The sequence below is a fragment of the Saccoglossus kowalevskii genome, chromosome 20, assembly GCF_978046115.1.
Source record: "Saccoglossus kowalevskii chromosome 20, keSacKowa6.1, whole genome shotgun sequence".
NCBI classification, from domain to species: Eukaryota; Metazoa; Hemichordata; class Enteropneusta; family Harrimaniidae; genus Saccoglossus; species Saccoglossus kowalevskii.
The window spans coordinates 20,818,329-20,884,855 of record NC_140660.1 but is presented as its reverse complement, the minus strand read 5'-3'; the positions used below and the strand labels follow the sequence as shown (position 1 = coordinate 20,884,855).

Genomic DNA, 66,527 nt, shown 5'->3' with positions numbered 1-66,527 from the left:
AAATTGTTAACCATGTATCACCACCTGGAGTGCCAAGGGGTCGGTTACCCACTGCTTCCAAGCAAGAATACGCCAATGCAATCTGTGTCTGACAGTGATATGTGGCCACGTGTTTGGTGGTTCTACATTAGGAGTGATCTCTCCTCCACTGAGGAATCCCCTCAGGGTTTCTAAAAAAGCAAAGACTCCCACCGCCTTCCCATCCCCCCTTGTTGCAAACAGAAGCATCACCCCCCCCCAGAGAGTAGTTGCACTTGTCTCCTGGCTGCTTCTGGCCAGTGGGTGCCAACCTTGGCTGTTGCATTTCTCTGGTAGGGGTCTCATTCTCTTGCAATCGGCAGCAGCCAACTGGTTCATGGATTCCACCTGTACCATCTGGTCGGAGGCTTCCAAACTCAGTTCGCCATAAAAACACAGGCTGCCAAAACAGCATACCACTACACAGAGGTAGCCCTGCCAAGAGAACCATATGACACTGTGTGATGTCCTGCCAACAATTGTTGTCTGGTGTATTCGGCCTCTGAGACTTCCTGGAGACATGCAGTAATACCAGTCCCGCCAAACAAAAGTTAGTGGTTACCTGTGTCGTGGAAGGAACTGAGGGATCTGACGGACTTGAAGTTTGGTCCCAGACTCTTCTGGTTCTGGTACCAGATACTGAAACAATCAGATAACGCTTGCTCCAGTGGAAAGAGTTAGTCATAAGGTTACCTCACCCTGGGGTCTTATGACTCCTCCACAGGGAACCAATGCTCATCCATCAACACTGTCTGCGCACCCTCACCACATTCAGCAATCTGCTGGACCAGAGGAGATGTGCAGCCAGTGTTGCATTGGATCCCAGATGGAAGATCCTGGATACGAAAATACTATTGAGAGCGACTGCTGCAGGATTGAGGGTTGGGTATGAACACCCTTTCACATTAAGCAAGTGAGTGATGGCGTGTACGATCAAACCTCTGATCGTCGGGATGGTTCCCTCTGAGAACGCCTGCAGGTTCTTGAAGGGGGAGTGATTCATAGAGGAGGAAGTGCTCTGGGAAAGGTCCCTGGTACTGGCTCAGACTGTCGATCACTGGCTGGCTGGATGCGGGGGAGAGACTAAACCTGTTTTGCTTGGTTCCCGTCCATATCCTGACTGCCAGCCCGCTAGTTGGCCTCAACAGAGACCCTGCACGACCTGCCTGCACCCCACCTGCTTCCCAATCGATGGGGAGATTGAAGCTGTGATCAAGGGCAATCCAAGAAGAAAGCACCCCTTGAATGAAATCGTAGTTTCTTTGTGTGCTTTTTTCCATTTCCAGACCAAGAGGCGTCTGCCATAGAGGCAACCTGCTCCAACTGCAGCTTGTCTACCCGACCTGCATAGAACGAACGAAATTTGTCCTGACTACAAAGAAACTACGATTTCATTCAAGGGGTGCTTTCAACAATATCCCGAATTTCAGAGGCGAACCCTGTAACTGACGAAGAAGGACCCACATAGGGCCCTGCAACAGGCATTTCCCACTTGCCGATGCAGCAACCAAGGTACTGGTCTATGAACTGGAGAACATCTCACCCATACTAGCACTCCTCTCACTCACGCCTCCAGGGCCTCTCAAACTGACTGCACAACTAGACCCAGGCAACACGGTCAGTCTTGGTAACATGAACGCGGTTTTAGAACATATTCCAGATCTTGGCATCCCAGTTCAAACACACGCCCTCATGGCAAAACCCTGAACGCTGTAAGCATTCTAAACACAAGTGAATTTTACTATGATGAATGCAACCTGGAAGGACCTCATGGCAATTCCCGCAAGGCTAAGTAGACATTTGGGGTGACAACACTGGAGGTGACGAGCTCTTCATGGAATGCTTTCCTGTTTTCTTGTCAGACATTTTAGCTACACTAAGAAATTAACAAGGCATGTATGAGTGGAATTAAATTACAGTTTTTTTACACCTAACACAAAAAGGAACATTTTATCCTACCAGACACCACATTTTTCACTTACCAACGGGCACAGAAAATAATACCTCAGAAAACTCAGCTGGAAAAAAACGGCTTACTGAATCGCACTGTTTGGCTGCAATGCACACTAGGTTAGGGGGGAATAGCGAAAGAACATAAGGCAAGATGGCGCTGACTTCTTGAACTTGTCATGTTATACGTTCCCTCAATGCTCTAGCTTTCAGTGGATCAAATCCACATAGACAGGCTGGTTGAAGACTAAATGATTATTATGGAGCGTGATTTCTGCAAGGTAATCGTCAAAGATATTGGCTCGTACGTTCGAGTATATTTTATGTATTTATTATTTGTGTAATTTGTAGTTAGGGTTTCATTGAAATGTCATATTGTCCTTGGTTGCTTTATGTTGTTGTCTTTTGTCAATTTATCCCTATTTTGCATATTTATTTGTACTGAGCTAGGGAGTCTGCTTTGGCTATAAAAGCTATTTGTTTATAAGGAAATGGGGTCTGCTCTTGAACATTGTTAGCTGTTCGGTCTGGTTTGTGTGTTCATTCCGGCGACGTGTTGGAGGAAGCTGCAAGAGGTCAATGTGGGAGCTGAAACGTGGTATGCTTCAATGGGAGACATGCGATGAAAGAATGAAGATTGAAACGATCTGGGAGTCGCGATAAAAGCATGAAGACGACGGAGTGACAGGCCAGCACAGAATGAACCCTTTGATTTGATAAGTATTGTTACTTTTGACTGTTTGTGCTTTATACCGTTGTTAAACGGAAGTATATACTGTTTGCATGTTACTGCTAGCATTTTTGTTTGAGGTGTGGTGTATCACACAAAGTTATGTGACATTTGAATAGGGCATTGAAAATATACTACCGTTCTATCTTACACACTGCTTGCGTTTGGGCGTTTTATTTGTTATACAAGTCGAGTACTAGCGTCTGAACGTAACACATGATCTTTCAAAGACCAAGATATTCATCAGCTTGTAGAGGTCCTTCTGAAAATTGGTGTTGCCTTCTTACGGTTCGATCCAGGGGGGTGGTCAAATTTGAAACTTTTGTCAACTGCATGCCCATTGACATATACAGCTGTAGGTTATGGTAATGGACACAACATAAGTTGGAGACCAGTTTTTCAACCTCTGTCAATGCCATCCAGTTTATACTGATAACCTGACATTCCCTCTTTTATGTGCATATATTATGAATGGGGCTGGACGCTGTTTATGATGGTTCTGGGAAGGCTTGTTTTTACCTTCTTCTTGTATCTCCAGCCTCGCTGTTTGACCTATACCACAGCTTTCTGGCATTTGGTCCTCCAACAGGTCTCCCTGGAGTAGTAGCACTCGCAGAAAAGTTTTTTTCTTATTTTGAGCATGTAGTAAATAACAAAGTTTTTTAATCCAAATGTATTGGAATTTGCCTGCCTTCTTGATCAGTAACAGATATGTTTTTTTGTTGCTGAGGTGAATACATTGAGAGCCACATTGTTTTTCGACCTTCTGAATCTAAGAAATGGGTGAACTCGAGGTCGTCCTGAATGGTGCACATCCATATGGTTCTTTGTGGGTACTAAGGCTAATCAGAGTGACCATCGTAGAAAAACATCATATCATATTTTATTTATGATTTTTCTTCTTTTTCACTGCTGTTGGTAATAAGATATAAAAGCAGCACGCAGTGGATGATACTGAACAATGTCCAGCCAGAGATTCACAACCTTTACAATCACACACCTAGAACCTCTCTGAGTTTATTTCATGAGTATATCCTGTATAGTGAGGAAAGTCCTATCTAAAGCCTCATTTATCTGATTAGCGTGTAGTACTGTCTCCTGCTTGTGATGGAGAGCTGAATCTCCTCACTGTTATCAGCAATTAGCACTGTCTTTCTCAAGTTGAATCTTAAGAGCGAATCTATTCCACAGGTTTTTGGTGAAACTAAAGGTTTGATTTCTCCAAGAAAGCTCTTGCAGGGGGTGCAAATATTATGGTCTTAAGGTATATCAAATTGCTGTCCCACCCCAAGGTTTTAGCACATGTTTCTTCAATTCTTCTGGAATTGGTTCATCAATGATTAATGTATTCATCCATAATCATCACAGTGAATAGGTATATACACTACAAGACCTACTTTCTAAATGAAGTACAGGAAGTTGTGACAAGACTAAAGAAAACTATATCATTAATCTCTTTATATGTCTCAGTCAGATTTTATCTTGGCCACAGGCTTTACAGAGCTATAACTCACCCTGAATTCCCCTGTTACAAGACCTGCATAGTACAAGGAATTGGATTTTGATAGAGAGTTTTCAACCCACATATTCACATAGTTCATACCAACCATAGACTCCGGTCAGTCAAAATGACTATTTTGAACTATAGGCATTAATATGCAATTAAGCCAATGACGGAGAGAGAAATCTAGGTCAGCATTCTTTATTCTATGTTTTTGTCATATTACCTCAAACCCTGCAAATAGAAGTGTGCATGGAATCATGGGAAGAAACGTCATAAAGATGATTGACAGGTCATACTTGTTTTCAACTCTGGAAGGACAGTTGGAATCTTCCAGGTGGTCTTGTGATTTACATAACAAAGGGTGTTTACAACTTTGGAAGGACAATTGGGTTCTACCAGGTGTGCTGTTATTTGAATTACAAAGGATGTTTATAATCTGAGTTTCCTACGTGACACAGCTGCTAGCAAGATCACATTCCGATTGGCTCATGTGGAAACCCAAGTGGTATCACTGAATTTGGGCCATTTATGCCTATAAATCGGACTGGGGGCAGTTGTGGTTCATCATTTCTACTGTGTATCCTGTGTATCCAGGCTTCAACCATCATTCTGTGAGAATTGTATGAACTGCTCTGCGATCTTTTGCTTCAGTGGTGCCCTCCAGAATACCAGCTTTCCTCTGCAAGCAAGACTCCTGTATTTCTTCGTTGTTGTGTTGCAGAAGCCATTGACTGTCATCCATTTCTGCATCCTGGAACTGTGAATTATCACCAATGCCCACTTCCCTGGGCAATCCCCTATTTTAGTGACTTTATTCATTGTATTTTTCTGTGCTTTATTTTTTTGTAATTATTTTGAGAGGTATTAAAGCCAGGAGCTTTAACTCGATATTTTTGTGTATGTGTATTTCATTTTTAAGTCCTATTGTCTTGTTTACCCCCATACTAGCAGTGAAAGAACCCCCTGTCCAGTGTGAGTTCTGTGGGTGGTCCTCTCAATTGCAATAAGAAGGCCTCGCACTGTGACAACCTCATAGATTTTGTTCCACGTCACATAATACGTGACCAAGATCAAGAGGTCAGCACCATCTTGCCTTATGTTCACTCCCTTGTTTTCTCTGTATACAAGGATCAAAGCCAATTGCTATGAAAAGTGGGGTAGTTAGGAGGGACCTGGAGTCCATGGTGGGTATGAACTATGTGAATAGGCAGGTTGAAAACCCTCTGCCTAAATTCACTACATTCAATTACCTACCATAGACTCCGGTCAGTCAAAATGACTATTTTGTACTTTAGGCAGAGTCAGGCGCTGAAAGTTAATGGGTTTCCGTAAACACAGAAATAAAGGAGTACTCAAAATGAAGGGTGTCCCATCCCAGGACAAATTTTTTTTATGACTTCAACTTAGCTAAGATGTAATGTCAAAATGGTGTCTAACCTTGCAATCGCACAAAACTTATGTGCTCACACTTAGTGTCTATGTAGACCCTGTGCTGAAGACGCTAATTGGTCAAAAGTCTCAAACATTGGAGAAGTGATCCACCTAAAAATGGAAGTCAGGGAGGCTGGCCTGTCCTGGCCATAACACATACACATATCCTTGCTCCTCTCAAACTCAAAGCTCAAACCAGGCATAAAAGCAACTCCTCCTGATCCCCCAGGCCGACAATATTGACTAAACAGGGGATGACGATCGGATGTGAATTGTGCCCTGAGATTTGGATCTTGATGTGAAACCTGATTCATGTCTTTAGCACAGCTTGATTGTCCATAAAGGCAACACAACTGTCCGAGAAGACATGGATCCTAACTCAGAACGACACCTACCAGAGGGGAGAGCTAGTAGGAAGACTGTTTTCTACGTCAAATGTTTTCCACGTCAGCAGTGCTAATTACAGTAGTTCAAAGGGTAGTCTGCTTGGAGCTGACAACACAACTGACAAATCTCACGGTGGTTCCCTAGATTGGGGTCTATGCCTCTGATTGTGAAAAGCAGTCAACAGTCTCCTAATAGTAGGAAAATTGGCTAGTTTGTCCTCAAAAGAGTTCTCAAAGGTGGGAGACCTAAAGCCAACAATTGCTGCATATGACAAACCTAACTCGTCTGACAGATAGATGAAAAAATCAGCTTTCTGGCCAACAGTGGAGTGGCATGGATCAACCTCCTTTCCACTACGCCAATAAACGTATGCCCACCACTTAGAGTCATAGGCTGCATTGGTGGAACCCTTATTCGTCCTGACCAGTACATTGGCAGCCCGCTCAGATAAACCTTCCATCTATGCAAGTCCACTGATGGCTTCCATGTATGCAAAAGTGGTACACTGCTGGGCTTATTGGTAGTGTGCTGTCCAGATGATGACATTTCCAACAGTAGTGAAAACCAGGCCTTGGTTGACCAGTTGGGCGCCAACAGTGTCAAAATGCAGGTGTGCTCCTGTTGAAGTGTCTCCAGTACTTGGTGATCAGTGGGAAGGAAGAAAAGGCATACGTGTCCATGTGGGTCCACGGATCGATAATGTGTACATGGCCCATTCTCCTGGAGTCGGCAGGAGTGTCATGTACGTCGGGAGCTTTGCCTTCCAGGGTGTGGTAAATAGGTCTATCTTGGGATCGGGGATTTGGTCCCCCCTCCTTGTTGATGTAGGAGACCAACGCTGTGCTGTTTGTTTGAGCCAATTGATGGGGTGGCCCTGAATCTAATGCAGGGCCATATTCCTTGGGCTTGTTCATCCATTTGGTGCACTCCCCAATCTGTGAGGAAGGCATCCAGGATTAGAGTCATAGACGTGGTGAGTTGGTCTAAGGGAACCTCCTGCCTGAGGTTGGTAATTGCCATCCATCAGGGCAAGGAATCCCTCGCTTGGTCCAAGAGAGTTTTTTGCCTCTTCAGTTTCCCTAGGCGAGAGCGGGGTTGCAGTGGGCAGCTGCACAGTGCAGCTTGGAGAACTACCCTGTGAACTGACGTCATTATCCTAATGATGCACATCTGTTTTTGAAGAGACACAGAGAGAATGTCTAGATGTTCGGCTAGACTGCCTATTGCTAGGCAACAGGCCTGCAATATCCGCACCAAGCTGCTACTGTGTCAAACTCTATGCTCAGAAACACAGTGACGTGTTGGGTTTGGCTAGGACTTCTTTAGATTTACTAGAAATTCTAATTGTTGTAGTAATTCCTGTGTTAGCATTACCTGCTCAGCCAAAATCATTCGTTTTGGTTGTGTAGCAACCAGTCATCTAGGTATGGGTTGATGTGTACCCTGAATTTGAATACTTGGCCCAAATGGGCAAAACGGATGAGTCAATGAATTGCTGGGTGCACTGGTATGTGCAGGTGAGCATCGCTTAATTCTAGTGAGGCTAACCAATCGAAAGGAGACAAAAACTGTGTTTGGTGTCTCCATATGAAACTGATCGAGTGACACATACTGATTTATCTTGCTTAGATCCAGAACTGGAAGCCAGCCACCTGTAGCTTTTGGAACTACAAACACATGTGTGTAAAAGCCCAGACTTGTTGCCGGATCTTCTACCCTGTGTAGGGCACCCTTTGTAAGCAAACTGTCTACCTCTTGCCAGATTGCTTCCACTTCGAGGGGATCCCTGGCAGCACCACAATGGAGGAGGGCATCGACAGAGGAGATGGAGATAGCAGCAGAATTGTGTATTCATGTGCCACCACATGGAGTGTCCAAGGGTCGGCTACCCACTGCTTTCAAGCAGGAATACATCAGCACAAATTTGAATGCGACAGGGATATGTGGCCATGGTTTCGGCAGTTCTACATTGGGACAATCTCTTCTCTGCCAAGGCGAATCTCCTCAAGGTTTGTAAGAGTCGAAAAGCTCAAACTCTGCCCACGCAAAATGCTTGCCCAACCATCTTGTCACAGATAAAAACGTCAAACTCACTTCCCTGAGACGACCATCCGAAAAAGAGGATGATCTATCACATGGTTCCTTCTCCTGGGGAAATGCCGCTGCTCTTCCCTCCCCCAGGAGAGTAGGGGCGCTTACCTCCTGGCTGCTTGCAGCCAGTGGGTGCAGACTTTGGCCATTGAGCACTCTCTGATTGGGATCCCGTCTGCTTGGCCTTGGCAGCAGCCAAGCGTAATAGATTCAAGTGTGCTGGCCACAACTGTTTCTGACTGAGATGCAGGGAAACTCCATGAAACGCGGCCATCCCCCTTTACCTTTCCTGCTGAACAAAAGTTTATCGCAGGAAGCAACCAAGGGATCTGGTTGGGGTGAGAGGTTGGGCTCCAGACTCCATTGGCTCTGGTGTCCAACACCACACCTAGTGGTTAGCGCTTGGTCCAGTGGAAAGCGTTAGTCATTAGATAACTCCACCCTGGGGGCTTAGGACTATATTCTTCTTATTCTTTTGTAGGGGACCAATGCCCGCCTATTGTGTATGTATCCTCCGCCACATTCAGCAATCTTCCAGTTTAGAAGAAGACATTGCCAGTAACTGTCTCCGACTGACGATCCCTGGCCGACAGGAAGGGGGGAGAGACCAAACCAATGCTGTGCCCTGCTCGGTCCCCCTCCAGATCGAAGGCCTGACTGCCATCACCACCCCTGTCAGTCATTTGTGGACTAGGCCTCAGCCGTACCACAGGCCTGCGCCCCACCTGCTTCCCAATCAATGGGTTTGAGCTGGGATCGGGGGAATCCCAGGTGGACGCACCCTTTGAATGCAAATGTTGCTTCCTGGTGTGCTTTTTCCCATTCACCAACCTAGTGGAGGCAACCCGCTCTGCCTGCAGCTTGTTCACCCGACCTGAAAGTGACGAAATTTGTCCTGACAGGTCCTCGAACATCGCTCGAATGTTGGAGGCAAACCCAGTACCAGGTAAGAAAGGATCCACAGAGGGACCCGCAACAGGCCCCATAGTAGCAGTATGCTCCAGGGGCACGGCCTTGCTGTAGCCAGGAATGATTGAGCAGACCTCTGCCTGTAATAGCAGTCTCCAAGGATACCCTCCACTCTCCAATGCAGCACCCCAGGTACTGGTAGATGAATGAAAGGGCTTCCCACTCATACTAACACTCCTCTCACTCACCGGCAGGGTCACCCGAAACAATCATGTGACTAGCCCAAGCTCAGGTCAGTCTCAGCAACATGAATGCGGTTTTGGAAACTATCCCAGGTCTGGGGATTCCAATTCGAGCACACGCCCTCATGGCAAAACCCTGAACTCCGAACGCATTCTAAACAAAGGTGACATTTGATATGGGGGTTCCAAGCCAGGATATCCTGGTGGCACCTAAAGCCAACCTCGGCGTTTATCAATCTAGTAAAACTCGCAAATTACGGCGTCGTTACCGTATTTTTAAAGTTTTAAATAAAATTAATATAGTACCAATAATATATTATTTCCTCTTTTTTACAGTCAGAGAAATGGTTAATGTTAAATGTAACTGGGAATTACCAATAATCAATAATATGCAACAGGTGATACTTTGAATTATGACGACGAGGCCATCGACTGTACGAATGAAAACCCAAGTTATTTTATCCGAATAATAAAACAGGTTTTATAATTGAAAGTGAGCTTATAACAGAGAGCATGAACACACTTGTAGCACGACGAATATCAATAGTATATTCATTGTCATTGCGACCTGTTGTTTTTTTTAGAGAAAAAACCTTGCAACTTAGCATAGTAAATTTCCACAGTATTTCCACATTTACTTTTAAAACTGACTGTGTGGTACCTTCACACTATTTCGCTGTTATACAAGTCGTTAATCGACGCAATTACACCATGATTACTTTGAAATATGCCCGAAACTTAGCATAGTACATTAACAATTTTTACATGTTCCCCTATTTAGTCAGCCGTTAATCTATGCAATTATTACACTAGTGAATTTTAAAAAATCCAACAACCTTATAGTTTATTAATGTGATGAATGCCTTCAGATTCAGAAATATGTATACACACGCGATATAGATCGATTTTAGAATTATTTTCCAATTCGATAGCTGCAGTATTTGCTCAGAAGGTGTCATCTTTTGAACCTGTTGCACATGAGATGGTGCAGATTTTGTTCAGTGAACCTGGTCATTGGGTGACTATTTCCACTATAGGCTATATTGGTAATCAAGTCAATTTTTATGATAGCTTGAATTCTGAGATGAGTGACAGTGTACTTAGGCAGACTTGTGCAATTATGAGAGTTCCAGAAAACACTATAGAGATCAACCATGTTCAAGTTCAACAGGCAGGTGGTACTGATTGTGGATTATTTGCTATTGCCTTTGCAACATCTCTGAGTATGGGAACTGCAGTTACAATGTTAAACCAGGGAGAAATGAGAACACATTTGATAAAATGTTTGGAAAACAAAAAATTTACTCAATTCCCACAGTGTAGGTCATCAGGTCGAGAAAACAAATCTAAAACGATAACCTACAAAGTTTTTTGTAACTGTAGAATGCCGGAATCAGATGCAATGGTGCAATGTGATAAATGTTTTGAATGGTATCATAAGGATTGTGAAGATATTCCAAATAATGTATTTGATGAATGTATTGTACTTGGTATTGTAGCACATGTAAACGAATTAAAAATGTGATTGATTGATTGAATGAAAGAATGAACTACAAGAAACCTTCAATTCCTGAATTAAATTTAAATATTCATAAATTTTATTTGATATAGTTTTATAAAGATTTCTATATATCAGATATATTTATTCATTTCATGTAATGTTCTTTTTGTTTAGTTTAGTTTTAGCGTATAATGTAATTTTTGCCTCCCAAAATCCAACCCTTGGGTCCTCGTCCCGGGAGGTGTTCAACATAAAATAATTTTACTATATTTGTTTGAATTAAAGCTGCTACTATTCAGCATATTCCTTCTTACAGTGAACATTGCATCTGTCATATGTGTATGTATAGCCACAACTATGCACATGGATTCCTGTTATGGAAGAGAAAACAAAATATAGTTTATTCATACAAAATATAGGTTAGTTTATTATTTGAAATTCATTATGGTTCTGTAGATTTTCATTTAAATCATTGTACATGTGTAATAACCAAATGTGAAGCTGTTTGAACATAGCAATGCATAAACATTCAATGATGATGACAACATAAGAATATTCATAGAATGGTGAATGTGTTGTACAGCAAAGTAGTTGGTATATTGTGATAATAATTAAAAGCATTCTAATAATACTGACCCAAGATGATCAGATAAGGAAATCAATGTCCCCGCCTAAATGGGAAAATTAAACCAGTGCATGTTAAATTACAAGGCTATGTAATGATTTCTCAATACATGTTCATGCAGGCTCTACCTAGTCATTTCTGAAGTAATTTGATTTACTATTTTCCAGAGAAATCAAGTAACGTATCTCCTGAAGAAAATTATGTTAATAGTGTATTTTCGTTATATAACGACGCCGTGATTTGCGAGTTTTATTAGATTGATAAACTCCAAGGTTGGCTTTAGGTAAACGTAGTGTTCCAAGTTCCCAACACCGGAGGGCGTACAAAGGTTCCGGCAATGGCTGGTAAAAAATGCGCGAATTAAAATTATTTCTACCGTACACGACAATGAAACCATTGTAACAGTATTTTATCAAAACGCCGACGGTGATTCGCGAGTTTTATTAGATTGATAAACGCCGAGGTTGGCTTTAGGTAAACGTAGTGTTCCAAGTTCCCAGCACCGGAGGGTATACAGAGGTTCCGTCAATGGTTGGACTTCACATTTTCGTATAAAATGCGCGAATTGAAATTATTTCTGACAACGACACCACTGTGAAAGTATTTTATTCAAACACCGGTGGCAAAACAAGTGAAAAATCTGTATATGACGGCCGAAACTACACATAGAACGTCGGTACGTTTACTTCCGGGACGTGGCAATAGCCACATTGTCTCCTGCCACGCCCGTGGCAGTAGCCATATTGTCTCCTGCCACGGGCGTGGCACGAGACACTCCGTTATTATATATACTAGTAGTTTATTTTACCGTAACATAAAGTTTATCTATAACAGAAGTGATTTATTAAATGCAACTCGTAAATCTTCACAATATTTTGTAATGGATCTGAAAAATAAAATGCATTAAGGATCACACAATAAAATGTTGCGCCATACAAAACTGCTACAAATTGAAACATTAGTTTTAGTGTTTTTACATAGCAGAGCTTTTTCTTTGAAAACTTGCGTCACTGAAATCGACAACAGTCGGGGAAACAGGAGCGTTTCTTTTTTTGTGTGTTGTGTTGTTACACAGCGTAGCCAGACGGTCGCCGATGTGATGTCTGTGATTCCGATGTAATGTCTGTGTTTTTTCTTTGAAAAGAAAATTTGCGTCACTGAAATCGACAATGTTCAGCCAATGTTGAAATCAACAACTTGAACATGTCGGAGAACCAGTAGCGTTTGTGTGTGTATGTAAACTTGCGTTGTTGAAATCGTTGTTGAAATCGACAATAAAACAGTCACGGGAGTTAGTCAAAAACAGTCAGTGAAACGGATGCGTCACTGGGTATGTTGTGTAGCATATAACATCTGGAAATAAAATGCCGCCACGGCAACAGACGTGAAAGAAGGTGACAATTGTTGACCAATGACCAGTTTACACCTCGACATTCACAACTGGCCGAGTTGTGCATTTTTTTCTTGGCCGAGTTGAAATCTGGCCGAGTTCGGTTGTATTCTAAATCGTGACTAGTCGTGACGTCACTGGGTCAAATGACCATGATGTCATTCCAAAATGGCGACGTCTTTCGTGAGTATACCATTGAAAGTCAGCTCCGAAGTCGACTTAAATCGGCCTTTCAAAACGTTCATCGAAAACACATATGGAGTCGAAGAAGGCGGTGAAGATTATGGGCAAGCTATCAAAGAGTTCACAAAGTTGAGAACGAATGTCTGCTGCAAAGCGCTCGATAAACACGAGTCGTCGCTGGACTCGCTTCATAGGTAAATATAAGGATCGAGTCCTGTTTCTCGATCATTGACCACTACCGACGATGACACCCACAACAGATAGTTGTCATGTTCAATTTTCAATTCAATTGATGAGCCTACGCTTTTATTTGCATTACCGACAGTTTTTATTTCTTATTAGCAATTTCGATTACAATGGGAGCCAAATGTGTTGCACGTAACCCGGCCATTCATTGCCCAGTACCCAGCCCTGCGTACAGTGCTGTGTGTACGGGGACGCGTTCGGTTGATAGATGTCCCCACCACAGCCCTGCGAACTTCCATAGACAAAGTCCGGGACTTTGAAAAATATAACTTTTTTATAGACCATAGACCATGGAAGGTACTAACGGAAGGAGCCACGACGCCTATCAAGTGGCCACTTAAGCCTCTTTCCTTTTGTTCCAACCCAAATTAATCCTGATAGGAACATTGTCTAGCTCATCTTTGATGTCCATGAAAGTTTGCGATTGTTTACACGAGTAACGAGGGAGCGGAGTATGATATAACCTTTTAATGTGACCGTAAAATATATGCGCATTATGAAACTACGGTTATCACACATGCGCACTGAGTTTGTTTAGGTGTGGAAAGTCAAAATACATATTTCACAACCGGAAATTCAACAGATGAACGTTTGACATATTTCACATGTTTTAAATATTAGCAACTGTAACTATAACAAGATTTCGAGTGCATACAACAACAATTCCTAAGGACTCCTAAAAAATACTATCACAGAAAAAATGTCTAGACATGCTCTTCTTTCGATACTATCTTTTCTGTTGGTGTTCGTCGATGTCCGGTGGTCAAAAATGTTGACAGTTTCGGGCGCCAAACCCACGCACTGACAATGGTACCATTGAATAATGCAATCGTCACAAGCAATCATTGATTAACTCTCATTACCATTACAAATACAAAATTCACGATATTTCATCAGTTCTTCTTTAATCAATGTTATATGTGACAATTTTCCATAAGAGTTCGCCAAGATTTCCAGAAACAACAGCATTCAAACTAAAATTTGTTTTTCAATATTGTACATGCGAGGTTCGACTATCGCTTCCGAACATGCTCCGAATATTACCAAATGCTCGAGATTAGCATAACCCATTGTACAAAGGTGCTAAAAGCTAACAAGAACAATGTTTGTGAATAAACATTGACAAACGATCATGGGGCAAAGCTAAAACAATAGCGTCGTGGCTCCTTCCGTTAGTACCTTCCATGCATAGACAAAGTGCGGGAGCGCACCGTAATTGGTGCGCAAGTTAAAAATAAGTAGTTTCTCAGTCGAAATCGGTTGAAATGACGATAGTTATCCGTAACAACCATTATAAAGTTATCTGAAACTGAAATGTCTTTAAAAAAAACAACTAGTAAAGACGGACAAATTGTAAACGCGTAGGTACCGGAGGAATTATCCACCAAACGCCGCCATTTTTAATTTCATTCATGCAAGAGAATGCGTTTGTTTTTAGAGCAAAGTAGCCGATTTCATCCACAATTGGACTCCGAACTGGGAGTTCTGGATATATCTGGTAATCGATCATCATTTTTGGTACCTGGGCATATTATTTCATTAAAAAAGTTATATTTTTCAAAGTCTCGGACTTTGTCTATGGAAGTTCGCAGGGCTGTGGTGGGGACATCTATCAACCGAACGCGTCCCCGTACACACAGCACTGTACGCAGGGCTACCCAGTACCGTACTGTGTACGTTACAGCTAGGCAAACACAATGTTAAGGAAATCGTTCTCCCGACCTTCCGCCATTTGACACTTAGTGAAAATACGGTGTTATTTCGAAAGGACCGTGTTTTTGTATTTGTTTGCTAACGTGTTTGTCGTAATGCCCGTCGATGTTCACCTGTAATTCACATTAGCGTTAGATGGTTGGACTAGACTAAGTATACGTCTTTTTTTGCAATACTAACACTAGTTCACAGGGCACAGTGGTTGTCTAAAAATCCCGGAACCGGAACGTGAAATTAAAAATATTTGGGCGTATGGGTTGTTCAATATAAGTGATATTGCATTAATGGACTTAGTTTGTATATTATTAATGTTATTTATTTTATTATAATCGCAATTTGTAGTTGTGTGTACACTCATTCTAATAATGTGGATGAAATAATAGGCAGAAAGCATACATGTATGTTTACACTTCACGTCTTGGGTCGATGTGTTACACTTGAGTCCTGTGAGGTCCTTGTTGCTTCCAAATGCTTCCGAGTGCTTCCAGAATCCAGTATTAATTTACCCACTGCATCTGTTTTTTCACAGTATTCTTATTTGCCAATTTTAAATTCTGGAAATTGACAATTCAATATCACATGATGGTTCTTGTGAAATGATTCATATGGTGGTTGAACTATGACCTTGACATACGGTTAATAAATTATGCTGGTGATGTTTTTGGTTTAGGTTTTAGATTTAGGCTAGTCTGCTAAGGGTACTTTTTCTATTTTACCAAGTAGTGAAAAATTGAGTTACAGAAATAGTTGTTATTTGTAAATGGCCACAAGGATCTTGTTAAGGGCAAGAGACCAGTAAGACTTGTTTTTCCTATTCTATTTTCTAGCATTGCATCGCATCTCTTGGCCATGAAATTCCTGGTCTTCAGAACATGCGATAATTGTGATGATGTTAAAAAGTAGAACTCTCTTTGGAAAACAAAAACAAGTCACATGATTGTCTCCCTCCCACAAGATCATGACATCCATTTGTAATTAACTATTACGATAACTATTTTTTAAATTAGTGAAAAAAGTTAATTAGTTAATGCCAGCTAATTGTAAAGATCAAAGACATTTAATTCTGAATGATAACTACAGTGAAAGGCAGAAAACCGTACCTTAGTTAATAAAAAACATATTACTAGTATAACAATTTATGAGGATCGTCAGGTTTCATTCAAATTCATGATTGTTACAAGCGTTCCATATTGTCTATTCTCAAAGACGGACCAGAAAAAGAAGTCAGTAAAAGACAAAACATTTTTTTATTAGCATGGGGGAAAGTTTGTTGGCGTGGGGGAAAACAGGTTTTTATTCGAACATTCATTGTTTATTTTTGTTTGTAATTGGTCCTGGCAACGTTGGGATGATCACGACGAAGCTCCGTCTTTGAGAATGCTCATAACAAGCCTTCAAATGACGTAGCAACTGTAACCGCCCATTTATTCTAAATGAAGAGCTTGATGATTGGATGGAGTTGAACTAAATCATTAATGTTAATTAGAATTCATGATGATGTCATCATATCGTTTCGCATTTGGTCAAATTTATATTAATAAAACATTTATAATATTCCTTTCACTGTACCTAATCTAATCTTCAAACCTACAATACTTTTTTTTTCAGATATTATGACCAACTGATTGCAATTGATGCCAAGTTACCGATCACTGAAAATCAGGTAAAGTCTTGTTGAAATGCAGGGTAGCCTGACAAGTTCGTGTGATTTGCGCCCTCAACGGTGCTCCAAACCATACACACGCCTGACAGAACGATGTAGTGTTTTACTTCCCCCAACGATTTTTTTATCGGTACCAATCAAATTGCAGGAATGTCAGATAGTGACAGCCATCAAAGAGTAACCATTCACAGCAGAGTTTATTTGTTGACCTAATGTGAGTTGCACTCTCTGTGTGTTGTTACCATGACCACCAAAATGAATATTCATTGAACTCATTGCAAGAAAGCATGAATTTTGCGAATTCGGAGTATTGATCTTGTCGATGAGACATGCACTATATTCTGTCAGGCGTTACTAGTAATGGGGTCTGATGCCATTTTGCCGGCGAAGGCGCCACTCACACCTACATGTCAGGCTCAGTGCAGGGTTGTTTAACTCTAAAAAAAAACTTGAGAGTTGTTGAGACTCTCTTAAACAGTGTAATAGAATCACCCCTACGTGTGCAACATACATAAATTTGATTGTTTAAAATTGTCTCATAGTTTGAGTTTGCGCTGTTTTTTCCTGACTTCAGCTGTTTTCATGGGCGTTCCACAGCAGCTCGCACAGAACCCATAGAAATACATAGTACAGTGGTGCACATTCTGTGACGTAGCTCCATCCCCAAAAGTATTGACATTCTCTAAACCTTTTTTTTATTTCAGATTCGTGTTACGTTCACATGGCAAGATGCATTCGATAAAGGGTCATTCTTCGGCGGAGCCAAAAAGCAAAGTGAGTGGTTGCCATGGATACACATACTTTTCTGTATTTTTCTCTTCAGTGACATGGTTGATATGTTTTGATCCCTCTTATTTATCATGAACTGTAGAATACTTTATTTTCACTTGGAATTAATTTTCACTGAACAAATGATTCAGTAAAAATAAAATCCAGTGAATATACCCTTTTTTCTATGTTTTACATTCAATTCGAAAATCAGTAAAAAATAAAATCCCTACAAAACAATTTTTTCGGCGAAAATTAATTCCAACTAAAATAAAGTATTGTACAGTATATAAATTTCAATCACTGGATGAGAATTTTTAAGTATGTACTCCAGTGCTGTGTGGCTCGTATTTTTTCAGTATTCTCCCTTCAATAGGTCTTAACCTTTTCACCACAAGTTCACCACCTTCCTTTCATCACAAATTCACAAAATAGCCCCTTTTATAGTTTGTACTTTACTTGAGAAGATTGGAACATAAATAGTAAAATTTTTTGAGTAAAACGGAAAACAATAATTTTGTGAGTATGGGAAAATTGAAAAATTATGTAGCAGTAAACATTTCACTTGAAACATTAACCCATGTAATCACAGTGGCTTTCATAAACATTTGCCCATGTGTAAACCATCTAAAATGATCAAATAAGATGCTATATTAGTGGCCCTACATATGCAAATTTGCTAATTGTTGTACATAATATTGTTAAAGGCCCATGTCCTGAATGATCGAAGTAGAACATACACTCCCTCAAAAATCTTTGACTTACTTGTTGTAAAAAGAACGAAAATTCGGATCATTCTCAATTTACATGTCGGCATGATAACAACTGTGTCCGTGGTTGATGTTGTCAAGAAATAAGTATAATAACTGACAAGGTGTGATTTCTGTGGGGATGACACGCATATAAATTAACAATCAGTGTGGACGAGAGACATTTTTGTGATTATAAAGCAAACCTAAGTGCAGTTTGCAGTAAACAGTGCCACGCCATGGAAAAAAGTTATCATTTTCTAATTTTTTCTAACACGTTTATTATTTTCTTTCAAAACATCCTCACCGATGTTAAATATATCCATGTTCTAAAATGTATTTGAGAAAAAAATGCATTCAAGGGGCAGTCGTAACTAATTGCCAACTCAATCGATTTGACTTTTGCTGGATTTATTTTTTGTCTGAATGTCACTTCGTCAGATTTTTTTTTCAACCACAGGTAATGCACCAAAATAAAAGTTGAAACGGCTTAGTCTTTTCCACGAAACGAAATGAAACAAAATAAAACGAAACGAAACCCTAACCCTAACCCTAACCTTAGATTTTGAACAACCTCAAACATCGTCACGTCCGTATTTCACAGTGTGAAATTTTCTCAGATATTATTGGGCCAATGAAAAAAAAATGCGAGTTAGGGTTAGGGTTTGGGTTTCGTTTCGTTTCGTTTCGTGGAAAAGACTAAGCCAGTTGAAACATATATTTTCACTACAGTCATACAGTTGAAACATTTGTTTTTACACCAGAATGCTATAGGCAAAGGTTTATGCAGACACTCTCATGAATAAAATACAATGTTAAAAAGCTGTTTTCAAATAATCCATGACTCCAAAGTGGGGTTCTCCAGGTGATCAGCATCTCGTTCGGAATAGGGGTCCGGGCCATGCATAATCAGCTAGTCAATAAACATGAAAATATATCGAACCATATATCAGCACCACCACCGAGTCCATGGCTAGTATATTCATAGTCACATATATTCATATACGGTGTACACTAATATTTAATAAATAATACGATTCATGATAATTTATTATGGATTCAAATAACTGAACTAGTCAAAATATCTCGCCACCATTTTGTCTGGCACACCAAACATACGGACAGGCTTATATGACGAGTAATAGAAAACAAAACCATGTCGTTCATATTCAAATTGAATGAGCATATGACAGTGATACTGACACAGTGCATACCCGCCGTCAATCTACCCAAAAGTACACTTATCGTAACAGGACACTAGCTGGTTGTTGATCGGCTGTAACCCAGTGTTCTCCACAAGGGGTTTCAGGTGGGCGGCCCATCAAGTTTTACGGCCGCCTAGTACACCCGCCCATCAATGTACCTCCAGCTGAAATTATTTGTAAAAAGCTTGCATTGTTCTTCCCAAGCCTAAACAAAGGAGTAGTTGCCCAACCCTTTATTTTGCTATTGTTTCAAGAGTCCAACCATAAACAATGACCACTGGAAGTCTGCAAGCAGTTATTAAGTGTATTCGTGGCAATGTGTCAATCGCCTGAATTCATTGTTGCCACTTATTGCTCACGATACGCAACTACAGTGGTTTCAATTTACAGCTGTATTTTTAATAATCGTCTTCGGATCACGGAAGAAAGAAGTAAATACGAACGAAATGTATATACACAGAAAATAAACAAATATATTAGCAGATTGCATGTAAACTCGAACAAAAATTAAAATTCTAGCCGTATTTACAACGTTCGCTCGATTTTCATCGTGAAAGCAGCATGAAGAAGGCAAACTGGTCATTTTTCGCCTACCCCATTCAACGACCGTTGGCCACCCACCGCTGTTGACGCTGTAACGATTTAGTATCTAAGTTGTAATAGTAGTTTATAAATTAATAAACGCTGCTCAGACTGATAAATATGATCTATAGAAGATAATACTTGGTAATCGTAGTCCTTAATAACTATTAAAAATAGCTAGACGTTTTGAGCAATGGCTATCGATAAAGAGCCATTGCTCGAAACGTCTAGCTATTTTTAATAGTTTCAAATTCAACATGCACACTGTGCATGCAGGAAAAAAAAAATTCTATTTCAATTCCTGCAACGCAAATAAAAGTAACGCTGAGTGGAAAAGCAAAATGGCCACAGAAAATAACGGCTGATATTCGAGACACGTGAATATTTCCATGCTGTAGAAATAAATGTATTTTCTTGCTCTTGGATTCTTGTCATGACTGCGACTCCTTTGTTCTCACTGAATCCACTACATGGATAAGCAGATTTGGATTATAAACTAACTAAATGTTTGGATAAGTTAGCCAGCTCATCATGGGGTACGTTGACTATGTCACGTGACTTTGATTGACAGTTGTGCATTTAGTAACGCGTTGGTTGATCCGTGGTCATATCTGTCATTACTTGATCGAAATCTCAACGTACACGCTATTTGTGACCACAATCGTAATGTCACACCAAGGCTAGTATATTCATAGTCACACCTATCTTTTTTTGGTACGACATAGTGGCCGAAAGTACACTGCAAAAAGCAATTTACTGAAAAATTACCAGAGCTGTGTACAGCAGCAGAACTAATCCCCCTTGTTTGGGGTTCCATTTATAGTCTATATGTCCGTTTAAATCAACAATTTTTGTTGTTCAACTTAAGTGGCCCTAAATTAGCTAATTGTTATACATAATATTGTTAAATCAACTTATTTTTGTTGTTCAACCTGAGTGGCCTTAAGTATGCAAATTAGCTAATTGTTATGCATAATGTTGTGAAATCAACTTATTCTTATTGTTCAACCTAGGTGGCCCTGTATATGCTAATTACCAGTGGCAAAATGTTATGCTTAATGTAATGCAGAAAAATCAATTTATTTTTATTGTTCGTTCTTGGTGGCCTTAAATATGCAAATTACCATTTTTTATGCATAAGATTACCGAATTATCAAGTTATTTTTATTGTTCATTTTAGGTGGTTCTACAGCAGGCTTTGAGAAAGTTGGTGTGTTGTTTAATATTGGTGCAATGCATAGTCAGATTGCCTCTGTGCAAAGTCTGGAAAGTGATGAAGGACTTAAAAAAGCAGCTCGACATTTCCAGGTAGTTGATTCACATTGCTAACATTTTATAGATGTGACTAATTTTTTTATGATTCTCTGGTCTGTTGGATAAGGAGACTCTCAACATGTACATTCCAAAACCTCATCACACAAATACGTTCTGACTGTTTATAGACTACACTTTGCCTCATTATCAATAGACAGTGGCCTGTTGGTGCATTTAACTTAGTTTTACAAATTACAAATGAAGGAAATCTAAAGCCAAATTATTTTTATTTGCGCCTTTAGGTGTCACCACCTGTTCCCTCTTTTCATCACAGATTCACAAAATAGTCTGTTTACAGTCTTCACTTTCCTTCAGAAGATTGAAACAAAAATAGCTAATTTTTTTGAGTAAAAACTGAAATGGACTCAAATTGTCTGTATTTAAACACCTTTCACGGTGGCCAACAGGTCACGTCGAAGAATAGTCTACTCGTTCACACCCCATTCACAATAGTCTCAACCAACATGATTATTGTAATCAGGGATGCCCTCAACTCATTAAATGTCTAAAAATAGAGGGCTGGGCTTATACTCGGGGAGGGGCTTGTGATCAGGGAAGTATGGTAAATTTTTGGGGAAAATTCTGTTTAAAACCATTAATGTCCTAATAATCACCTCGTAATTTTTGATCAGTATTGTATTTTGTTTTTATCACCAGTTGTCGGCAGGTATATACAGTTATCTAAGAGACCATGTATATACGCTCACGCCAACTATCCGGACACCAGACATAGAACCAGATGTACTCTCCACTTTGTCGGCTATAATGCTGGCTCAAGCACAGGAAGTATTCTTCAAAAAAGCAGTCATGGGTGAGTGTACTATGATGCGCTTATGACTTAAAGTGCTTGTGAAATGGCTGCTATTTTCACGCCTAAAATTATCCATTGATACATAAATATTATTAATTTTTATGTTTCTAAGCATAAATATTTTTTTTAAGTGAAAAAATGTGTTTTAAACTCAGTCTACGGAAACTTTATTTTTGTGTATTTTAAAACGAGGCTCCTCATTAGTTTTCTCGTCTTTGACTAAATTGCCACTTATGTACTTGTTCGTCAAGGAAGAATGGACCATAATGAACACATAGTATCAAGTTTGTTGCATGGGGTTGAGTCAGATGCGAAATATGTCCGGTCTGGTGACGCTAGTCACCGTGGTCGTCACCGGAGCACATTTGTACACTGTCGCTGGACTCCGGCATTGGACAAAATCGAATTTGACGGCTGAATCGTCTTGTTATTTAGCAGGTTACTAGACACTATTGATTTATAAAATAGAGAAATAATTTTAAAAAAACGACAAAACACAGTTACTGAATAAATGACTGCCGCGTTGTAATGGGTGAACGCGTCGGGTCATGAGGGGGACAAGTGCTTGAATGGCGGCGTTTAATTGGATAACAAAAATTATTGAGAGCGACTCACATACAGACAAATTCAGAGTGGATTTAGCGTGATTTTCATGATTATGGCATCATATTAAAGAAATACATTGACAGCTCAAGCCCGGATTCTTATTCCGTAAATTATTACGCCGATCAAGCTGCAAGTAAAGGCAACAAAGGTGTGAATTCGACATTCAACACCAATAACCGAACAATTCAGACACTTTTAGCCTGCGAAAATGAAAACAGCCTGAGGGCTGCGTAATTTCCTGTTTGTCCGACGCTTCGTTTTCGTGTCATTATCAAATTTACTGCTACCTTTTTACATAACACGGGTGGTCTCTATAAAGCAATAATCAGGATCGCAAAAAAATCTAATCATTTGAAACACATACTCGACGTCTCTCTTCCTTCTGAAATCCGTCTCAGTGATCATGGGCTGGTCCGGAATCTATTTTTTCGAAAACGTTTTGTATTGTCGGCGTTTCTCGTTAAAACCTAGTTGTTTTGTCATGGACAAGGACAGTTTTTCAACAAAAAAAAAAAAAAAAGAATCTGAGGTGAAGTGGACACTGCATATGACGCTGTTACGAGGAAGTCCAGCCCAACTTTTTCTTGTTATTTTCACGGCTTTCGTCCACCGATTTCGCATCTTCGGACCGATTGGAAACGTGGAAATACCTACACTATGACTATACGCATTACTGCAACCGCCCACAACACAACGTTTAACCATCATAAAAGTTTGTTGTGAAAACAACTTCTAAAAATTCGCTCTCTCAAAAATAAAATTAAATAGACAAAAGAAATGCCTATTAAAAAATGTATATCGTTTAAAAGTACAGTTGTACGTTGAATGACACAGTGATATAAAAGTACGGCCCAGGGGTATGGCTTCCTCTCATATTTTTGCATTTGGTGGCGCACTTTCGGCGAGAGTCGGAAATCCGGAAACAGTCGACCGTTTCAGGATAGGTGGGCTTGGCTACAGCACGGGAAATATCTCAAATTTACTTGGATACGAGTAATCATTTTCAGCAAAAGAATCAATAATTGCCCACTTCAGTGGGACACAGATCTAAAATGGGAAACGTGAGGGTGGGCCCTCAAATAGTATTTCCTTTTCTCCCATCATTTCGCCGACTACCCCAATGACCTAAGTAACCTACTTGGAAAAGTGGACGCGTTGACGAAGGAAACAAATCCAAGTCTCCTTTCTCTTTTACTCTCAAATCTTGGCAGCTATTTGCATGAATCAATCAAGGATTTTTCTAGAAAAAAAAATGCAAGAGGAAGCACTGCAATTCAGCGGCGCCACCAAGTGGGGGAGATAGGATTCTCCCTACCAGGTGTGGAGTTTTCAAATGGAGTTAAAATGGAGCATTCTATGGCTTCTTTGGGGCCAAAATTACTATCAGACAGATCACAGTTGAAGACTGTGGCTACATGTGATCCCTGGTCAATCAGAATTTTATGGTTGGCAGAGGATCTGCTCCCCAGGGTAAGGGGGCGCATGACCATGACATGAGGGCGCTGCGCCCCTGTTCCCTTGTTTAAAAAAATCTCTGACTCACGTGATAGTCAGAAACATGAATATTATTTTGTTGGCCTTACCTGATATCTGGAGGTTGTCAACAAATTTTAAATAGTAGAACACATTTTTCGATATGTAAAATGGATCAAAATAAATAAATTGAACGAGAAAGTTGTTTTCAGCCTTCAGACTATATAACTTGTCTTAATCCGAAAAAGGTTCACTGCTTTAACAAAATCCTCTATAAATTATTTCAAAGACACAACGTTATATGAGGTATATACTTGTCTGTCGCTTTTTTATTTTCATCTAATTATTTGTGTAAATTAAGATCTCACTGTGATGGTAGACCCAACCAGCACTCAAAATTAGTGATCACCACGGAAACGCTTCTCTGGCATACAATGACAACATATAATGTAAAATACTTTATTTTCGCTTGAAATTAATTTTTCACTATTTTCACTGAAGGAATGATTCAGTTAAAGTAAAATCCAGCGAATATACCTTTTTTTCCTATATTTTGCATTCAAGTCATCAAAAATCAGTGAAAACAAATTCCATACAAAACACCAAAGAGTCATTTCAGTGATAATTTATTCCAGCTAAAAAAAAAAATTTCCAAGGTACATCTCAAATTATTATATATATAATTTCAAAAACAATATTCTTCATGTTTTACAGATAAAATGAAGAGTGTTGTCATCGCTAAGATAGCAAACCAAGCTCACGACTTGTACGCTGATGCCTTGAAATCCTGCAATGAAGCCAATGCTCGTGAAACGATTCCCAAGGACTGGTACTCGATCCTGGCGGGAAAGACGCCTTACTTCCAAGGCGAAGCTGAGTATCACCAATCTCTGGTTTGTAAAGCTGCAAAGAACTTTGGTGAAGAGATTTCCAGACTTCGGGTATGTTCTGCATTTAGTGCTTTGTTATTTTGGGATGTGTTATGGGTAGTGTCCTCTTAGGACTAATTTTTTTTTGGATCCAGAATCAAAATGGTTGAGTCATATCAGCTTGTTGACAGCTATGAAGATAAGATCTCAACCTTTTCACCACCAAACTTCCTCGCCAAAATTATTCTATTTTCTTATACATGTATTCTTCAATTTTTCTGGAAATGAACTTTAATTTTGGAGCCACAAGACAAAATTTGTGTAAATTTTCAGTTTTTACTCAAAAAATTTGACTATTTTTGTTCCAATGTTCTGTAGGGAAGTGGTGGTGAAAAGGGTAAAGGGTAAAAAAAGTAGTACTGTGAAATACTTTATTTTCGCTGGAATAAATTTTCGCTGAAAAGGCTTTTTGGGCATTTTGTATGAAATTTATTTTCACTGATTTTTGACGAGTTTAATGTAAAATATAGGAAAAAAAGTATATTCTCTGGATTTTATTTTCACAAAATAATCCCTTCAGCGAAAATAGCGAAAATAAATTCCAAGCGAAAATAAAGTATTCTACAGTATGTGGCTAAAATGTTGTGGCCTCATATTTCTTTGGTTTTTAACTTATTTTGTTTATAAAATGTGCATTTTGTTTTACTAAATTACAAATTCCGTGAATATAGTAAGATGTTTTTCAAGAGAACTATATCGATGTACGTTTTTCGATGCACCAGCAAATTAGCATAACTAGATGCCTCACAGCAATTTCTGCTCATCACTGTTGCCAAATATTGGCTTAGAGGGCGCACTGTTCATAGGATATGTTTCATCTTGTGTACTATTACTGTAAAGGCATTGATTTTTAACTGGAATTTAATTTTGCTATTTTCGTTGATAAGTGAAATCAATAACCTTTAATTTAACTCGTGTTTTGCTGGTAAACTAGTGAGTTTAAAACTCGGTGAATACCGTAAAAACTCGATTAATTTGTGCTAGTAAAAATAATTATTTTTTCAAGTGCGCGAATTAATAGCGTAAAAACGGAAATTATTGGTTTTTGGCGCGCGAATTAAAAAAATACTTTTAGATCGATTCAAAAAGGAGCTGTTTTCATAAATTTATTAGTGATTTGTTTTGTTTTCTAATGAACACGATTACAGGACGTTTTTTAGTGCCTCTGAGATTGTGGCTAGCGACATTCATGGCGTATAGTCAGGCAGAGAACACGCACTGCGTCAAGGACCACGCACCATGTTACACTTGAAATGAAACAGTGAAATGGCAAAGCTCACTCTGTACTCAAAAAACAATGAACACGTTGCTACAAAGTAGCCGTCTGGCTGCACTGCCTTTTTTTTATTTTTCTAGGCATCGCCCGGGCGATGTTATGGCAGATATTACGAAGCCCATCTTGTCTGGAAAAATAACCCTGCGTTGATAAAAATGATCTCAGAAAATGTTTAGAAAAAATAATGTTTCGCGTTGACCAAGTATAATCATGCAAAGTATAAATTCAAAGTGTTTCAATACATTGGTGAGAGGTCGCATTTTACGTGAACAAGAACATGCACTAAGAAGGAAAAGCAAGCCAAAGTCGAAGCGGGGTGCATCATGGACATGACACAACACACGCTGCGACAACTGAGTGATCAATGGTCAATGCAACTTTCCATCACGGAAATTCGTAATCGATGTGCTGACCGATGGATTTTTATCGACTAAGTAATAATCTTGCCCAACATCTGTAGTGTCGTGGGGGAATGATTTTTTTCAGGTCAAATCTTTACCGAACCTAAACTGCTTGCTAACTGAAAGGCTGTGATGACGGAGATCATCTGCGATTGCGGCTACACCAAGTACTGATAACATAACAACTCAAACAAAATGTATATTTTTAATGTCTTCATGCAATATATTCTGAGTTATCCACTTTATTCTGGCCCGCGAATTAATAAGATACAATTTTAAACATGTTTTTGAACGCCGCAAATTAAAAGGATACATTTATGGGTGCGCGAATTAATAGAGACCGCGAATTAATCGAGTTTTTACGGTATGTTTCAAATATAAAAAAAAATGATGAAATACTAGTGAAAATTAATTCTTTTACAGTATATCATGTGTCTTAAAATGCAACAATAAATCTTGTTTGTTTTTCTGGTTACACAATCTAATATTGCCAAATGCCATTGCAATTATGTGAAGCTATTGGCTGGAAATGCAAGTGACATATACATATTATTACATGCCTTCATCCGCCCGCCAATCAAACACACACTTTAGAATAGGAACATCTGGGGATTTTTGCGGTCCAGTGAGCCATGTACGGACCATCGTTAATAGCAACGAGGCGCCGCAATTCTCCGGTATTCTGAGTTAGCCACTCGGTTCAGCGATGGACATCACGTTAACAGTACTTTGCTTCTGATGCGATTTTATAAGTCCATCCATTTCATCTGGTACTTCATTTTCTGGTGCTGGTCCAAGAATTTCATCAAGTTGGCTCTTTTCTATTGGCCGCAACCACTGCATAATATCCATTTCGTCTGCTGCAGCCATTATCGTCTGCAGGTTGTCAAGGGAGCCAGTTAACAGGATGAGTAAACATATCCGTCCGCAGTGCCAAACTTATCGATTAACGCGATTGTATGCACAACTTTGTTACTGCTTGTGAAAAATGTACCTTTTTACCAATAAAAATTACATTAAGATATAATTAAACATTAAGATATAAACCCTGTATTCTTTATGTTATTAAAGGCATGTAATAAAAATATTACTGCCCGAATATGGGCGTTAGTGCCCTTGCACAAGGAGATCATTTGCTCTCCTAACATCAGGCAAATGATCACCTGCGCTCGGGCACAAACGTCCATATTTGGGCAGTAACATATAATAGGATCGCTTTTAAACGCTCACAAAACATGAGGTTCCCTCCCTTGATAAAAATGATGTGAAATATTATTTAGTTATTATTTTATTTGTGTTTTTCTTCTATTCTAGCATGCCAGTGAGCTAATAGAGGCCGCTCACAACCGCGGCGGACTGTCTGTAAGTTTCAAAGACACCGCAGCCAAAATTAAACGTAACTACGATGAATCCAAAAAGGACAATGATTTCATTTACCACGAGAGAGTGCCCGATGTGGGTAGTTTAGCTGCGATTGGCAAAGCTCCCATAGCCAAGGCTATTCCTCCATCTACACCTATGGGTGCCCAATTTACAGGTATGTCAGTCTTGAGTACTTTGTTCTAGTTTGCATTTTGATTGGCAAAGCTCCCATAGCCAAAGTTATTCCTCCATCTACACCTATGGGAGCCAATGTTTATAGGTACTGGAATTCACAAATTAGTAGCCTAGGGAGCTGTAATTAAGGCCTGTCCACCTGTCCCATACAAATATTAGCTGTGACAGATAAGTGTAGAAAATGTCTGTCACTGTGAATAGGTGAATAAAAATGTCAAATTTTAACTATGACGGAATGGGAATAAAGTATAAATACTATAAATTAAGTTTTTGTTTTTTTCATTGTAGATTTATTTGAGAAGCTGGTTCCATTAAGCGTACACCAGTCAGTAACTTCGTTTGAAAACCGAAAAGCTGAGATTGTGAATCGTGAGATCGGCAAATTAAGAAGTAAAACAGAGTTTCTGAATGGGTAAGTGCAGACACCCAGAGCAATACTAGTCGAAGCTTCTGTGAATATTAAACTGACAAGACGGTGGATGTTTTTGAGAACAAGACGGACAGACGGGCGTCAATTTTTTTGGGGGTTATCAGGGATTATTGCAACATTGTTGTGACTATACAAAAAAAGTTATTGGGTGGGGTTATCGGAACACTGATACGGATGTCCCTAGGAAAGTTGAAAGTTACCCATACAAATTGCATCTGCTCCAAGTGGTTTGGTGAGCAAAATCTTGGTAAGCAAGGTGAGCAAAATTTTTCAAGCCAGCAGAATTTAGTTCACCTACCGGGTAATCAGATATCGTAAGTTGTAAACAATGAGTACAATTTTCCTTTGACACAGATTAAAGTGTTGGTCAAGTTTTCACTAGCTCTCGCACATAAAAAGAAATTTTGTTTTAATTTCAATGTTTACTCATCTGATTTGGCAAGCAAAATCCTGCTGACTTTCAAAAAACTCGCCGAATTTTGCTCACTATTTACGCACCCAAATAAAAGTTTTCACTAGCTTTCGCACATAAATTAAATTTTGTTTCCATTTCAATGTTTACTCATCTGATTTGGCAAGCAAAATTCTGCGGAATTCCAAAAACTCACCGAATTTTGCTCACTATTTACGCACCCAAATAAAAGTTTTCACTAGCTTTCGCACATAAATTAAATTTTGTTTTAATTTCAATGTTTACTCATCTGATTTGGCAAGCAAAATTCTGCTGAATTCCAAAAACTCGCCGAATTCTGCTCACTATTTACGCACCCAAATAAAAGTTTTCACTAGCTTTCGCACATTAATTAAATTTTGTTTCCATTTCAATGTTTACTCATCTGATTTGGCAAGCAAAATTCTGCTGAATTCCAAAAACTCACTGAATTTTGCTCACTGTTTACGTACACCAAAATAAAAGAAGTTTTCACTAGCTCCTGCACATAAAAAAAAATGTTGTTTCAATTTCAGTGTTTTATCGACTTTCAATCTCCCAGCTGCAATTGAAGACATCAGCGGCAATAACATACCGCCATCGCTGCTGGAGAAATCACGCAACATGCAACAACAAGGTGGACTCCATGCGCTGGATCAAATGATTTCAGAATTACCTGAACTGCTGCAAAGAAATAAAGAAATCCTTGATGAGGTAAGTTTATAATTTATTTATATTGTAAGATGTTTTAAGATTTATTTGGTATAATACTGTGAAATACTTTATTTTAGCTGGAATTAATTTTCGCTGAAAAGGCATTTTAGGCGTTTTGTATGGAATTTTATTTTCACTGAATTTTGATGAGTTGAATGTAAAATATAGGAAAAAAGTATATTTGCTGGATTTTATTTTCACTAAATCATTCCTTCAACAAAAATAAAGTATTCTACAGTAATACAAATTGTCACTCCAACAGTAGTGGATATATTTTTAGTGACCAACAGAGACCAAAGGTGAAGAGTCTGTTGAGCTTTTTGGTTCAATAAAAAAGCACAACTAATTTGTGTCTAATCAAGGCACAGATGGAGGTTTATTTTGAAAAAGGTTTAAAAAGTTGGCTTTGGTGTTCAAAGTATGGAAAAGTGCTGTGATATGGGATAGATCAATAATACTGTCATATGATGATATTTTTACAATTTCAAATTAGACTACAAATTAAAATCAGAACTAAGATTGTTTTGCACATTTTTATTTTTTTTTTTTTTTTTTTTTATAACTTCGTTAAGTTTGGACTAATTGGCAAAGCATGTTATTCCGAAATTTGTAGAAGTGTTCTCAGAATACATAAAGCATATCCTCGATATGCTGTCTATTGGAGACATTTACCAAACCTTTAAAATGGAATTGTGGGTAATCGCAGAAAACAGTTGGCAGAAAAAACTTGCCTTAAAGTTGACAGAAGACAATTTGACTGAAAATAGGTTGATCTTCCAAGATTGTTTGATTTTTTAATATTTTCACACTTCAACCAAACGTATATTTGAGGAAACTGTCCAATTTTTGTCAAGTTTGTATCCATTACTGCAACAAAAAAAGCAAAACTAAATGGGTACCTGTACATAGCGATGGAAGTGCCGTAGCCAACTGATTAATTATTCATGATACAGTATTACCCATAGAGCCTTGCAACATGTTATTTGATAAAACCTGTCATAAATTATGAAATTATGAACTGATTTTGAATAAACTCTGAAAACCTTGTCTTTTAAAATTACTCTCAATAGTTCTGTGCCGAGATTTCAAGTTTTCATAGAAAATAAAACTTTAAATCTGTTTTTAATATAAATATAAAACTAGTACCAGAAATGTGGACAGTATACTATACAGTTACTGGGTGTTCGTACGTTCTCCACGTAACCACAAGTTAAAGAGCTCCTCATATACCTTCTCTTCAAATGAGAATCTAGCTATTTAATTCAATTTTTGGAGCCCTGTGGTTCATAGCGTACACAGGGCAATGATGAAAATAAAGGCAGAATTTATCAATTCTGTGTGACCATGGTAGTAATAGGAAAAAAATCGCCCACCAGACTGCATGGAGGATGCCCTGTTACGCACTGGTTGCGTTTATGGAAATTACCGATCTCAAACTAATATGGCTGAAGCCACCTAATTAATTATTTATGGAATTTAAAACTACGTAATCTTAATACGCTAAGCTGGGACTGCTAATTACAGTACAAATAGCGACGATGCATGTTTTAACAAAAGGTCAAAGATGGTCCTATTTCCATTCTTATTACTTACATGGTGCAACAATCCCTGGTCAATTTCTTTCTGTTAACCTTTTTCACCAGCAGACTATCTCACCCAAATTCTTTGGCTCTTTGTTTCTTTTATTCTTCGACATTTCTGGAAATTAACCCTAATTTTAGATTCAACATGGCAAAATTTCAATTAATTTTCAGATTTTATTCAAAAAATTTGGTTATTTTTGTTCCAATCTTCTGAATGAAAGTGCAGACTATAAACGGGACTATTTTATGATGGAAAAACGGAACTGGTTGGGAAAATGTTAATGTGCATGCTGATATTTATTTCTTTTGACATACATGTACAATGTAATATGAAAACAGGAGGTTATGTTTTGGGTTTCACACAGTTTGTCTGTTTGTGTATCTGGTAGTTTTAAGACAGCTAAAATATTAAAAGCAATGTCCAGCATCATAATTAATTCAACCTTCAAATACGACATTGTATTAAAGTTGTCTTACACTTAGACCAGATGTTGTTGATGAACAGGAAGACTTCGAAAAATCTATGACTAAGCGAGTCAGTGTTGTGAGCGGGCCGGTCTTCCCAATGGTCAGTGGTGCATATGTGTACCCATGGTAACTGATGAAGTCATGGAGACCTGATATTATTTTATAAATTATAAACAATTTTTGATCAAGCTAACAGAAAAATTCTTATTTGATTTAATATTAACAAACAAATTGTACAAAAATACAAAAATCTTGGTAGGGAAAAATCACTAAATATGTAAGTGAGCAATTTAAGCCCGCTCCCTCCCCAAAAAAGTTGTTTGTCGCAGTTTTTTTAAAAATTTTAATAACAATTTTTAATTATTACACTGACTTTCCCTTGTAGCTGAATTTAATAAGGTTTACTTTAATTTCGTAAGTCAGTCAGTGAAAATCACAAAGTTTTGTAATGGTGAAAATTAACCAGAATACCAGAAAAACCTCTAGGACACGATTCTATCCAATAAATATGCTGTAATTTCTTAATTCTGAATAAAATAGACACAATTTTCTATTATTTAAATTTTTTGATCAATATTTGTCAAAAATTATTCAGGTTTGAATTGTGAAAAATGACAAAACTGAAATTTAAATAAAGCCACACAGAATGTGTGTACTCATTATGCAGGAACTAGAATTACCCATGATGCATTGCGATGTTATTTTCCTAAAGAAATCACATTTTCTCATGAAATTGCAACACAATCCTTGAAATTAGTAATAATTTATTATCTTTTTTTAAAAATTATAGTAAACAATTCTTGCTGAATATGTAATATTATTGGGATTTTTTCTTTTTATCAAATTATTTTCAAAATAAAACCATGACCAGTATTGGGGGAGTGTAGTATATAGGTTAGGTATTTCAATTTTGTTCTTCACAACGACAACGACGATGACATAAAAAGGTTGACCTTGCCTTTTGTTATCATAATAGTTTAATTTTTGGATGCCCTGTGGTTTTCATAGTTGCTGCAGGGCATATATGATAAATTTTAAAAGCAGATTACAAGTAATTACTTCAAATAGACTGTGAATAATGCATGTCTTTGCCTGTGCTCCAAAATAACTAAGTTTGGTAGATATTTTCAGGGCTACAGAAAATTATTCAGAAACTCGTACTGTGTTCACGCTTGTGCTAAAAATTCGGTTTGGAGTGAGGCAGGTGTTGAAACAAGCGTGAATAAGATAAGCGGGCCTAAAATGGCAAGTCTCAACCGGCACCCTGTTCTTACAGAAATGTATTTATTATTTTACATTTAGTGGATTTTACTTATCAGTGAAAAAAGCGAAATTTAAACCCAGTGAATACTTTTGTAATTAATTAATTAATTAATGCATTTACAGTAATAGAATGATCTAAACTGTGTGCATGGCAATTGAACTGCGCCATCAAGTCAAGAATAGACAAAAAGTTAAATAATTCTCAGAATCGCTGAAACACAATATAGTGTAGAATTCTTTTTTTAATTCATTCATTGAGTACCGGTAGCTGAATGAAAGCTTAACACGCTTGGGAGTCAACACAAATGTATTTGTATCTATTTTATAAATAATACTAACTAACAAAGTCACTCATATAAACTAAATCTACAAATAAGTGATATCAGGTGATCACCTCGTATTATTAAATTTAAATATTTACTGTGTTCTAATTAGCGGTAGGATATTTTATAAGCAAAATACAGGAAAATAAAACTTTGTGAATAATTTTGAGTTTTTCTTTTCTAGTAAATTACTTGTTTGTGATTACTCTACTCCAATAACATTTTTTGTTGTTTCCTCATTTTACAGTCTATCAGACTCTTGGACGAAGAGCAGTCGTCAGACGATCAGATGCGAGCACAGTTCAAAGAGCGATGGACTAGGGTACCTTCTCAGCAACTAACTGAACCACTACGGGCTGAAGCGGCCAAGTACAAAGGCATCCTTGATAACGCCATCCAAGCGGATCACATTGTCAAAGAAAAATACAACGCTCACAAAGATGGGTTTATACTGATGAATAAGTCTGAGGTAATAAGTTTTACACTTTCGAAAAATCAATTGTCGTCATTTTATGTCAACATTTTGCACACAATTTACATTGTATACTGTAAAACATGTCTTTTTCACGAGCATGTCTATTTAGCGAATTTAGCGAGAGAACTGATTCGCTAATTCAAGATGTCGCTAATGACTTTATTATAAATTCAAAATGGCCACCAAACAATGTCTTTTTTCTCCACACACACTTTGTAAACGACACAAAAAAACGTACTGACATGATAGATACACTTTATTGAAAAGTAAATTAACACAAAAAAATAAACGTATTTATTGTAGTTATTATTTCATAAATGAAGTGATACTGCTATATTATTACGGAAATTAGTAGTACTTAGTCATTTTTGAGTCCCAATATAAAAGGTTAATGTTCTAGATGTAATGCAGCAACGATATCCGCTTTTTCAAATCCCTGTTGAATCAGTTTTTTATCATTGTGAACAGAATCAAATTACACTTGACAGTTTTTCTTTGTTTTATAGAGGTGATAACTGCGCATTTGTTTTGGCGTGCGACAGACAAGTATTATGAAGACAGGAAATCAACAATGTCAAGAGAGATTCGCTAAATCAACATTTCGCTATTACATCATTTTACCACATTTCGCTAAAATTGCATGTCGCTTTTTCAACATGTTTTACAGTATATTACAGTGGATCTCACATCGAACACAATTGAACATGATAACCATCACTCTACAAATATATTCTTTCAACATCTAAAATTTAGTTTAGGGAACTGATCATTACCACCCAGCCGGTTTCCTGTGAGTTTGACTCGGTTTACCGTACCGGTCGTTGCTTTACCGTACCGGTCGTTGCTTTCCCGTACCGGTCATTGCTTTACCGTACCGACCGTTGCGTTACCGTACCGGCCGGTGCTTCACTGTACCGGCTGGACAATTACCGTACTGATAGGACCAATACCGACTATTTATCACCTTCGATTAATGAATGCATGGTAAACAAAGCCCCGGTTACTGATCGGCGCCCTGCCGGTAACCGTGAGTCATGCATAAATTAATTGGGCATTTTGCAAACAATAAGAATTTTTTTTACCCATTGAAAGTGAATAATTTGAAAAGGACATGACTTGTACAACAGAGTGTTACGTCCCAGTCGACTAGAGGACTCGATGGGTTAATTATTTGTTTATATTTGTCAGTAGCTCACACAGTGGAAAGAAAGTCGGACAACCGTTGAAATACAAATAAATAAATTAGATAAAAAAGTCTTTCTGAAATTCTTCGAATGATCGCCTGTAACGCTATAAAACGACAGTCCTACATCGTAGCTTACCCACGACGTTGAATAAAACGTCTCAACCTGTCGCACGATGATACTTGCATAATGCATTATGTCAGCGTGACTCGCTTGGCCGAGCTCACATGTATTAAAATTTGGGCTTGGGCGTTCGAAAATCTGTTTTGATACTTTGTTGACAATAACATGCGCAACGCGTGCACGTAGTCCAGATAAAATTCAAGTGCGTAAAACGCAATTTGACCTTGCTCTAGGTCAACATTTTTCCATTGCTTTTCGACCTCATTTTGTGATTTTGTTCATGGAATTGACCAAACATATTTACACACCCCCTCCAACAATCCCCAATGTAACTTTATTATAACAAAACAGAGTGTGCAAGTGTGCCGGTATATCTCTTTTTGGAACATGTGTTTGGCCCTGAAAAGGGCTGTTTGGTTTGGGGCAGAATACGATTTAGACTGGAAAGGTCGGGACTTTTTTTTTGTTTTACAAAAAAAAATATAATTACAGCCAATACAAAGTCAGCTTGGACATTCAGTTGTGAGACATAACATACTAGTAATGAACGGTGCCAGCGATAGATTTTGCGAATGAAAGAACAAACTAAACGCAATCAAAGGCGCCGACCACACACGTTGGAAATAAACTAATAAAACGCGTCGCGACGAGAAATCTCGTCAGCATCTATCATTCATGCAAACGCACACACTTGCTATTTTCGTATGTTGAATACGTTGGCAACGTCGTCAAATATTTAGCCCAATCACTGAATAAACAAACATCCAAGCACACGTGCACTGGCACCAGATAAAGTGAAAAAATGAAAACAAAATTACGTCTGCACTGTGCATTTGTAACAATAACCAAAACCATTAGGTTACATGCCAAAACTACAAATATAGGCACTTTCATGGAACTGTTATTTTTGTAATCCACTTTCTCGGCTCAGTTGATTTGAGTGCACTGATCCCAATTTAAAAAAAATAAAAATATCGTATAAAATAAAGACACAGTTCCGTCTGTAGTCATATCCAACATTTGACTGTTCCAAAGTTGAGTTGACAACGACAGGACGCCTTGGTGAAGCTCTCATTTTCACCGTGGACGTACTGGGAGCTCCATGGTCTCACAAAAATCATGTGTAGCATTATCACGCGCAACTTGAATGTAAATATTATGCAATAATAATGGTAAAGTTTAATCTCTGACAAATAAAAAGACGCAACAAATTGACCTGGTGGTGTATTTGACCTCGAAAGCTACCGCATAGCAAAAATGAACAAAATGATTTATAAACAGACTATAACTACAAACTAAACAAATTCTACTCAAATTAATTCTACAGTTTTGCTTTCTCTGGCGATCCTGTGCATAAAACTGAAATTTAAACAGGTCGGCATTTTACCTGTAAACCGGAATATCAATGCATAAATTAACTTGTCAGAAGTGTGAATTGCCTCCTGCCAGTACGGTAACGGCCTTGTCGGTACGGCTAATGACCTTCGGGTACGGTAAAGAACCGGCCTGAACGGTAAAGCAGCGGTCGGTACGGTAAAGCAGCGGCCGGTACGGTAAAGCAGCGGCCGGTACGGTAAAGAAACGCATGCCGCAGGAGACTCACAGGAAACCGGCTTAGTGGTAATGATCAGTTCCCTTATGTTAAATTTGTATTGTCAACAAAATTTAGCAACAGACTTTCCGATGTACCTTTACCTTAATTGTAATCCTCCACCCCACCCCCCAATTCAGTTGTATATGCCCCTCTGGGAAACTGTAACTAGGTATTCTCAAAAGGGCACATACAATTAATTTGAGGGAAAAATAGTGCCAAGTTACCCAAAATTTAGGGCATTCAAGTGAGTTTTGTGAACAATACAAATGTATGCTACTGTGTGCTCATTTAGAGTATTTTTGGTTAATGTGGCCTAATTTATGCATGTTAATGTATGTTAATATATGCTAATTTATGTTAATTTCAGAGTGACTTGGCCAAGGGTATTCCAACTGCTGGTCCAACCGCTACCCCACAAGGCAGCTCTGCAGTCAAAGAACTCAGACAGTTATTAGACCAAGTGAACTCCATGAAAAAAGAAAGAGATGTCCTTGAACAACAAATAAAGGAAACCACATTGGACATGAGTAAGAATTTGTCTGTTTTATATTTGATCGTCTGTGACTGCTATTCGATTTGTGGTTCATTTGTTTATCAAATGTCTGCAGGTTGAGGAAAAAAATCCATAAAAATGTGCAACTTTTGATAAAGACTTGTAGCCAATGAGAAATTATGCCCCATTTGGTCCAAAATTAATGAAGAAATTGTAAAAAAAATACATAAAAATGTGCAAATTTTGATAAAGACTTGTAGCCAATGAGAAATTATGCCCATTTGGTTCAAAATTAATGAAGAAATTGTAAAAAAATACATAAAAATGTGCAAATTTTGATAAAAACTTGTAGCCAATGAGAAATTATGCCCATTTGGTTCAAAATTAATGAAGAAATTGTAAAAAAAAATACATAAAAATGTGCAAATTTTGATCAAGACTTTTAACCATTGGAGAATTATGTTTATCTGGTTCAAAATTAATGAAGAAATTACAGAAAATATAGAAAAATGTGCAAAATTTGGGAGAGAAAGAATTGACTGTTTGAAATCTAAGAGGGAAATGGATACTTGACATATATACATGTATCTAGAATTTGTTATTTCCATGCGATTTAACTCTTTGAGTGTCATTGCTACCTCTTTGTACTATCGATAGATTGTGTACAGTCTGCCCTCCCTACATGGAGTATTGACAAACTTGTTGATCACAAACTAAAAGCAATATGTCTGAAGTTGTCTGTATGGTCCAAAATGATGGCAAATTTCAGTAAAAATTTTATAAAATTTGAAAATGTTTGAGTTGTGCTGTACAGTTAGCACTTACACAGCCATTTTTCTTGATATGCTTTAATAACAGGACCTCGATTCCTAGAAGCGCTGGCTGCAGACGGTGCAATAGATGAAGAGGCAATATCAACACAACAATTAGAACAAACATATGGAGTATTGTCACAACAAGCTAATGAAAGTAGTGAGAGACAAGATGCCTTATTGGCCAATATTGAGGTAAGAATCAGTATTGAGAGACAAGAATCCCGCTTATTAGTCCCCGTTCGGACGAAGTCCGAAAACGGGGACTTATAATTCGGTCTCCGTCTGTCTGTGCGTCCGTGCGTCCGGAGTCATATCTCAGAATCCCTTGGGCCGATTCTGTTCATTCTTTGCATGTGCCTAGTACTTTATTTGGGACATATGCACATGCAGTGGTTTAGAGATTCGATTCAAAATGGCCGACTGGCAGCCATCTTGTTTTTTGTAAAATGTTGTATTTTGGACATGCTTTGTCAGTTGTCATTCAAACTTGGTACATAGATTATACATGTTAGGATGCATGTCCATGACAATTTGTTTCAAAATCTAGTCAAGGATGGCCGATTGACAGCCATCTGACTTTTTGGCCTTACTACTATATTTCCACAATTTATATACCATTTTCATTTGAATTTGGCACATACCGGTACATCATATACATATCAGTGTGTTTCATAATCAGATCAAAGATGGCCGAATAATGGCTGTTTTTATTTTTGGCCATATTACTATTACACGGAACATGTGTTTTGATGTAAATAAACAATCTGTTGTATACGCCACTTGGAACTCAAGCTTCAAGGACACACTCGCGACAACCCCTTCGCTTTAATTTGACGAGCACAAAGAGAACTTTCAAACATTTAACGGGGACTGTGTCATTTTCAGTGACTTGTTGGCTAAGGGAACTGATCATTACCACCCAGCCGGTTTCCTGTGAGTTTGACTCAGTTTACCGTACTGGTCGTTGCTTTACCGTACCAGTCATTGCTTTACCGTACCGACCGTTGCTTTACCGTACCGGCCGGTGCTTCACTGTATCGGCTGGACAATTACCGTACTGACAGGACCAATACCGACTATTTATCACCTTCGATTAATGAATGCATGGTAAACAAAGCCCCGGTAACTGATCGACACCCTGCCGGTAACTGTGGGTCATGCATAAATTAATTGGGCATTTTGCAAACAATAAGAATTTTTTTTTACCCATTGAAAGTGAATAATTTGAAAAGAACATGACTTGTACAACAGAGTGTTACGTCCCGGTCGACTGGAGGACTCGATGGTTTAATGATTTGTTTATATTTGTCAGTAGCTCACACAGTGGAAAGAATGTCGGACAGCCATCGAAATACAAATAAATAAATTAAATAAAAAAGTCTTTCTGAAATTCTTCGCATGTGTTTTTTTCAATATATGTGTGTTATTCACATATTCATGATCGCCTGTAACGCTATACAACGACAGTCCTACATCGTACCTTACCCACGACGTTGAATAAAACGTCCCAACCTGTCGCATGAATTCGATGATACTTGCATAATGTGTCAGCGTGACTCGCTTGGCCGAGCTCACATGTATTTAAATTTGGGCTTTGGCGTTCGTAAATCTGTTTTGATACTTTGTTGACAATAACACGCGCAACGCGTGCACGTTGTCCAGATAAAATTTGAGTGCGTAAAACGGAATTTGACCTTGCTCTAGGTCAACATTTTTCCATTGCTTTTCGACCTCATTTTGTGATTTTGTTTATGGAATTGACCCAACATATTTACACACCCCCTCCAACAATCCCCAATGTAACTTTATTATAACAAAACAGAGTGCAAGTGTGCCTGTATATCTCTTTTTGGAACACGTGATTGGCCCTGAAAAGGGTCGTTTGGTTTGGGGCAGAATACGATTTAGACTGGAAAGGTCGGGACTTTTTTTTGTTTTAAAAAAAATATATATAATTACAGCCAATACAAAGTCAGCTTGGATATTCAGTTGTGAGACATGACAAAATAAACGATGCCAGCGATAGATTTTGCGAATGAAAGAACAAAATAAACGCAATCAAAGGCACAGACCACGTGCGTTGAAAATAAACTCGTTGCAATGAGAAATCTCGCCTGCATCTATCATTCACGCAAACGCACATACATGCTATTTTCGTATGTTGAATACGTTGGCAACGTCGTCAAATATTTAGCCCAATCACTGAATAAAAAAACATCCAAGCACACGTGCACTGGCGCCAGATGAAGTGAAAAAATGAAAACAAAATTACGTCTGCACTGTGCATTTGTAACAATAACCAAAACCATTAGGTTACATGCCAAAACTACCGACTCAGGATTCATCATACACAAATATAGCCACTTTCATGGAACTGTTATTTTTGTAATCCACTTTGTCGGCTCAGTTGATTTGAGTGCACTGACCCCAATTTTAAAATAAAAATATTGTATAAAATAAAGACACAGTTTCGTCTGTAGTCACATATCCATCATTTGATTGTTCCAAAGTTGCGTTGACAACGACGGGACGCCTTGGTGAAGCTCTCATTTTCACCATGGACGTACTGGGAGCTCCATGATCTCACAAAAATCACGTGTAGCATTATCACGCGCAACTTGAATGTAAATATTATGCAATAATAATGGTAAAGTTTAATCTCTGACAAATAAAAAGACGCAACAAATTGAACTGGTGGTGTATTTGACCTCGAAAGCTACTGCATAACAAACATGAACAAAATGATTTATAAACAGACTATAACTACAAACTAAACAAATTCTACTCAAATTAATTCTACAGTTTTGCTTTCTCTGGCGATCCTGTGCATAAAACTGAAATTTAAACAGGTCGGCATTTTACCGGTAAACCGGAAAATCAATGCATAAATTAACTTGTCAGAAGTGTGAATTGCCTCCTGCCAGTACGGTAACGGCCTTGCCGGTATGGCTTATGACCTTCGGGTACGCTAAAGAACCGGCCTGAACGGTGAAGAACCGGACGGTACGGTAAAGCAGCGATCAGTACGGTAACGAAACACACGCCGTGGGAGACTCACAGGAAACCAGCTTGGTGGTAATGATCAGTTCCCTAATATGGAGGTGATATTCAGTATTGAGAGACTAGACTTTCTATTGGCTTCTTTTGAATGATGCCATAATTTTGACTAACAAGACTTCCTATTGGCTAATTTTAAATGATGACTTATTGAGACATAACTTCTGTTGCGGCAAGTTTCAGTATTGAGATGTGGATTTCACATCAAGTAAAGATTTGTTTGAAGACATGAAAACAAATTACTGTAAAATGACTAATTTTCATTGGGTTTAAATTTCGCTGATTTACCATTTCAGGCATATCCAGTGAGTTTTAAATTCACGGTTTTATCATTTAGATAATTGTTCTATGCTAAATTTCACATATTCACTGGGTTTTAATTTAGCGCATTTTCCAATCATCGAAATAAGTAAAATTAAAACCCAGTGAATAATTAACCCTTTCACAGTATGTTATTTTACCGGTATTGTGTTGTTGTTTTTTCTCAGAGAACAAATATGCAGTTTTGTAAAGAGAAACAATCCAATGCTGGTGCTCAGAAACGAGAAGAGATGTTGCGTAAATTAGCTGCTGCCTACGATGCATTCATGGAATTATTGGCAAACTTGAAAGAGGGAACAAAGGTGAGGCAGTATCCTATTGTGAGGGAGTGAGTGAGTTTGTGAGTAAATTTGTGAGTAAATGAGTAATTGAGTGAGTAGATGAGTAAGTAGAAGAGTGAGTAAGTAAGAAGATCAGTGAGTGTGGTGATTGAGTGAGTAGATGAGTGAGCGAGTGAGTGAGTAGATGAGTGAGTGTGGGTGAGTGTGGGTGAGTGAGTGAGTGAGTAGATGAGTGAGTAGATGAGTGAGTGAGTAGATGAGTGAGTAGATGAGTGAGTAGATGAGTGAGTAGATGAGTGAGTGAGTGTGGGTGAGTGAGTCGATGAGTGAGTGAGTGAGTAGATGAGTGAATGAGTAGATGAGTGAGAGTGAATATAGATGAGTGGCCAACTGGGAATGAGTTATGAGGTGATGAATGAGAAATATAAGTGAGTAGATTATTCTTATTGAGAACACAAGTGTTTGAGTAGATGTGAGTGAGCTTTACTAGATGAGTGAGTAGGTGTGAGCATGGATGAGTGTTAATGGGCAATTAGATTGGATGAGTGACTGAGTGGGAATGAATCATGAGACAAGTGGGAAATGTGAGTAATTTTTGATGCAATAAGAGAGAAATATAAGCGAGTCCTGAGGCAATAAAGAAGAAATGTTTGTGAGGAATGAGGCAATAAGTAAAAAATGTTAGTGAGTCATTAGACTAACTGAGAAATGTTAGTGAGTCATTAGACTAAGTGAGAAATGTTAGTGAGTCATTAGACAAAGTGAGAAATGTTAGTGAGTCATGAGACAAAGTAAGAAATGTTAGTGAGTCATTAGACAAAGTGAGAAATGTTAGCGAATCATTGGACAAAGTGAGAAATGTTAGTGAGTCATTAGACAAAGTGAAAAATTTTAGTGGGTCATTAGACAAAGTGAGAATTGTTAGTGAGTCATTAGACAAAGTGAGAAATGTTAGTGAGTCATTAGACTAAATGAGAATTATTAGTGAGTCATTAGACTAAATGAGAAATGTTAGTGAGTCATGAGACAAATTCATGTAGTGAAATGACTGAGTCAGTCTTATTCCTTATCCAAATTTCAATGCTGAGGGCGCTCTCCCATTAAAATTCGGGCAGGGAACCATACCAGTGGTGCGTCTGTCTGTCAGTGGTTAAGTAAGTGTGTTTGGATGGATAAGTGTGGTTGAGTAATAAATAAATAATATGTACAGTAATTATATTTTTGAATATCAATTCATAATAAATAGTAATAATCAATAAACTAATCTAGATGTGTGTTTTAATTTCAGTTCTATAATGATTTGACACCATTGTTGCTGCGGTTCCAAAGCAAAGCCACTGATTTTGTGTTTGCAAGAAAAACGGAAAAAGAGGAACTGATGAAAGACCTGCAACAAAATATTGTAAACCAGCCGACTGGACCTACTCCGGCCGCTCCCAGTCATCATGGAGGACAAGGTACGTGAGATCATCTGAAAGTTCACACATCCTGGTATTTAATATAGCTGCACAGTAACAACTTCCTGGTATCTATTTAGAATTTATTTTAGCGGATTTCACTGGATAGTGAAAAAACAATGAATAATTAATGTATTCACAGTATTTTACCTTTCATACTCACACAAACTACTGTAAAATACTTTATTTTTCGCTTGGAATTAATTTTCATTGAATGATTCAGTGAAAATAAAATCCAGTGAATATACACTTTTTTCTATATTTTACATTAAACTCATCAAAAATCAAGGAAAATATATTCCATACAAAATGCCAAAAAAAAGGTCCTTTTAAATAAAATTAATTCAATTCGAAGATTACAATGTCATGATATCAAATAATCAATAAAAATTAGGGTCACAGCAAAATTTTTTGAGACCCAAAATTTTGAAATGTTTGTGTAATATTTTGAACATTTTCAATCTTATTTTCTGCAAAATAATCAAAATTATCATTTTGCACTGGTTTCTATTGCGAGATTATTACTTCATATCTCAACGTTTTAGTAGATGAAATGGGATGACTAAGTCATTATTATTTCCACGAATCCTAATTTTGTGGGGAAAAAAAATTGAAAAAATTACATATAATTTAGTGAGTTTCCAGGTGCTTCTATAAATTGGGAGGTTATCTCCAATAATGCATTGCATATGTGCAGTAACATGTTCAGTAGTGTAAAATTTAGTTATCTCCCATAATGCACTGCATATGTGCAGTAACATGCTCAGTAGTGCAAAATTTAGTTATCTCCCATAATGCATTGCACATATGTGCAGTAACATGCTCAGTAGTGTAAAATTTAGTTATCTTCCATAATGCATTGCATATATGTGCAATATTACATGCTCAGTAGTGCAAAATGTTATCTCCCATAATGCATTGCACATATGTGCAGAAACAAGCGCATTTGTACAAAATTTGAATTTGGTATCAACTGCCTTAACATGCATTGTATATTTCTGTTGATAGGAGCCAGTCGTCAGCCGCCTCCCAGGCCTCCACCACCATCAGTACAGCAACCACAGTATCAACAACAACAACAACAACCACAACCACAACAACCATATGCACCAGCTTACAGTCAGTATACTCCCCCTCCAATGCCAACCGGATACAATCCATACGCTCCTATGAACTATCCGGCGCAGCCACAGTATCCGTATCCACAGGGGCAGCCACCACAACAACAGTACGGACAACAACAACAGTATCCATATCCACAACAACAACCACCATATCAATATGGAAATCCTCCTTATCCCAGACAATAATTAATAACAAATATCAGTTTAAAATTATGTCATTTCAACAAATTTTATTGCTTTTTCACAAAATAATCTGAATAATTTTTTTTTTCTCTCGAAGTCAGAAAGTCAGAAAACCATGATATGTTTTCTGAGATTGTACGACACAGTGTGAGTGACTTACACAGATTTTTGTCTTCACGATTCCGATGAAGCCCTGGATTTGTTTAAAATATCTATCAGTAAAAATTAAACAGTTTACTGTATGTCCATTTGATTGATATTATAAGAATTAAAAAATATGCCTGAAAATATAAATAATAAATAAAAGCAGTATATGGCACCTTTAAGTTAGATGTAGTTTCTAGGTTCTCACAAAACAATTAAGGTAATTAAAAGGCTTCCCTTATTGAAGTTGTATTCTCACATTGTAGAAAACCTCTAACTGAACTCTCCTGTAGGCACCTAGACTGTCCACAATTAATTTGTTAGTCTACTAAATCATCAAACGCTGAAGGCGTTTACAAAAAATACAACAGGCATTTCAGCGAAGGCCTGAGGACTGTTAATAACGCTTGTGAACAACCTCATGCGACATTATGTGGTTTTCCACTAGTACTGAATCCAATCATTCTCTGTTCAGTACCGGTGGAAAACCACGTAATGACGCCTGAGGGCATTTACAAGCGTTAACCTTCCTCCCACCTCCGGCCTTCACTGAAATGCCTGAGGCATTTCTTTCAAACAACTTTGGCGTTTGCTGATTTAGTTTACTAACAAATTAGGTCTGAGGTCTGTTGACATTCTAGTAAGCACCTAGACTAGATGCTTTCTATTATTATTGTGGGACTTTGTGAAGTCTAAGAGTAATAGATAAGTGAATCGGTGTGGAGGGATGTGGACTGCATACAAGTCATTCTGCACATGCGAGTTCCAATGGTAATCAACCAAAGTCATTGAGACAGCCAATCAGTGATGACAAATTTACATGGTTGAGTTGGTAACTAATAAAATGTTATTCCGATATCAAGCTATGAATTTTATGGCTTTCTTTACGCTATCACATTCTTAAAAATTCAGCAAATTCTACAAATCTAAAACCTAGTCAATGGTATAGTTTTCGGGAATCCAAATTACAAAATAATTAACCAAGACCGATTGTTTTTCAAAGATAAATTATTTTTCAATTGTCCAATTCTAACCTTATAATCTGTAAAGACAGGTTGTTGCCTTGGAAACCAGTGATGTATGTTTTCACGACAGGAAAAGAGCTATTAAGAGCTGTTAAAGGGTGGTGGTCGTTGCGCCACACATGTACGAGAACAAAGATGGCGACTTTGATTTCAAAGTTGTGCAGACCAATCAGTATGTACTAAGATGTTACAAGATTTAAAAGGGCACTTCCAGTTAAGCCTAATCTCACAACAAATTTACTTTCTGGATTAAAATTTCAATGGATAACAAAAGATAGATTAACTTTGTAAACAATATAAACAATAGTGTCCCATGATTCTTTGGTGCAATCCTTGGGCTTGAGCGGTTTCCCTTTTCACCACCAGTTCCCTTTTTTCATCACAAATTCACAAAATAGTCCTGTTTATAGTCTTTATATTCCTTCAGAAGATTCGGAAAATAATAGCCAACTTTTTTAAGTAAAAAACTGAAAATTTACTCAAATTTTGTCTGTTGGTGCCAAAATTAGGTTTCATTTTCAGAAGTATATATGAAAGTCTGGTGGTGAAAAGGTTAATTTCTAGGTGATTGGAAGGTATCGAAGAGTCACTGGCGATAATTAGTTCACGTCCATGCCCAGGTCAAAAATCATACTCGTAATATTCATTAGAAGAGTACACATTGCATTGTGGGAAAATCAATGTTTATCAACACAAATGTCACACATGTTTGACGTGACAACCACGGCCCTTTAAATATAACTGCAATGAACATTACACCTTGCCAGTAGTAAAACCCTATTATTTACAAATAGTTTCATTTAGTTAATAGTACGAGTGTGTCCCATTTGTTATGAAAACCAAAGTTTAATTTGGCTACCATACCGGTAACTCATATTACCAATGTTAAAGCGGGAGGGTTGTCACCTGCACATGCAAAGGCTCATGTGTAGACACGCTATGGCCATCTGAAGCATGCGCAGGTGACGACTCCCTCGCTTTAACCAAATCATTAGTTATTACTGTAAAATCATTTTTATGTTGTTTTATTTTGCAGAGTTTTTTTTATACCTAAGATGAAATTTTCACTAAGAATACCTAGTTCTAAACTAAAGGCTTGACTATAAAAAAATTCTATTGGGGTAATGGCAGAAAGAGGAAAAAAATTCTACATAAGAAAAAAATTCTGACATGACGTGACAACCACTGCCCTTTAAAATACCCAGACTTTAACTGTTACACTCAATAATGTTCTTTCTTGTGTTAACACTGTTAACTGATTTAATTTCTCAACAAACAAAAGTTCCTGAATGTTTTGAGCGTCAGTGACTTTTGCAAAACTGTTGTCTTTACAAATGCCAAAGCGAAAATTCCTATCAGTAAACTAAGCAATTCACCGTAGTTTATTACTTGGTTTACTTGGATGATATGTTATTATTAAGTAGATTAGTTAATGATTTTATTTACAGTACAATTTTTGAATAATGTGTATACAGAGATGGTATGTGAAATTTAAATAAATAATTATTAAAAACGGATTTGGTTTTCTCTCTTCTGTGTTTTTAGCTGTGGTTTCGCACTTTCGATTTTAAAACATAATATTGGATTGAATTATAAATGAAATTTTAATTTCTAACTGATTGTGGACATTGTGTTCTTGGGGTTGACCATAATTAACTCTGAGAGGGCAATGGAAGAAAAACTTTTATTTTAATAGACCATTTTCCGTTCACTGCGAGAATCACGCGTTATGTGTGAAATCGAACGTAAAAACAGGACAAACAAAGGTCATAGCGTCGTAGTCGCGTCAAACATCGCGTGGGATTCGACAAACGCGAAAGTATTTCGGGGACATTTCCATGCTTAATAATGTGCTGTCCACATTTGATGATAGGCAATTTCGATTAAGTAAGGGTATTCAGAAACAATATTCCTCTGTCGAAGATCGGCCGGTCAATGTAAGCTACGAAATAAAGAAATTCTAGTTCAAAATCAAATCGTTCGATTTTTGCGGCAGACGTTCGACGCGCGTCTTTCATGCATCTCGCGAGATCTCGCAATTGTACGGAAAATCACCTATTATCTTGCATGTTTTATGATGAATTTGCTATATTTATATATATATATGTGGTTTTTTAAAACTTTTTTGCTGTTATTTACCCAGCTGGATTTTTTTTCCTATGCAAATTATTCTTTTCAAATTCTGAAATTTCCCCCTCCTGAGTTTCTAATGGTCAGCCCCTTTTCTGAAAAAGTGGCAGCCATATGGGCCATCTTAAAGGGTGGTGGTCATCGCGCCACGTCCTGTTCGATATGGGGCTCATAGCGACGTATACAACACATATAAAATGCATTGTTCATTTACATGAAATTCGAGCACGCGCTGCGCGACAACCACCGTTCTTTAAGTCTTATCTCGCAATAAAGTTAAATCTTTAATTTTGTGTCTACAAACAATGTTTACTTGATCAATGTTCAAAATTCATAGCAATTTGCTTTGATGACAAAATGCAAAACTACTTTTAGATTGTGTCCGATTGGCTACCTAACCATAACACCATAACAACGGTCAGACCAATCAGAAAGCAGCTTCTTTGTTGACATTTCAAATTCTGTCTTCTATATATGCTTTGACTCAACTGCGAAGCAATTCAATTCTCAACAATAGGTGAATTTCCGTTCGACTGCGAGATCTTGCGTATTGCGTGAAAGACTCGCACCGAACGTCTGCCGCAAAAATCAATTTGATTTTGAACATGAATTTCTTTATTTTGTGGCTAACATCGAAAGGCCAATCTCTGACAGGGGAATATTGCGTTCGAATTCCCTTACTTCATTAAAATTGACCATCAAATGTGTACAGCACACTATTAGGCATGGAAATATCCCCCAAAATATTCTTGCATTTGTCAAATCCCACGCAATGTTCAACCCATGCACCTGCATTTCTACCCCTGTATTTCTATCTCTGCATCTGCATTTCTACCCCTGTATTTCTATCTCTGCATCTGCATTTCAACCCATGCACCTGCTTTTCTACCCCAGCATGTGTATTTCTATCTCTGCATCTGCATTTCAACCCATGCACCTGCATTTCAACCCATGCACCTGCATTTCTACCCCAGCATGTGTATTTCTATCTCTGCATCTGCATTTCAACCCAAGCACCTGCATTTCAACCCAAGCACCTGCATTTCAACTCATGCACCTGCATTTCTACCCATGCACCTGCATTTCAACCCATGCACCTGCATTTCTACCCCAGCATGTGTATTTCTATCTCTGCATCTACATTTCAACCCATGCACCTGCATTTCAACTCATGCACCTGCATTTCTACCCATGCATCTGCATTTCAACCCCAGCATGTGTATTTCTATCTCTGCATCTGCATTTCAACCCAAGCACCTGCATTTCTATCTCTGCATCTGCATTTCAACCCATGCACCTGCATTTCTACCCCAGCATGTGTATTTCTATCTCTGCATATGCATTTCAACCCATGCACCTGCATTTCAACCCCAGCATGTGTATTTCTATCTCTGCATTTCAACCCAAGCACCTGCATTTCAACTCATGCACCTGCATTTCAACCCATGCATCTGCATTTCAACCCATGCACCTGCATTTCAACTCATGCACCTGCATTTCTACCCCAGCATGTGTATTTCTATCTCTGCATCTGCATTTCTACCCATGCATCTGCATTTCAACCCATGTACCTGCATTTCTACCCCAGCATGTGTATTTCTATCTCTGCATCTGCATTTCAACCCAAGCACCTGCATTTCAACCCAAGCACCTGCATTTCAACTCATGCACCTGCATTTCTACCCATGCACCTGCATTTCAACCCATGCACCTGCATTTCTACCCCAGCATGTGTATTTCTATCTCTGCATCTACATTTCAACCCATGCACCTGCATTTCAACTCATGCACCTGCATTTCTACCCATGCATCTGCATTTCAACCCATGCACCTGCATTTCTACCCCAGCATGTGTATTTCTATCTCTGCATCTGCATTTCTACCCATGCATCTGCATTTCAACCCATGTACCTGCATTTCTACCCCAGCATGTGTATTTCTATCTCTGCATCTGCATTTCAACCCAAGCACCTGCATTTCTATCTCTGCATCTGCATTTCAACCCATGCACCTGCATTTCTACCCCAGCATGTGTATTTCTATCCCTGCATATGCATTTCAACCCATGCACCTGCATTTCAACCCCAGCATGTGTATTTCTATCTCTGCATTTCAACCCAAGCACCTGCATTTCAACTCATGCACCTGCATTTCAACCCATGCATCTGCATTTCAACCCATGCACCTGCATTTCAACTCATGCACCTGCATTTCTACCCCAGCATGTGTATTTCTATCTCTGCATCTGCATTTCTACCCATGCATCTGCATTTCAACCCATGTACCTGCATTTCTACCCCAGCATGTGTATTTCTATCTCTGCATCTGCATTTCAACCCAAGCACCTGCATTTCAACTCATGCACCTGCATTTCTACCCATGCACCTGCATTTCAACCCATGCACCTGCATTTCTACCCCAGCATGTGTATTTCTATCTCTGCATCTACATTTCAACCCATGCACCTGCATTTCAACTCATGCACCTGCATTTCTACCCATGCATCTGCATTTCAACCCATGTACCTGCATTTCTACCCCAGCATGTGTATTTCTATCTCTGCATCTGCATTTCAACCCAAGCACCTGCATTTCTATCTCTGCATCTGCATTTCAACCCATGCACCTGCATTTCTACCCCAGCATGTGTATTTCTATCTCTGCATATGCATTTCAACCCATGCACCTGCATTTCAACCCCAGCATGTGTATTTCTATCTCTGCATTTCAACCCAAGCACCTGCATTTCAACTCATGCACCTGCATTTCAACCCATGCATCTGCATTTCAACCCATGCACCTGCATTTCAACCCATGCACCTGCATTTCAACTCATGCACCTGCATTTCTACCCCAGCATGTGTATTTCTATCTCTGCATCTGCATTTCTACCCATGCATCTGCATTTCAACCCATGTACCTGCATTTCTACCCCAGCATGTGTATTTCTATCTCTGCATCTGCATTTCTACCCATGCACCTGCATTTCAACCCATGCACCTGCATTTCAACCCATGCACCTGCATTTCAACCCATGCACCTGCATTTCAACTCATGCACCTGCATTTCTACCCATGCATCTGCATTTCAACCCATGTACCTGCATTTCTACCCCAGCATGTGTATTTCTATCTCTGCATCTGCATTTCAACCCAAGCACCTGCATTTCTATCTCTGCATCTGCATTTCAACCCATGCACCTGCATTTCAACCCATGCACCTGCATTTCTACCCCAGCATATGTATTTCTATCTCTGCTTCTGCATTTCAACCCAAGCACCTGCATTTCTATCTCTGCATCTGCATTTCAACCCATGCACCTGCATTTCTACCCCTGTATTTCTATCTCTGCGTCTGCATTTCTACCCCTGCATTTCTACCCACGCACCTGCATTTCAACCCATGCACCTGCATTTCAACCCATGCACCTGCATTTCTACCCATGCACCTGCATTTCTACCCATGCACCTGCATTTCAACCCATGCACCTGCATTTCAACCCATGTACCTGCATTTCAACCCATGCACCTGCATTTCAACCCATGCACCTGCATTTCTACCCATGCACCTGCATTTCAACCCATGCACCTGCATTTCAACCCATGCACCTGCATTTCAACCCATGCACCTGCATTTCTACCCATGCACCTGCATTTCTACCCATGCACCTGCATTTCAACCCATGCACCTGCATTTCAACCCCTTATCTGTATTTCTTCGATGAAACTCAAACTCTCTTGCAAATTACTCACTGGATGCTTAAATAAAAAGACAAGAACTAAATTAAGAATGAGAAAAAATTATTTATATTATACCCAGTAAATACTTTGAATAAGTTATTGTAACCACTTTACAGCGAGAAAAATAACACCAAAAATAGAAATAAAATGTCAATCATATGCAGACAAAAATAATGATGAGAAAGTTTCAACTCAAATTATCAAAATTACATTCTATATAATAATGTACACAAACAATACACATTTGGCAGTGAAAAAAATGGAATTCTAACACAAATTCCTTTGTTTACACCAAACACAGCAACAATGTAGTGCATGACAGACAAAGAATTAGATCACTGAAAGCAAATGATCATGCAGGTTGCAATATTTTCACTGGAATTTCAAGTAGAAGCAGGGAAAGGTGTATATGGTTATCACAAGAATACCACAAAGTAGGCATTCCCCTACGTGTCAGACGATTGAGTACCTTCGTGCCTTTGTACATACTTTCTGGTATTCTCAAAATCTCATATTATGCATTCCCTTATGTGTCAGACGATTGATTACCGTACTGCCTTTGTGCATACTTTGCAGTATCCTCGTAATAACCTCATATTATTTACTGTCAATATATTTCATAAATTACACATGCGATAATTTGTTGACTTTTGCAAAATGTTGTCTTCTTGAATGCTATCAAAATTACAAAAATTTCTAGTACAGTAGCAAAAAATTGAACAGTTTACTGTATATATTGCAGGTAAAAACAATAAAATCTGAAAATTTCTGTTTTCAATCAATCGTCTGATATGAAATCATAAACTGACATGTTTTCAAAGTTTTTTCTTATTTTTCTTCTTGGCGTAACTACGATATCAGCAAAGCTGTAGTTCCTGGAGAAGCTGTTTGAGCTTGGTGTGCGTTTTACAGCAGGACCTACAAATATAAAGTTGTTGTTATTTATACTAGTGTGTGGTATTCCAACTACTGTAAAATACTTTATTTTCACTTGTAATTAATTTTCGCTGAAGGAATATACCTGTTTTCCTATATTTTACATTCAACTTGTCAAAATTAAATTCCATACAGAACACTCGAAAAATCTTTTCAGCGAAAATTAATTCCAGCATAAATAAAGTATTTTACAGTATTTTACATTCAACTTGGCAAAAATCATTGAAAATAAATTCCATACAAAATGCACCCAAAAAGTCTTTTCAGCGCAAATTAATTCCAGCTAAAATAAAGTTTTTCACAGTATCTAACTAATTCAGACCACTGGTCTGAAGTAGAAACACCCAATCTGTAAGAGAGACAACTGTCAACAGTTGATAATATGCATTATAAATTGGTGTATGACCTACCATTGTAATATATAACCTCTCTAGATCTTTCATCAGAGGAACTATATGCTGATTAGGGATGTTATAATCTCCATTATATAGTGGGGTACCCCGTTATAAAGTTTTAAAATCAAACACAACTAATAGATGACTTTCCCGGAAGCTAGAAGATACAGCGTTTCACATGCGCGCACATGCCCTTTTGGGGTGTAAACTTGTACGTGTGATATTGTGCTTCTGGGTGTACTAATCAACGTCACAAAAATGAAATTCCGTTCAATCGACTATCAGCAAACTGAAATGTTTGTTTTTTCAGCTATGACAAAGCTATGTCTCGCTAAGGTGTCTCATGGCGAATGAGGGCGCTCTTCAATTACATTAGCTGACTTTTATATGGAGGCTTGTCACTGACATGAGCAACTGTTAAGACGCTAAAAAACTGGCCATTTTTATGTGTATCTTAATGGCAGAATAGTGAAATTATGCGTGTTTTGTTTGTGTTTGCGCTGGACAACAAGTGTATTTCTGCTGAGAACTTAATTACATACATGCAAGTTCAGCAAATAGGAACAATATTTTGATCTTTAAAACCAGTTTTAGAAGAAATTCACCAAAACACTAACACTATTGTTTATTGAAATCTAATTAGAGTTATAAGACCTGAAAAACAATGCTGAATTCAATATGTGAACAAGGCATTGATGATTTCATGTTGAATTTCATGATGACTGACTTACATATGAAGTCCTTATTCTTCATTTCTTTGATCAATTTTTTTTCTTGTTGTCTTATTTTTTGATGTTTATCGCACGTACCACTACTCCTATCCATCCATTTGTTGTATGTACGACTTGTTAACATTCCACCAACATTGCGACTACAACCTACAAATCAATGCAGTAAATGAGCAAGTCATAAATTTACATCTTGTGAAATTTACACAATCATCTGTATTTTGCTCAATCCTCGGGGGCGGACATCCGGGCATTTTCCACTGCGTGGCAACTCTCGCGGTGAAAACAAAAACTCACAGAAAACGGTACTTTGCGATGCATGGTTGTTGAGAGTCCCCTGAACAGTGTAACAAGTTTAGCCCTACGTGTGTAACATATATGAATTTGGTTGTTCAGGATTACTTCAAAGTTGAGTTTGTGTTGTTTTCTCAAATTTTCACCGGCTCCACCGGCGTTCCACAGCAACGCGCACAGAGTCCATAGAAATACGTGGTACAGTGGTGCGCGTCTTAGCAACGTAGAACGTCTGTGACGTAGCTCCGCCCCCGAGGATACATCTGTACATTTTCTAAAAATCAGGGTAGTAAATGTAATTTACATTAGAACATAGTATAGTCCAATAAAAATCAGAACTGAGAATAATATGAGGTTATTATGAGGATACCGAAAAGTATGCACAAAGACAGTACAGTGGGAGTATTGATCGACGTGCAGTTGAGGTTGATGCGACCGTGTACTGTCTGAGTGCATACTTTCAGTATCCTCGTAATAACCTTATTATTATACATCTTTTCCTCCCAAGGCCACATCATGGGAATGCCGAAATACAAAAAGTTTTGAACAGATTGAGCGAACTTCTTTGTATGGGGTCCAGTCAAACTCTGATACTGCCATGTTGTTGTTATTTATTATTAGAGGACGCTTACACGCGTAATCTTTCCATATTTGGAATTCGCATTTCTATATATGGTAGAATGAAAATACCCAGTGCAATACTGCAAAATTATGGATCGCTGTAACTTATGGCGTAACCGTCATTGGTAGCCTAGTGGTTGTCGCATCAAACTCATGACCGGTAGACCCAAATTTAAATCCTACCTTAAGCTGATCATCAAAAGGGGTCGACCCCTACCCTGGGGGAGTGTGCCACAGACTCAATGGGACGGCCTAATCCACAGGCCGAGATTTATTCACGAACGAATGCGACTTTGGGGGAACCTTGGTTAAGGTCCGCAGGTGCTTGTGTTCGACCAAGCCTGGTTGATGCCAGGATAGTGCATTAAAACTTATGGCGTTACTGTGACAGATTTATAATAACATAAAATACTGCTCAATTAGGTTACTTTCCAAGACGTAGAATAATCTTGATAACAATAGTATACATCTATATTATCATATTCGCTTGATTTGAAGTGCAGAAATCTGGAGTTCACTGATAAAATTGCCTTGGCAGTATAATACAAAGAATATTGAAATGCACTCGGCCAACTTATTGGACATCAAGGCAATCACAGTTTTCATTAAGTTCAAGCCCTGAAGGCACATACATAAGGGAATAACTTGTACGTTTCTTTTTATGCCGTTTCAAAATATTATTATTATAATATAAATTACAGAGTTGAGTCGATCTATGGTCAAAATTAGACATAATTCATTATTCTAGCATACAAAAAACACAATATCTGATTTATATGTGTTTTTATCAGAGATGCACTCCCAGTAAAAAAAAATATGGCATATACCAATATATTAAATAATTGTGTGGCGTGATACTACTGTTTTCAAAACACAATCAATATGCAAGTTATCTTACCAGGACAATGTGTTTGGAAATATCTGATACCAATATTATCTTCACTCTCACTTCTATTTATTCCTAAAGAGTACATAATTACATGTCAATATTGTATCAGTTCATTAATGACAAATTAAGCTATGTATCTATCAGTTTGTTAAAGGTGGCCGCAGCCACATCACCATTCATTATAGGTACCATATGAACGGAAAAGATTGACGATTAATTAGTACCTTTTAGTTTAAAATGTATACAGATTATTGGAATACATAAATGTGATTTTAAATAATGTTGAAAGTCTTGCATAAGCCATAATTTGCATTTTTTTCATGGTTATTGTCTCGCATGAGCCATAATTTGCATCATTTTCATGGTTATTGTCTCGGTTGAGCCATAATTTGCATCTTTTTCACGGTTATTGTCTCGGTTGAGCCATAATTTGCATCTTTTACATGGTTATTGTCTCGGTTGAGCCATAATTTGCATCTTTTTCACGGTTATTGTCTCGCATGAGCCATAATTTGCATCTTTTTCACGGTTATTGTCTCGCATGAGCCATAATTTACATCTCACAGAGAAATATAGAATATAAGTACCATACGCAGGGGTTTTTCTAGAAAAAACTGCAAGAGGGAGCACTGCAATTTAGCGATGTCACCAAGTGGGGGAGATAGGGTTCTCCCTACCAGGGTGTGGAGTTTTTGATAATACTAACTTAAAGTTAAAATAGAGCATTTTATGGTTTCCTTGGGGCCAAAATTGCTATCAGACAGGTCACAGTTGAAGACTGTGGCCACATGTGATCCCTGGTCAATCAGAATTTTATGGTTGCCAGAGGATCTGCTCCCAAGGGTAAGGGGGCGCATGACCATGGCATGAGAGTGCTGCACCCCTGTTCCCTTGTTTAAAAAAATCCCTGCATATGAACATTAACTGATTGGTTGGGAACAAGAGTAACTATTTACAATTAGAATAAATTAAGTCAACTTACCATTTCTGACAGGAGTGACCTGCGAGTGTAATCCCTGCCATCGTGCTACAAAAATCTTTCTGTGTTTTTGTCCAACAGACATGCAACCCCTTCTGTCATTATTCACTGGTCTTAATTTTCTGTTCAGTAATTTAAAACAATCTTACAGATGAGTAATGTGAATATGGACTGAATCGAATCAACAAACAAGTTGTTTAATCTGACAAATAGTAGAAGCAAGGCACTTTTTTTCTCAAAATGGAGATTTCTCCAAAGAATTAACCGGGTCTTGATCCCTCACTCACAGTTAATCACCTGATCTACAGACACCTTTTGACAAACAATGAATTTGCAATGTAATTATCTGTGCACATTTAGAACAGTCAAACTGCAAACACTACTCTCTCTTCAAAGGTAATGTAACAATGTTTATATATGTTTTCATATGGGAAAATGAAGTAAAAGTTTCCTTTATCACAGATATTCTCCTGTTATTTTAATCTTAGACTAATATGTTAACACCTAGATTTTCCAAAAACAAAGCACTGTAATAAATACTAATCAGAAGAATGTTTCCTGATTTAAAAATAATCTCCATTTTAGGGACAAGTGCCTTGCTTTAGGTTCACTTTGAAAATCCTCAGTGCTTAGTACCTCCAAATTCAACAAAAAATAGATATAGGATACGTCTACCAACTTCTTTCAAATATAGTTAAAAATTTCTCTCTGAAATGAGTACAGACACACCATTAACTCACAATGTGCATTTACCAAGTTTTTTTTTTAAATGTTTTTGTGCCAGGTGACAGTTCTGGACATTGAATGTCACTGTTGTCTCTCCTGACTTTTTTCTATTTTGTAAGTGCAAACTGCAAGTGCTAGTGCTGACACATAGTGCATTTTGCCACAGAAGTCATTTCCTGTTTGGGACTACATGACAGGGCAGTGTGGCCATCTCCCTATCAAACGGCAATTTTAATGCGCTACCAAGTTTGAATGAAATCACCTGCGGAGCGCCAATAGACCATGGACTTTTAAGTCACCACATAAATTTGTAATATTGTTGCTAATCCCAAATTCACATGTCAAAACAATTATTCACCTTGGTTGCATTATGGAGACAAATCTTGTTTATGCCATTACTTCCAGTCACTACTACTGTAAAATCTGTATTAAAAGCCGCGGCTTCTATTAAAATGGTACAATGCAACAGAGGAGATGCGGCTTCTATTAAAGCATCTACACATATGCGACCTGGTGAATTTTTGGGTCTTAATTGTTCAAAAAGAATGGGTGCGGCTTCTATTGGGGATGCGGCTTCTATTGGGGATGCGGCTTCTATTGGGGATGCGGCTTCTAATACAGATTTTACGGTACTATTTGTTAGTACTTAATTTATTGATTAATAAGCAAATATAACAGGTTATATTATAATAGACAACCAGTATCAATATCTTGTTTTTACTTAATTTTGAACAAAATTGGTCAAAGTCTGTACACCAAAGACCACAGGATATCAGATTTATGAATGAATGGGACTTAAATTAAATGTTTAAACAGGAATCTAGAATTATTGAAATCAAAATCTTTACTTTAACACTATTCTCAAAATTATGTACAAAACACCATGTGACATCAGACTTGTGAAGCAGTGCTAATCCAACACATCAAATTCAAAACTAAGATCGGGAAGCTTTTACATAAGTGTAATAATTACCTGACAGGTGTATCCATATCATCTGAGACACAGAATGGAAATTTTCTTTTCTGATTCACCATATTACTACTACTTGATCTGGCATGCCTTTGTAAGGTACTTGTAGAGAAAGTTGGCGTATGGTAGGAATCAACCATTTTTGGAGTGCCCAGAGAGACATGTGGGTGGACCGTGTAGTCATCTTTGTTCTTTATTCTTGACGTGTTTACAGTGGCAGCTTTATCATGGTATAGTTTGTGAGGATCTTTTTTCTTCAATTCTGGTGTGTACTTAGAGACACGTTTATCGGAGTGGACATTGTCATCTCTGTTCTTTATCCTTGGTGTATTCTGACCATCAGTGTGGACCTTGTATGGATTTTTTTCCTTCATTGTTGGTGTGCCATGTCTGTTTGGTGTAGATCTTTGGAATGAAACTGATACTATACTGGGTGATGCTGCCATTCTGTGACGTTCTCTACTGTAGTCCGGGGTTTTTTTTGGTGTCTGGGTGATCAAGAATTATTTATGTTTCTGGTTATTTTGTTTTCTAAAATTGATGCACAAAGGTTTTATTTTTATTCTGAAACTGTCATGACATAATATAATTTTTCATTTCAGGGTGTGACACGCACATTTTAAGTCATTATAAAAGATGTTTCGGTCCCAATGGCAAATGTTGGCTACTTTTCAACCGAAAGTTGGACCTACATAAATCTATTATCATCAGGCACTGCTGCACTACAACTGATTGTGTAATTTCAACTTTATTAGTGTTGAATAAAATACTATTATAACTAACCTTATTATGGGACTGCATACAGTTTTCAGTACAGATTTTCTGGTTATGGCATATTTTTGATTTCTCATTATGATTGTGCTGTATACTACAATTCAGACCCTCGTTGCCATAACAACCTTCAGGTACACTCCCTGTTGTATAATCGACACACAGTTTTCTTGCAATGTGTGTATTCCTTCTCAGAGGTATAGTAGGTTTTCTGAACACTTCAACTGGTGGCTGTGAATTCTGGTATTTTTTTGCATGATGTTGAATATCAGATTTTCCAGGTGTCCGTGGCGTTGACGCTCTCCTGTGATGGACAATACTATCATCTTTTATTGGTGTATACTCATGTCTATGGAAGGAAGTCTTACTACCAGTGTTCTGAATAGTGGCAACCTCATCACTTTGTGTAAGAGTGTCTTCTGTACGAAGCGATGTCTGCATATGAACACCCTGGCTTATACCGATAGAGGATGTTTCCTGTTTACTCTCAGACAGTAGAGTTCCATTATTATTTTCAACATCTTTATTTTGTATAGAAGTTTCATCTTTTCTATACATGTCATTGTTTCCAGTACTAGTCACAACATTCACTACGTTTGAGTCAAAAGTAGACTGATTGGTAGTCTCATTGTTTTTATTCTTCACTTCTTTTCTGTTTTCTATTTCTTTATTTCTCCTATCAGTGTTCTAATGGATGTGTAAAAAAACATTTTCAAACGATATAGCAAATTGAAAATATTCAATAAAATAGAAATAAATAAATAAAAATAAGTTATTTCATTATTTGTAAAAGCTTCACTTTTACAGCCTAGATTTGAATGTAAACTTTTCACAGCGGTGTCAATAAAATCTACTGTAAAAGGGTTAATTATTCACTGGGTTTTAATTTTGCTTATTTCGCTGACTGAAAGATGTGCTAAATTAAAACCCAGTGAATATGTAAATTTGAGCATAGAACACATTATCTAAATGATAAAACCATGAATTTAAAACTGAATATGCCTGTAATGCTAAATCAGTGAAATTTGAACCCAGTGAAAATTAGTCATTTTACAGTATTCTATTTCATTCTAGACCTATTCTAATCCAGATCTATTCTATCCTAAATCTATTCAAGATCTATTCTAATCTATATTTATTCTATTCTGGATCTATTTTATCAGCACCATGTCTGAGCAACGATTCTTAAAAATGACTTGGGTGAAAGACCATTTTTATATACTTATATTCTATTCTACTTTAGATAAATTCTATTCTATTCTACATCAATTCTATGACCTTTATATATGAGCAATGATTCTCAAAATGACTTGGGTGAAAGACCACTTTTCTATATATATTCTATTCTCCTTGAGACCTATTCTATTCTATTCCACATCTATTTTATGACCTCTATATCTGAGCAGAGATTCTCAAAATGAACTCAAAGACACTGTGCACCTCAGTAAAAACATGATTTTTTATTTAATGAATCAATGATGGAATTTGATTAGGGATTATTTGGTCGCAAAATACTTTATTTTAGCAGGAATTTATTTTCACTGATTTTTGTTGAATGCAAAATATAGGCAAAAAGGTATATTTGCTGGATTTTAAATTTCACTGAATCACTCCTTCAGTGAAAATTAATTCCAAGCGAATATAAAATATTTTACAGTAAATCAAAAAAGATAAATTCTCATTATCTACAAGTAGCTATTGATCAAAATTTCTGAAGAAAAAAAAAACGAAGGGGGGGGGGGGGGTATGCAGGGTTTTTTTCTTGGTAGCTGACAAATATAAGAAAGTTAAGAAATATAATTGTCTATTATAGCTAACCTGTTCACCACTAGACACTAGGCTGTTTTCTTTAGCTTCTAACCTGTCCAGAATAGTGACAAGCTTGTCAACGTATTTATCAACATTTGCCAGTGGATTTTCCATTTCTCTCACAGCTCTTCTGTCATCATATTTCTCTGCGATATTCAAAGGAGTCTGTATGGAATTCTCATCTGGAAAAGATATGCAATATTTTATGAACTGTTTGCAGTGAAGATTGCTCTGGGTTTATAGATAATGAAGTTGAACTAAATAATAGGCCTTTTCATCGCATGGCAATCATCATGGTGAAAACAAAGGCCGAAAACTCTCAGAAAACAGTGCTTTGAGATGGTTGTTGAGACCCCTGAACAGTATAACAAGATTATCCCTGCATGTGTAACATATATAAATTTAGTTGTTCGAGATTATTTCAAAGTTGAGTTTGTACTGCTTTCTCGAATTTAGCTATTTTCACCGGCTCTTCGACTAGCGTTCCACAGAAGCACGCACAAAGCCCATAGAAATACATGTACAGTAGTGTGCGTCTTAGCAACGTGGAACGTCTGTGATGTAGCTCCGCCCACAAGGATAGATAACCAGGCTGCAGTTTGGTTTACGAAGCATTTCTTTAAGCGCCCTCTAGTGCCAAAGATGTACTTCTGATTAGATACTACAAATGTAGTTTGATTGCTGTTCTGACACTCTTTAAAAATATAGCAGACATTGCAGTTATAACTTACTTGATTTTTAAAAAACGACCTATTCTAAGTTACCATAGACATATCTTTGTTATTTAGTAAGCGTTTGAGCATCAGCTTTTGTCACAAAATAAAATATGCATAATTTTTTCTACATTTTTTCAAAAATGTTGATTGAGACCTGATACAAATAGCAAATTACGTCCATTTTATTCAAAATTAACAAGTCATTGTCAATGACACGTCCCCGTTCCGTTCATATTTGAGTGACATATACATTCAAAGCAGATCATGACCGAAATCTCAGACCACTTTCAGTGGTCTGATCCGAAATGCATCTGCATATGTGTGTGAAGTGTGGTCTTGATCGGTTAAGGCATACCTGTGATATGGATGCTGAACTGTATTCAGTTAAAACCCGATTTGGAAAACAAAACAACGTGATTCAAGGTACCATAATGTACAATGTATGCATGAGGTGTGAACTAAATTCACCCATGGTGAATATGTGCAATTTTGACGAATTTTTGACCTTAAAAGGACTGGCCCAAATGCACAGGCATATGTATGATATAATGTATGATGTGTATGTGTATGTGTATGTGAAGTTTGAACTTGATCTGTCCAGGCATGTCCGAGATATGGATCGAAAACTAATTCTTTAAAACAAAATGGCCGCCAGTCGGCCATTTTGAACTTGATCCGAAGAAAAATTGGTGTGCATCAAGCTTATATTATGTTTAATATATGCACTAAATCTGAACAAAATCCATCCATGCATGACTGAGATCCCGTTCCGGAATTGTGAGAATATGTGATTTTGATGCATTTTCGGCCTTAAAATGGCCATCATTCAGCTATTGTTAAGCGGATCATGAAACAAATGCACATATCTATTTGTGGCATGATGTACCATGTGTGTGTGAAGTTTGAACTTGATCAATCCAGACATGTCTCGGATACGGATCCAGAACTGAATTCTTTAAAACAAAATGGCCGCCAGTCGGCCATTTTGAACTTGATCCCAAAAAAAAATGACGTGCATCAAGGTCCTATTATGTTAAATGTATGTACCAAATTTGAACAAAATCCGTCCATGCATAACTGAGATCTGGGTCCGGAATGGTGAAAATGTGCGATTTCAATGCATTTTTGGCCTTAAAATGGCCGCTATTCGGCTATCGTTAATCGGATCATGAAAAAAATGCATGTGCATATGTCCCATATAATGTGTGATGTATGAGTGAAGTTTGAACTTAATCGGTCTATGCATGTTCGAGATACAGGTGATCATGGACGCACGGACGCACACAGGGCAAACCATAAGTCCCCGAAATCGGACTACGTCCGAACAGGGACTAACAAAAGGAGGTATAAAAAAAATCAAAATCTTTGCATAAAAAATGATGATGATCCACCTGGGGTTAAATTAGTTATTTGTTACTACCATGTTAGAATGTACTCACCGTTAATTTGTACACATGTCTGTAGTAGATAAGTAGATGCTTTCATAAACTCATCATTCTGTATTTCTGTCATATATTTCACAACTAAACTGAGACCACCAGATTCCACAAACTCAAGCTGATTCTCAACTAGAAAAACAATTAGAGAGTGAAAGATAAAATGTAGAGGATTTCTCACAAGTGAACCTATAATATCGTATTTATTACTGAAAAAGTGTAAAATTGAAATTACATATAATATCGTATTTATTACTGAAAAAGTGTAAAATTTCCAAAACTTATCATATACCCAGTATTGCTCGGCCTCGTAATGCTACAAGAAGTGCGCCCTCACATCACGGTAATAATTTCCTGTATCATGTCTGACCCAGCACGTCTAGTTTTCATCAATCAAAACGAAAAATATCATTCTAAATCACGTTGTGTGTTTAAGACCACAGCGTATTAAAATTGTAATTACAACTACCGTACTTCCCCGAGTATAAGCCCAGGGGCCTGAACATGTAAAATTAGGGGGTGGGCTCATACTCGAGGACCACCTTAGAAAAGATAATTTTTTGGTGGGTTTAAAATTATAAGTATCTTCCCAACCTCGATAATTATCCAAATTAAATTTTTCGCTCACAGCGCCAGTCTCTGAGGAATATTACGTCTTTTTGAGAAAAAAATACGAAACGAGTCGTCATTGATTTCAACGACACTTTTTACAATGAAGAAACAAATGTGTTCATAAAAATACACACATTTTTATACAATACGGTTTACATACCGTCTGAATTTATGGTGCAAAAATGGGTAGGGTCTGTGGGAAAACAGTCGAAGGCAAGATCTTTATCATTATCTTCGTTGTGGAATGTTTTCGATTGTATGCAAACTCTTGATACAAACAATTTCCGCCATGGTGTTGTACATCATGATTTGACCTGAACAACTTCCTTTGACCTAACAGGTCACGTCTTTCGTTAACCAATCAAAATGCTGCGTCGTACAGACGAAGTTTCCCGATTATTGACGGAGTAATTTTTCCAACGCAATGTGGAAGTGAGTTACTAAAAGCTGTTGATTCGCAATTTCACGGTCGCCAACAAGTCACATCGAAGAATAGTTTGCTCGTTCACATCCCAGTCAGGATAGACTCAATGGACACGATTATTCGGAAAAGTAAAATGATGTTCAATGACCAGGTTTCACGACTTGACGATCACATTTTTGCTGTTTGGAAAACTACTACTCAAAAGAAATATGGATTATTTAAGTATTGCAACATTCGAGTGAATAACAGAATAGAAAAGGTGAAAACTATGTCCCGTACGCCCGCCATGCACTTAATTAATGCAAGTTTTCTCGTAAAAGCTGGAACCAAACTACCGTACCAATCATGATTTTTATGCAATGAAATACACTTTTTACATGCATATTTTAATAAATGTCGTCGACCCCCGGTAAAAACACCCTGGGCCTATACTCGGGAATGCCCTCAACTTGTTAAATGTCTAAAAACAGAGGGGTGGGCTTATACTCGGGGAGGGGCTTATACTCGGGGAAGTACGGTAAAAGGCACATGATAAAACTTTTACGGACTGGACACAGCATTTGTGTCGAAAGCTTGGGCGCTTCCGCTGCACGACCTCAGGACGTGAAAGCTATATCCAGTCCACAAAGATTAATATAAACACAGTGTACACAAGTTCGAACCCCCGACCATGGCAAATTCTTCACCACTGTAAGCAGATGCACACATCGCATTGCACTATAATTATCCGAGAAAAAGACTCAATAACTTGTATGATAAGGAACATAAAGTGGTGAAATTGATATGTGCAAGTGAAATCTTATACATCACAGACAACCACATAGTTACATAAGGCCAAAAAAAAAAATTGTTTTGTTGCCCTCGGCAACTGGCCGAAAAATATGAAATATCGGGTTGCGTCTTTTTTCCCCATATACCTCTATTTACGATACCCTTAGTTTTCACGAGTTTAAAAAAAAAAAATCCGACCAACCGACCCAATTTTTTTCAATTTTCCAACTTGAGGGCAACATAAGTTGTTGTTTTTTTTTTGGCCTAAAGGCAAGTATACCTAGTAAGTATGACCAAAAAAAGAAAATGGGGACAACTAAAGGAAACTTAGCACAGAAAGATGGAGAGGGAGCTCAAAAACAAAGGAATGACCCAGAGCAGTCACAGACAGAGCAAAATTGGAGATCTCTTGCCAGCAGGCACGAAGAGGAGTGAATGAATGAATTGCCCCCAGGGTCATGTTCATGTTCATGTCCACAAGCAGTGTCTACAAGACCTGGCTGGAACTAATTATAATAACATGTATATTACAAATTTTCACTGAAGGAGTGATTCAGTGAAAATAATACCCAGTGATTATCATTTTTTTCTATATTTTACATTCAACTTGCCAAAAATCACTGAGAATAAATTCAATACCAAATACCCAAAAAGTCTTTTAGCAAAAATAAATTCCAGCTAAAATCAAGTATTTTACAGTATTTTTGCCTCTAAAATAACTTTTTCACCACCATTTCATCACAAATTCATAAAATAGTTTTGTTTATAGACTGCACTTCTCTTCATTAGATTGGGAAAAAATTGCCAAATTTTGTTTGAGTAAAAACTGAAATTTGACTCAAATTCTGTCTATTGGTCCTAAAATTATGGTTCACTTCCTGAAATATTGAAGAAAACGTGCAAAGAAATATGGGTGAGAAAGTGTGGTGGTGAAAAGCCGTAATATTATAACTTACCACAGGAGTCTGTACAGTGTGCTATTGTAAGCACCAGCTGTAGTTTACTATTGATAGATAAGACATCATTGGAAAGTAAACTAAGTAATAATTCCACGGCACCATAGTTGGATATACATTGCTTACTCGTGTCTACGAAAAAATACACAAAACTTATTATGTGCCACTTCTACATCATTGCCTATAGCCCTAACTTTTCAGTTGTGTTGGTATGTAAAATGCCAAGTAATGGCCATGCTCACACGATTCTCATGTACGTGGGTTGGACTGGATATCAGCCAATTCAAACAGCTTTCCAGTTTACACAGAGTTCAGAATAAGCAGGATGTCAATTTTAATACACATGGCTCAGTCTACACAGGGTTCATTTAAGACAGGTTTCTAGTTTACACAGGGTTCAGAATAAGCAGGATGTCAATTTTAATACACATGGCTCAGTCTACACAAGGTTCATTTAAGACAGGTTTCCAGTTTACACAGGGTTCAGAATAAGCAGGATGTCAATTTTAATACACATGGCTCAGTCTACACAGGGTTCATTTAAGACAGGTTTCCAGTTTACACAGGGTTCAGAATAAGCAGGATGTCAATTTTAATACACATGGCTCAGTCTACACAGGGTTCATTTAAGACAGGTTTCCAGTTTACACAGAGTTCAGAATAAGCAGGATGTCAATTTTAATACACATGGCTCAGTCTACACAGGGTTCATTTAAGACAGGTTTCCAGTTTACACAGAGTTCAGAATAAGCAGGATGTCAATTTTAATACACATGGCTCAGTCTACACAGGGTTCATTTAAGACAGGTTTCCAGTTTACACAGAGTTCAGAATAAGCAGGATGTCAATTTTAATACACATGGCTCAGTCTACACAGGGTTCAT

General features: G+C 37.9%; 2 protein-coding genes across 2 annotated transcripts in view; one reads left to right on the top strand and one right to left on the bottom strand.

Moving 5' to 3' along the window:
* Nucleotides 1-12,944: 12,944 nt before the first annotated feature.
* On the top strand, nucleotides 12,945-47,258 carry LOC100370883 (programmed cell death 6-interacting protein-like). Its single transcript, XM_085494562.1, has 15 exons — nucleotides 12,945-13,155; nucleotides 16,529-16,583; nucleotides 17,288-17,357; nucleotides 21,068-21,195; nucleotides 21,859-22,012; nucleotides 24,806-25,032; nucleotides 28,012-28,234; nucleotides 28,543-28,666; nucleotides 29,651-29,828; nucleotides 33,713-33,934; nucleotides 37,209-37,368; nucleotides 38,193-38,341; nucleotides 41,695-41,829; nucleotides 43,097-43,265; nucleotides 44,274-47,258. Exons 1-15 carry the CDS (start codon nucleotides 12,947-12,949, stop codon nucleotides 44,573-44,575), a joined length of 2,505 nt encoding a protein of 834 aa, XP_085350688.1. The 5' UTR covers nucleotides 12,945-12,946; the 3' UTR covers nucleotides 44,576-47,258.
* Nucleotides 47,259-52,388: 5,130 nt separating this feature from the next.
* Nucleotides 52,389-66,527, bottom strand: part of LOC102803439 (uncharacterized) — a 25,085-nt gene continuing 10,946 nt past the window's right edge. Inside the window, exons 6-14 of the mRNA XM_085494432.1 lie at nucleotides 65,644-65,775; nucleotides 62,884-63,012; nucleotides 60,738-60,910; nucleotides 58,932-59,606; nucleotides 58,152-58,636; nucleotides 56,456-56,574; nucleotides 55,483-55,545; nucleotides 53,673-53,819; nucleotides 52,389-52,528 (exon numbers count right to left, since the gene is read on the bottom strand). Of these exons, the coding sequence (XP_085350558.1) occupies nucleotides 52,389-52,528; nucleotides 53,673-53,819; nucleotides 55,483-55,545; nucleotides 56,456-56,574; nucleotides 58,152-58,636; nucleotides 58,932-59,606; nucleotides 60,738-60,910; nucleotides 62,884-63,012; nucleotides 65,644-65,775 (2,063 nt within the window). The remainder of the gene's footprint in view (nucleotides 52,529-53,672; nucleotides 53,820-55,482; nucleotides 55,546-56,455; nucleotides 56,575-58,151; nucleotides 58,637-58,931; nucleotides 59,607-60,737; nucleotides 60,911-62,883; nucleotides 63,013-65,643; nucleotides 65,776-66,527) is intronic.

What these genes read in the sequence shown, in the direction of transcription:
- LOC100370883 (XM_085494562.1), top strand. Translation starts at nt 12,947, where the DNA reads ATGGCGACGTCTTTCGTGAGTATACCATTGAAAGTCAGCTCCGAAGTC. An exon ending in TATGGGTGCCCAATTTACAG is followed by an intron (nt 28,235 to 28,542) that starts GTATGTCAGTCT and finishes TTTTCATTGTAG; the next exon opens with ATTTATTTGAGAAGCTGGTT. An exon ending in CAGTCATCATGGAGGACAAG is followed by an intron (nt 43,266 to 44,273) that starts GTACGTGAGATC and finishes TTCTGTTGATAG; the next exon opens with GAGCCAGTCGTCAGCCGCCT.